Source organism: Eupeodes corollae, chromosome 2, assembly GCF_945859685.1.
Source record: "Eupeodes corollae chromosome 2, idEupCoro1.1, whole genome shotgun sequence".
In the NCBI taxonomy this organism is placed as follows: domain Eukaryota; kingdom Metazoa; phylum Arthropoda; class Insecta; order Diptera; family Syrphidae; genus Eupeodes; species Eupeodes corollae.
This window is the reverse complement of record NC_079148.1, coordinates 140,489,246-140,545,800: the sequence shown is the minus strand read 5'-3', so window position 1 is coordinate 140,545,800 and position 56,555 is coordinate 140,489,246. Positions and strand designations below refer to the sequence as shown.

At 31.0% G+C, this 56,555-nt stretch overlaps 1 protein-coding gene across 1 annotated transcript; it reads left to right on the top strand.

Annotated features, from left to right (window-relative positions):
- The first annotated feature begins 7,439 nt into the window (after window positions 1-7,439).
- On the top strand, window positions 7,440-56,337 carry LOC129948174 (homeobox protein B-H2). Its single transcript, XM_056059054.1, has 5 exons — window positions 7,440-8,247; window positions 30,296-30,712; window positions 30,837-30,941; window positions 31,028-31,131; window positions 55,313-56,337. Exons 1-5 carry the CDS (start codon window positions 7,692-7,694, stop codon window positions 56,048-56,050), a joined length of 1,920 nt encoding a protein of 639 aa, XP_055915029.1. The 5' UTR covers window positions 7,440-7,691; the 3' UTR covers window positions 56,051-56,337.
- The last annotated feature ends 218 nt before the right edge of the window (window positions 56,338-56,555 follow it).

Genomic DNA, 56,555 nt, shown 5'->3' with positions numbered 1-56,555 from the left:
CTTAGCTTCGTTGGAATGAATTTTGTGTTAATATAATATAGAAGAAATATTATGGCCGTTCCGTGGCAAAATTTTGTCATTCTAATATTTCACTACTTTTTTTCAATAAATCTCACTCTCTCTCTCTCTCTTTCGGTTTTTGGTATAAGCCGATGACCTTACATAGCCCCATAAAAAGTAATCCAGAGGTATGAAGACACACGAGGAAGGGATCAATTAAGTTTGTTGTGTCAAGTTATCTACATACCAACTTTTTAGAAAAAAGCTAAGTACACAAATGTTTGTATTTTTTTTTTAATTTCTAATTTACTGCAAACTCAGTTTTTTTAAACTTGGAAAAATGTAGTGATTGCTTGACAGTGGTTGAGTTTGGTCTTGTTGAATATAAATATCGTCGACTTCTAACTGGTACATTTTTGGGAACAAAAATCAGTCATACCACGGCTCAATAGCACTCACAATTTTCCATAACGTAACGATCCTTAAACGATATTGTAATTATTGACTTATGATGATTGTCTTCGCTCCTCTTTTTGATTTTTCACGAATCCATTTTACCAGAAATAAATAAAATGGATGAAATATTCCGAGAATTTCGCAAATAGATTTTTTTATTTTTTTTTTTCTAAAAAATAAACTTTTGTAAGTGTTATTCTGACCTTAAACATTTCACAGTGAATTGTCAAACCTATCTTAATAGAAATATCAACAGAGTTTGATACTCCTATAATTATCGACATTTTGTTTAAATAATAACACGATATATTTAGAGTGCCTTTTTCTCAAAAATGGTCTGTCTGAATTTCTGTTGACGACCTTCAGTTTTTAGTTCTAAAATATTTGAATTTTTTTTTCTATTATTTCCCAAAAAACGGACTTGCTAATAAACTGTAACATTTTGCTAACTTATAAATTTTAAAGCGCGCCTCTTCCCGATCAGCAGTTTTTACTTTCTTTTTTTATTTATGTATAAAACATTCTGATATTTTTATGTGATGTTTGTATTTATTTATATTTTTGGCATGAATTTCTAAATATGAAATTAAAGATAAAAATAAAAAAATAATATAACTTTGAGCAAGTTCTAAGTTTAGAGTGCGATTTTTCTTTTTGTTTGCTCCATTGGTAGTTCAAAAATAGTTTGAATTTAAGAGTCAAACAAATTTACAAACAACATGTCACAAATCTTTTGAATACTAATCAACACCTTAGTTGAAGCTCTAATTTTTTAAAGAAACGTTACGCCATATCATCATAATTTCAGTATGAATGAATGATTTTAGTTTAGGTTTAGAGCACTGCGACCTTAATGGCTGAAACACAAACACGCTTCAGCTTCGGCTTCGTCTGAGTTACGTTGGGCCTGCTTCGAGGTTGTTTTGAATGACACTTCCAATATGACATTTATAAAATGGGGGGGACTTTTGTCATTAACAGCTGTTATTTTTTCTCAACTTTTGACTTGACTTTTTTGTCAAACAACGCAAGTGTTCAGCAAATTTGAACAAGAGCTTCTGTTTGTCAAATGAAACATGAGGTTGAAGCTCCATTGTGACAGCATGCATTGAATTCCTATGGCTGAACTCGTAAACGTCAAGCGAAGCCGAAGCTGAAGCGTGTTTGTGTTTCAGCTATAAAATTCGTTGTTCTGACTTTTCGAACTGAATGAGGATCTTAATTTTGCAGTTCTCCTCTAAGTTTATCTAGTTTAGAATCTTAATTATTTGAGTATTTACAAAATTGTGTCTGTTGGCTTGTGAAAAGTATTTACCGAAAATGCTAGGAAAAAGTGTAACAAGTTTATTTGCAATATTTGCGTTGGTTTAAAGTTTCTTTGTAGACTCAGGAACATTTTAAACTATGTGACTAGTGATCACTTAAATGGTTATAGGAGAAATTAATGAAGAGCAAAAGATTTTGAGAAATATTTCGAAAATGTTGTTCTTTAAACAGTGACCGAAAATGTTTTTCAAAAAACGACAAATTTAGAACTTTTTCTCTTAACAATGATAAAGCAAAATCACATTTTTATGAATTTGCATTCTTTAAAGCTCTTTTTTTCAAATTTCAGGACGGTTTTTATGCAACATCTTGCTTCATTTTAGTAGCCCTGTTTTTAAGTAGAAAGCAAACCAAACACTATTCAGCATAATTTTGTTATAGTTTTTAATCAATGAAGCTAGTCAATATCTACATAGTCAACACCGTTATGTAAATAATCAGAATCAGTCTTCAATTGCAAAAACGTAAGAAAAGTATGAGAATTTTAACCTATATACCAAAAAAATCTTTTGAAGTTAATTAATTTTGATTTGAACTAGTTAAGCAAAAACTTCGTTTAACTACCATTACATAAGCCATTTATTTTTGATTGACCACTTCCATGCCAAAAACAATAAAATTACAAATTATTAGTTTGCATCTATGTATATAAAGACACATTGCCATAGAAAAGTTTGTGCTTTAATGCTATTTATTTTATTTTATCTTTTAAACCCTGACTCCAAATAAATTTTAGACATTTTTTTAATATGAATACCATAGAAAGTTAAATAGATATTATCACTTTATTTAAGACACTTCAGAATGGGGTGTAGGACTGTAGGTACCATAGCAAATAGCAGAACAAGAAAAAAAAATACTCCATTCAAATCCAACCCCTATAACGCTTAGCCATTCCTAAACACTATTAAATCGGTACTCATACATGTAGCTAAGGAATAAAATATTCATAGTTCCTTTCATAAGGAAAGGGGATGTTGGCCCAAAAAAAAAGAACAAAAATAGGGTAGATGACGACAGGGTGAAAAAAACACAAACTCTTGAAAACATAGAGGATAGGATTATAGTGCTATGCTTCTGCTGGAAACCACGCCTCTTTTATTTCACCAAACAACTCAGTAAAATGAAAATGGCTCAAGAAAAAGGGTGGTTGGGTAGTACAAACACATACCAATCCATACACACACATTCACTTACTTACTATAAGGTAACGAACGTATAAAGGCATTCCAAGAATAATAAAGACTTTGAGATAATGGAGGATTAACAAGTTAATTCTTCTCTTCCTTTTTTTCCATTTCTTTTTCTTATTTGATGCACATTTTCATATTGGAATTTTATGGAGTTGGCTTTTTACAGTTGGTCTTTATATAGGGAGGTCTGGAAAAGGTGCTTAAGTTCTGTATAATGGGAAACAGGACAGGTGAGCTTAACTGTCTCACATGTCAAGTCAAAAACGTCGTCATCATATCGTCTTCGTCGTAGTCGAATTTCGATAGACTCTATAAGGTATATAAAAGGTAGTTTCTGTGGTTAGGGATAATATATAAAAGAGATTTGTAGGTATATTATGTACAATAAAGAAGCAATAAGAAAGAGGTAAGTCATTGCCCCCATTAAGGATATGTTAAGAAGTAAAATAAACGATTATGTGCTAACCAAGGAGGAACAAACATACCTAAAGAAGATAGTACATACCTTTGGGTAGAGTTAAATGTAGGTACTTAATAATATTTAAGGTATAATAGCCCTTGGTATTATAATTTGTAAGTATAAAACTGTCAAGCAGATGGTCCGGAATAAAATAATAGTCAAATGACTTCCAACAAAGTGTTTTGGAACATAATTAATTGCAAAAAGATAGTTCAAGGCGTTTTGGAGTGCACACAACCATAATATACTTCAATGTTTAAAAAATAACATAAAAGCCTTATTCCTCTACAAAACAGAATTTTTTAAATGTTATCTTAGGACCCCAAAACCTTTTAGTTCACAGTTAATGAACTTTAGTATTAAGAGAACTTTTTCATAATTTTTTAGTACTTAAAAAACTTAAATTTATGTTCTGCACCGTGGCATGATGGTTAGTGCGTTGGACTGTCATGCAAGGGGTCTTGGGTTCAATCCCTGCCTGTGCCAGCTTAATTGAAAAAAAAATTAATTTTCGCGGGTACTGCCTCTTGCGAGGAATTGACAAAACCTTCAAGAGTAATTCTTGTCATGAAAAAGTGCTTTCTCAAACTAGCCGTTCGGATTCGGCCTTAAATTGTAGGTCCCTTCCATTCCTGACAACAGTACTCGCACACAGGAATGGTTGAGAGTTGTACGTCACTAGGCCCTGGTTCACAACGGACTGTTGCGCCACCCCATTTGATTTGATTTTGATTTTTTAAGTTGTATCGGAGTTAAAAATCAGATAATATTTTTAACTCATCGACTTGAAATTTTGAACTAATGTGTCTTAAAGAATATTTTAATTTTTTTTTAATTTTTATTTTTGAAAAAATACAATTTTTTGGCACATTTCACAGTTTATTTGTTTTTAACAATTTCATGTTAAACTTCAGAAGTGAGTCATTTAAACAAAAATCAACACAGTAAAAACTTCTATTGCTGTTGCTTTATATAAATATAATCCGAGAAATTCCATTTGCTCATTGTGATTGAAACATTACAGAAGGTGTTTGTCTGGACGCAGAACCTAAAAATAGAGACACTATGACAAAAACTCTTAACAGACGCTATTTTGCAATAAAAGGCAGTCAATGATATTTTTGATAAAATATCGTTTTGTCTAATCTTGATATATTTTGCATATTTCTGAATTCTAAACCCTCGATAAATGTCTCAAAATTATCTCTCATGATATATTTTATAAAAACATACAAGATCATTTTCATGAAGCCCAAATAAAATTATTAATTCTTACTTTATAAGTAACCCTAAAACGTTAAATTTGTACATAGTTAAAATCTCATAGTTTTCTAAAAAAGATAAAACAAGATGGGTTGAATTTATTCCTATCAAATTTGACTCTGTTCTGCCTAGCTCAATAATTGTATTAATTTCTAACTTTTCCAATTGAATTGTTCAAGCTATCCACAGGAAAATAAAGATAAGATTTTTTAAAAATTAGGTTAGGGTAAAAAGTTGACTTTATAAAATATAATTTTTGATATTCTTTTCTATAATATTGTGTTCTTTTTGCGTGATTCTGGAGTAGTTAAGCTAGCAATGTTTGAAGATGTTATGGAGCCCTAATAGTATAAATCTGTTTTGCAACAAAATTACAAAGCATCAGCCGATCCTTTCCTCTGAAGTGTATTTCCTAGCATGATAACAATCCAAAACAAGAGATACTACACCAAAGATTAGCTTCGAAATCACGATCCACTCTAAGTCTATACACCGCCACAAAGTTCGAACTTAAGTGTTATTAAGCACGGATGAGGGAATTTGCAATAGAAGATTCGAACACAATTGTCCCCATTGTAAGAAAAAAAGCTTGAAGAGAAATGGCAGAACATTGCTTCAGATGAAGTTGACAATTTATGTTTACATTTTTTTAGTTAGAAATTGAAATTTAAGTCACACTAATTTTTGATATCATTTTTCTACAAAAATAATTTGTTGACTAATCATAATCAGATATGTCTGTTTACGTACGATCGAGAAATCTTTTTTTCAGCCATATTTTGTTATAAAGCTTATAGCATATACCAATAATAAATTAAACAATTTAATTTAATTTAAATAAAATAATTTTAAAAAGTGAAAGATTTCTAAATATTACCTATTAAAATACTGTTATAAATTAGTAAGCCTTGATAACTCAAGGAGTTGTCAGTACTCTTTATATGTATAAATTTAAACATAGTGCGAGGATTAGGAAAAAAGGGAAGGATTTAAAAGGAATTACCGGTGCACATTGGTCTTAAAGTTCTGAACATCAAAATGGGAGGGAAAAAAAGAGTTGGGTAAAGCACTTCACATTCTCAATGTGAGATTTAAGAAATGATCCCTATACTTAACAGTACTCCCGAAATTGAGCTGTAGGGTAAACTGTTGAGCATTCCTGGAAGTGCAATATTACGGCTGAATCGTTTATGGGGTGGAATGCAACTGGCTAATTCGACAGAACATTGTTTGTAAAAATATCGATAAAACAACGAAAGACATGAAACATTACGGCGATGTTCTAGCGATGTAAATGTTTCGATTATAGTTCTAACACCTATTATTTTTAAAGCCCATTTTTGTATTCTGTCGTCGGAGAAATCCTAAGCAGCCATCAGCATTTTTGACAATATCAAATATATGATCATTCCATAAAAGGTGATCTGTGAAACACATATCAAGTACTGACAGTTGGTTAGTTTCTTGAATGCAAACACCACTTATAGATAGTGGCATCGGGAAGGTGTTACGCTTTATCGATAGGAGAAAAAATTGAGCTTTCGTAAATAACCTGGGAATATGACAAACGATTTGGTAACGTTTGAACAAAATGGAAAAAGAAAATTCTTTCAAGAATATCACTAAAATTATTTTTAGATTTGAATATATCGATAGAAAATAGTATAGTCTTCAATTATTATTTGATATTCTTTGAAAGACAATTTGGCAATGACAATGTTGCAAACAAATATTATTTAATATTGCAATGATAAGAAACCTTCTTTCATAATGGCCTCTAAATCACAGTTCTATAAGTGAAGAAGAATTAGAGTCCTATCCAGGAAGTTGAAACAAGTTAATATTATTAATGGAAGATAAAATTGTTTCTAACCAAACCAAAGATTTGTTGTTTTTTGAAGTCCTCCACTTTACTTGAAGACCACTTCAATGAAATGAAACATGTACACAAGTAAGCTAACTACAGAATTGTTTGAACGCAGAACCTATAGATATTTGAAAGAAAAATTTTAAAAATTCCTTTGTATTGAGATTAATTAAAATTGTTACTGAATATAAAATTTTGCTCTGCACAACATTTATCTTTTGTACTGCCTGCATTATTCATCTACTTTACTCTTTTTCCATTTCTCCATTAAATATAAATTTAAATATTGTGACTTTTTTTGTCTTCTATAGTCATTTATCCCTAAGTGTCACATATATTTCGTACACCACTGTTCGTCTTTGCAGTTAATCTGAAGTGAAACTCCATTTTTATTGTCGCATCGCAAGAATATCCCTCTTTTGCTCTCTATCCGCCTTCCCTTATAAAAGTGTGCGAGTGCACCACCGCCCGAACCGAACACAAGGATCAAGGAATGAGAAATCTTTTTGTGTTGTGTTTTTATTGTTTGTATCGAAAAAGAGGGACGTCGTTAGCGCTCCCTTTTATTTCTCATACAAATCAACATCACACACCCTTACACATAACAGTAACCCAACCAATTCTTATCCTGTGAGGGGAATTCGAAACCAACTCGCACACAAATACATTAAAATACAAATTTTCATTTCGAACTGTACCCAGTGTACATGTAGGAAAAATCATCCCCTGATTGGAAACCATACAGGAACAGGAACTCTCGCACAAAAACCTACCAACCACCATTATGATTCAAACGGGATTTGCCGTCAATGCTGTTAGTTGTTCAACCCATTACGGTTCTCAATTTAGTGTTTAGTCCAGTTAAGATCTTTGTTTGCGCTGGATGTAAAAGCATCACACGTGTGCTGCTTTGAATTGCGATTTTATTGTAGTTTCGTCCTTGAATATTGAATTGAAACATTACAACTACGAGTCGAGTATAATATTAACCTTCCTTGATTAAATAATTGAACGATTTATTAAATTAATAATAATTCGAGTGACTGATTGCCTCAAAGGTACAATCCGGTGTGGTGAGGTGTGTGGAAATTAATTAAATTATTATAAAATTTTATACAAAACAACAATGTCAACAGCATTCATGGTTGACAATATCCTGAACGACAAGGATGCCACAAATGTGGAGGCCATCCTATCGGATGACAGTGAAAGTGAAAGTAATTCGGATTTAAAGGATTCGATCTGCGATTCGCCGCATAATGAAATTTTAAGCAGGAATTCGTCGGTTTCATCGCACGAGGATAATTTCATGAATATCTCCTCAGACGATCATAGCTTCGTTGGGGCACGCAATTCGTACGATATGCTTCGAGTGGCGTCGTCGTCGGTACATAGTGAAGAAGATGTTGGCGATCGTATCGAGATGTGTTGTAATATTTGTGGAAACTTCAATCAAGTTATTGTGGATACGAAAAATATGTCCAATAATGAATTGCTAAGGCGCGAAAACGAATTCAAATGTGATAAGTGTTGTGGTCGGAGTTTGAGTGAAATTCGAATTTCGAATAACGAAGACGACACAAAGGAGACCATACTGAAGGATAGTAGTACGAAGCCGATTCTGAAATTTAGCGTATCCGCTATACTGGGAGATACAAGAGAAGGTGTTCGAGTTAGAAATGGTAAATTTTCATTATCATTATCGCAGTATTAGTATTGCAGCCAACATGTTTTTATTTTTTGGATTGAATTTAAGAAAAAGGCTCAATTCTTTTTCAACCAGCTTGTAAAGTTAAGAGAATATAAAAAAACACTTTAGTCTTTCATTGAAGCTATAAAACATCATTAGACTATAGGGAAATAGTTTTAATTATTGAATCCGGCGGCGGCCGGCATGTTTATTGTAATCGTACCATAGAAATTATTTAACAGAGAAAAGGCAATAATAGTCGAATCAATATTTCAGTTAATTAGATACTATATTGAGACAATATTCATTACGTTTTGGAATAATCTCTGAATTAAATGCCTAAAACAGAACCGAACCGTTTAATGATTTCTGTAAAAAATTCTTTTTATAGTTCAACCAATTTCGTTTCAAATTTGTTTTAAAAGAGATATATTAAGACCTTTTGTCTGGTTCACATAATTTTGAATTTAGAAAAAAAATTTTCATTTCAGGACTATTTCAATTTTTAAGATTGATTTTAGCTTTTGTCAAAATATGGAAAACCCTAAAATGTGATTTTTTAAAAACTGCAATTAAATAAGCATAATCGCTGAAAAAACATATTAACTGGAAGAATCACGTTACCGCTTAAGACATACCGCAGCATTTCTCTGGTTCACTAAAGCGACAAAAAATTACTTTTTAATTTTCAAATTCCACAATCAGCTTGAAAAAATTAGCTGTACAAATTCGAATGGCTTTCAAAATTGCCTGGCCCTAATTAGAAACTGAGTTATAATTTCTTTGATTAAAATATGATGAGTTCAAAATATTGAAACATAGAGAATAAATGAAACTTTTGTATTGTATTCCATTAATTTTGTCAGTCAAGAGTTTTAAACGTTACTGGTCGAAAAATAAAAAAGCTGATTTTACTGATTCAAGATTCTACGAAATCAGAAAAGAGTTACAATCAAAACAGCTTACTGAAAATCTTGCTAAAAAAATAAAATGATAGAGAAAAAGTCAAATTTAAATATAGACCGACGGACGGGCTGACTCTTAGCTTTTTTTTGGAAATCTCTTCAGAATCTTGTACAAAATAAATTCCCGTATTTTTAGACGTTCATATTTAAAGCTATTCATAGATAAAATGGTATTCTGGGTAAAGATAGATTGAGGTCTACGTGCCGTTTTTAGTAATCATAATGGCTTAGCCCTTATGACAGTTTGTAGTGCTGTTGTTGGAATTTGGTGTGTTAGGTCCGTATTTTTTCGAAGGAAATGGGCAAAAAGTTACAGTTAATGCGGATTGCTACTGTCACATGATTGAGACCTTCCTCCAACCAAACTTAAATCAGTTTACTACGAACCACAAAGAAGTCTGGTTCCAATTTAAAAAATTTAAAATAAAATTTCTGTTAAACTGTTTATTTATTTGTCATTGCCTTATAAAATATGAGAGATCTTCAGCCAAATTTTTTAAACTTTCTATTTATTTTTCACCCAGTAGATGGAATAGAACGCAAATACAAATTCCTATTTTAATGTTGTACATAGTTTGGCCGCAGAAAGTGGCTTTGTGAAATTCACATTATTTTCTAATATAAGGTGAGGACGTCTTGGAATATTTTAAATTAGTAGAACAAATAAGAACAACTTTAAGGGGTCATCCCCTGTATTGTAAGGAATTTTAAGGATTTTTTTAATTAATCTTAAAAATAATGTAAAGAACACGAGTTACACCGGTGTGAACAACTCCACCTCGAAAAAATGAGCTCGCACTTTCTCGACGATTCCGGCTGATAGGCTTATCTAACACAAAAAAAGTAAACGGCGTTTTAATCTGTGAGCTTAAATGCATAGAATGAACTATCATCAAATGAATATATGTACCAACAATTGGACTTTTGGGAGACATTTTAAAAAAAAAAGTCGTAAATTTTGCGTTTTTTTGGTTTCTTGCTATAAAAAAATCGAAATTTTCGGAATTTTTGTATGTCGATAGTTCATTCCATGCGTTTAAATGTGCTGAATCCAACCCATCAAATTTTAAGTCATTCGGTCAAGCCGTTTTGAGATACGATGGAGGGAAGTTTGAAAAACACAGTTTTGAGAAAAACTCGTTTAAAGTTTCAAGTCCTCTTAACTATGAAAATATCAACTTACCTTTTAATCAGCGATGCCTGGTAAATAGAGTATTTCTTCCTCTTTTTCTTGGAACTCTTTAAGAGCAGATTGTTCAGCTCTTGAATCAACGTGAGATTCGATTTTCCATCACGTTTCTCAACATACTCGTAAGTGAATGCTTCGCGTCCTATAGGGCATCCCATAACCGACATTACTTTCAAATTACCTTCAAAACTTCATTAAAGATGATAACTGAGCTAGCAATTTCAACTATCTTATGCAAGATACTTTACCCCATATTTTTCCAGGGACCTGCTGTATTTATGAAAAAAAAAATTGAATTTTTAAACCCCTTAAACTTAATGTTACGTTTATAATAATTTTCGGCTCTCGACGTGATTTGAATACATCAAATGGAATATTTGGATATTAAGCTTTGTTAAATGTAAGGACCTTATACAAAAATTTTATCCTTTTAAGATAAAATGATTAACATAAGTAAAATGTACTGAATTTCCGTTTTGAGAGAGTTGTTAAATTTAAAAAAATGTTGGATATAAAAACGACTTTATTAGCTAAGTGCTTTGCATTGTCTCAAGTTTAAAATAAATTCTTATCGATCGGAATTTCATTGATAGTTGATTTTTTTTAAGAAGTTATGATAAAAGTTGTCCAAAATTAAGAAAGTGTTTAAATCAAATAGACACATTTTTGTACTTAAGTTCAAAAAAAAAATAAAAATTCCCTTGCTTGTAGAAACATAACAATTATTGACAGATACTGAAATTACAATGCAGAAGTTATTTCTATTTATTTCTGTGGAACAATGAATAGTTTTATGTTGTTTCAAACTCCAGTTTGACTTTATACGAAATTTTAAGTTAAACATTTTCGAGAAGAAAAAGACTTATTAGATAACGACCAACTCATATAAACTTATTTGGACAAACATTTTTAATTTAATTAAATCATTTTGTATAATTAAAAAAAAAAAAAAAAAATGGTTCAAAACAACGGCGGGTGGCTATCAAACAAAATGTCAAAATAAAATCGATTTCGATACTTTTTTGACAACAGGATCGTTAACTTTTCAGTTATACCAAATTATAATATTATTCATAAGTATAACATTTAACAGCCACTGGAAAACTTGTTCATGAGGTAACTTTGAATTCGCAATTAATTAGCTTTGGATTTAACCCGGAATTGACTCAGCATTGAAAAACAGGGCCTTAGAAGCCTAATCCAAGCTTAACTTTATTCTTTTTAAATCGAATCATTAAGTATAACGAATAAAGCTTTGAACGTAATAGCACATCAGACTTAAAAAAAAATTAAACTAGGTGGAGCAACAGTACGTTGGGAACGAGGGCTTATTGAATTACAACTCTCAACCATTCTTGTGTGTGAGTCTTGTCAGGGATGAAGGGGACCTGCAGTTTTTACGCCGAATCCGAACGACTATTTTAAAAATCACTTTTCATAACTAGAATTACTCCCAAGAGGAAGTACCGGTAAAAAAAACTCTAGGTGCTCCTAGCAGGGATCGAACGCAAGACCTCGGCACATTGGTCTTAAGCGTATTATTAAGTTGATGATATAAGGTCAATTCTAATCACACCCAAGGTAGGTTAGGTTATAGTGGCTGTTCAAGGCTAGTTTAATGGCCAATTGTGATACCACATGAATCCTGAGACTTCCTCCTAAGCTCAATGACCTTACGAAACGTGATATCACTAGCACACCCAAACAAGATATCAAACTATAAGCAAACGCCTGAGCTGTATGACAAATTTATTTTATAGTACGGTAACATTAAGATTTGGAAGAACTCTATTGCTTAGTGAGCAACATTGAAATCCACTCCTAGGACTACTTCAGAAAGTAGTAAGCTTTTAGCTAGCGCCAGACTACGATCAGAGGCTCATCATAAGTGCATGTGTTAGTTGTTAGTAAAAAATAATACAATTATAGTCTAACACACTCACAAAATACAAAACAAAATTAACATTTAACTATTACAGAACAAAAAATAAAATAAATTTTGGAAACAAACTTCTATTGTTAAGACATCGTTCAAAATATTTGTAGTGTTCAAATTTTAGTTTGCTGAGTTTAAGAGTTCTTTTATATTACAAATGGTGGCGCATTCTTATTTAGCTCTTTAAGATACCCGTTTAACTGAAAATTGTATGTTTTCACTTTAAATTCCTCATAGAGCTTAAATCTTCCAATTGACACTTTAAAGAACCGTAAATGAATATGAGTAAGATCATTTTCTTGTGAACTTTTTAGTATGTGTATGCGGCTTAAAACCTTAATTGATGCTTCATAAGATCTTTAACACATTCACCAAAGTGTTCCACAGGATTTATCGATTGGTTGTGAGTTTGATGTTTGGTTTCCATGCTGTTTTTTGAACTAACCCAGTTCAAAATTTTAAACCTGACACCGTTTTTCCATCCGGTACAATTTTGCGTCAATCTTGTTTTAAATTTGAATCCTTAATAACATATGGTTAAAAAAGGTCAATGCTTTTATAAATAAAAATATAAATTCAAAATCCTTTTTCAATTTAAAAAACATTTAAAAACAATAATTAATTCATCCTGCTTAAAAATAATAGAACCCTCCAATATTGTTGTTTTCATTTTGTTTGAAGAAAAAAAAAACAACGACCCAATTTACAATTACTTCAAAATGTTATTTTAAAACAAAAATTCATATTAAATCCAAAACAAAAAAATTCAATCAACCTATAAAAGAAAGGAAAAGGATCTTCCGTCATAATACAAAGCAGTCCTTAACACCTTAGATAAACAAGCCTCAAAGTATATATATAAACTTCTCCGCTTGTGTTTTCATTGTATTATGCCAATGTAACGACTTAAAATGACGCACAATCAAATTTGTATTATTCCCTTTCTTTATATCGAATTTATAGAGGCGTCTTATGCAGGGACTACGCTATCCACGCTGGCTGGCCGGGGAACAATAAAAAACCGATTGCCCTAAATTTGAACGTATGCTATATGCCCAGATTTATACTTTTTTATTCGCATCATACACACAACACGCATCAAAGACAGAGGGGAGGCTGTAAAAACATCATAGTCCTAATCATGTTTGGATGTTCGTTTTATATGAGGACTATGAGGTTGCCTGGTGATTAAGGACTCTGAATTCGAATTTGGATTTTTTCCTACTTATACTTATATGAGAATCTCTGACCGGGAAAAATCCTTCAACTGGTTTTCCGTTGTCTATTCTCGTTATTTGAATCCTATGATGGTCCTTATAAATTATAAATAAGGGAAGAAGCTTCTTCTCTTTGTGTTTTTTATAAGGGAAAAATGGGCGTAACTAATCAAATCCTTACTCACTGCCGTGTGCCTCGTTTTCCTTTTTTTCTATTTTTTTGTACTTTTATTCCTGTGGGCTGGACGAAAGGATCAATTGATTCTTTTATTTTTATTTCTGTTATTATCATTTAATTCATTTTTTTTTATATATTTTGAGTGTGTTTTCTATTAAAAAAAGGAAAAAAATAGTTTGTGACTCGTGTTTGAAATGTGATTTTTTACCTACCTTCTGAATGTTGTTTGTAATAAAATGAACTCAGAATCACACATTTGAACATGCGTGGGATATCAATCTGTTTTATGTGATGGTAATCGAAATAAAAAGGGGATTTTAATATAAAACTATCATGACTAAATTAATCTTTTTTTATGGGAAGGTTATATTTGTCACATTATGAACCTTAGGAGTATATTGTGGAAACATCTTTTTTTTAAATATAATAAAGCGACACTATTTACCTTCGAACTTGTTTTGGTTAATATAATGACGAACGTACGTGGTTTCCTATCCCATATTTTTATTTTACCACATTGTAGCAAAGATATTTTTTTAATTATCGTGTTTTTTTTCCACGCAGCCCTTGATGATACTAAGTTCACAGAGTATGAACGCTTTGAACGCATCATGACAAAATTGCTAACAGCTTCCGATAATAGTCATTTTCAAATATGTAGCTTCTGATGATAATATTTTCAAGATCAAATTTATTGTTTTAATGGCCTTCCGATCCAATTAAAAATCACTCTATCAAATATGGTATTGAAATAAGTAAAAAGCACAAACATAATGTTTTTTGTGGTTATCTAAATTCATTGGTCAATACTAATAGTGATGGTTTTGAAAAATACAATCTTCAATGTTCAGGTCAAATATTTTAAGCATTTTATAAAATTTTGATTTGACCTGTCTTAAAGAACTCTGTTCTAAAACGACTTTTAAAAGAAAAAGAAAGAAGGTTTGATAGTAATTTCTCTAACGAATTTGTCATATATGATTCAAAAGAAGACTCATTAGGTCATAACTAATGAGAATTTTAAGAAAATATGTAAGTTACTAAAATTATTTAAATTGTATTTATCAGCAGACCAAAATTGTACGTCCCAAAATCTTCATACCATTTATTGTTAAAAACTATGTTGTGTTTTAGCATTATGTAAACACAATTTTTGATTGTTTTAAATAGTTTTAAGGAAGCAAATTTTGAAAACCTGATATATGAAACAAAACAAAAATTATGCGTCGAAAAAAAAAGTAGTGTTTCGTTTGTGGGACAGAACAAAAACTTAATTTTTCCGATTTTCATTTTTTTGGTTAAAACGTTGGAATACCAAACGTAACAACAATGATCCGTTGAAGATGCCTGAGTAACCATTAGAACATTATCACTTTTTAGCTCCACTATCGTAGAAAAATCAAAGTATATTTATTAAACATTAAACATTTTTCAAGACTTATAAATTAGTTTTCATTAAAATTGATATTTTTGAAAGTGTGAAAAAAAAAGAGTTGAGTGAAAAAAGAATTGAAAAGTTAGAAATATCCAAAATATCTCACAGAAATAAATGACTTCAATTAAATTAATTTGTATTCACATAATTGTTGAATTTTATGAATTTTAAAAAAATGAGCAGACATTCACATTTCACACTCACATTTTTGGCTTGAATATTTTACGAAAATAACTACGTATATGATTTTAACTTAAGAAGATAATAACCAATCCTTATTTTTTTTACAAAATATTAAACTCGAAACTGTTGAGAACAACTTAAAATATTGGCTCTTTTTTTCATAAAAGAAAATGTTGTTAATGTTTCGTAAATTTTATACACAAAGAAAAATAATGCTTGATTGATTAAGCGTCTTTAAATAACGACAAAAAAAAAAAAAAACTTGAATTATTGATTTTTTTAATTTATTTATTTAATCAAATAATTTAATAAAAAAAATAAAATATTTTTTTTAATTAAGGCATCAAGGCAACAAGACCATAAGTGATGCCGTCTTTAGTATTGTATTATGATTAGCTGGGCAAAGGATGGTAGATAATTTTTTGAGTATAAGTGTGCTTTCAAGTGAAGGATCGATCTGCCGTGATAAGGGACATTCTACAAATACGTGATGAATTGGGAGAACTACAAGTGCAGATATATAGTTTTTCCGTTTATTTGTTTCTGACTTAGTAATTGCATTGGCAATATTATAAAGGGTGTCCCAAAATTAACGCAAGATTTGAATTTGCCGCCATTTGTGCAGTGAAGTGTTGGCAACCCTGAAAAAAAAGCAATTTGACAGCTAACAGTATAGGGTTATTAAAAATGAAGCGTTACACGATAGAACAACGTGTCTTCATTAATAAAGAATATTTCAAAAATAGTGAAAGCTTGGCGGCTGCAGTTCGAAAATTTCATACAAAATATGGTCGGAATTGTGTTTTAACTTCGTCAACTGTGAAGAGATTAATTGAAAAATTCATTGATTCTGGATCCGTTGGAGACGCCAAACACACTGTTCGTCCAAAACAAGCCGTTCAAATGTGAATGTCGAGGCAGTGCGTGAGAGTGTTGCTGACAATCCAGGAACCTCAATTCGACGTCGTGGACAAGAATTGCAAATTTCAAGAACCTCTCTACAGCGTATACTCACCAAAGATCTGTGTCTTCATGCTTACAAAATTCAATTAACACAACAATTGAAGCCTAATGACCATGGACAGAGAAGAGAGTTCGTTGAATGGATAATTGAACATCAACAAATGGACCCTGATTTTTCGAGCAAAATCATCCTAAGCGATGAACCACATGTTCATCTTGATGGCTTTGTCAATCGCCAAAATTGCCGCATTTGGGGTTTGGAGAACCCACATGTGATTGTCGAAAAACAAATGCATCCACAACGCGTGACTGTATGGTGTGGATTTTGGGCTGGAGGCATAATTGGGCCATATTTTTTTGAAAATGATGCTGGTCAAGCAGTGACTGTTACTGGTGCTAAATATCGCGACATGATTACACAGTTCTTTCTGCCAAAATTGGATGATATTGATGTGTCCAATATGTGGTTTCAACAAGATGGTGCCACATGTCATACAGCCCGTGAAACAATTCAATTACTGCATGAGACATTTCCAGGTCGTGTACTCTCTCGTTTCGGTGATCAAAATTGGCCTCCTAGATCGTGTGATTTAACACCATTAGACTTCTTTTTATGGGGTTATTTGAAATCACAAGTCTATTTCAAGAAGCCCACAGCCACCCGTGCATTAAAGGAGGAGATTCAACGCTGCATCAACGAAATTCAGCCACATTTATGCAGAATGGTCATGGAAAATTTCAAGAAAAGAGTGCGCATGTGCATGCAAAGCCGTGGAGGCCATTTGTCGGATGTGTTATTCCAAACATAACCCTATCCTATGTACTTTACGATTCAATAAAAATATAACTATCAAAAGATAAAAACGGCGTTTTCTATTTAATTCAAATCTTGCGTCGGCAAGGACCTTGTTTGCTAAGTTAATAGCTCTTCTTTTGCCAAAGTTATGAAAAGAGTGATGCCCGATTTCAGTTTCTTGTATTCACCTGGAGTTTTACCTTTCGCAGTTCTAAGAGTCATATCAAGTTCTAGACGATAAATCTGTTCACTATAAGAAATTCCCATTGATTTTCGTTTGTTTCAAGTTCGTTTACATCGAAATTAGTTTTTTCTATTATCGAAGTTGCAGGATAAGTTGAGTTATCACTGTATTTTTGTCCATTTCTTTTTCATTCCAAATTTGTTAGCTATTGTTTCAGAATCTTTAAGCAATCTTTTGTTATCTGAGATCATGTATATGGAAATTCGAGCTGTGATCTATAGCAATGAAGGGATCTTATCCTGCTCCACAATGTTCGACTGTACATTGTAGAATGTACGTTTTGACTAAAGTGATTCTCGTTTTAGTTTTGCACAACTTCTTCTGTACGCAATACAGTTTTCAGTTATTGGAAACCTTAATTATTATTTGGACTATTCAAAATACCTAATTGATTTATTTTGAGCTAACTAATACGATGTAATGGGCCTCATACCAGGATATTTTTTCATTGACTAACTTAGGATTAACTCATACTAGGTTTTCAACAGTTCCACATGATTTTTTTATTTTAGGAAGTTTTAGTAAATAAAATAAATACCCACTTATTTCTTGGATATTCCACCGTTGTATGTTCTCTAAAAATATGATAGTAAACTGAACCACTTGGGCGTAGCCATTTACTTTATTTAACAATTAATTTGGTTTAAAATATGGGTTTATAGACTTTTTGAAGTTATGGGGTACGTTTTCAATTCTAAATAAAGTATTCAAAGAGCATATCTACTGATTTTTTATTTTAAAATTTGTATGGTTCACAGGCCACGCTATAATTTTTTAATTATAAATAGTCCTTAAAAAATATTGCCTAAAAGATCATGGCCAAAAAAGTAAGTTAGATTGCAAAATTATACATGGTTTCTACTACTCAGAACACCAAACGAATTTATGTCGACACAGATCTTATAATTTAGTCAGATTCATTGCTCTGACAGCTTACAACTCTCAAATTTAAAGTAGGTATATTTTCAGTACCCGTAGCGTGATGAAAAGTGCTTTTCAAATTAGCCGTTTGGATTGCGCAAATAAACTGTAGGTCCCTTTCATCTCTGACAACATTACTCGCACACAGGAATGGTTGAGAGTTGAAGTCACTAGGCCCTGGTTCTTCATATACTGTTGCGCTACCTAATTTATTTATTTATATTTTCAAAAATGTGTATAGACATGTGTCAAGAATTTTTAAATCAAAAAGGCCCCTAAAAAAAGCTTAAAAACCACAGTAAATTATCAGTTTTATCTTCCACTCTCCTGCAAAAATATATTTTAGCAAAAAAAAATTACTTAAAATTACACCTTGCATCATTTAATCTCATTTATTACATATAAGCCACTTTTCATCTCCAAACAAACTACTGCCATTTAATTTAAATTACCTGTCAACCAATAAACCAAACCGAAAACCAACCGTTTATATTTAACTCACATATCGCGCTGTGCCACCGCCGATAAATTAATTTGCTCCACATTAAACAAAAACCACGAATTGCATTATAAAACTACCAACATACTCAATCATAACCCTTTATTTTTCCCACACACGTAAATGCCTAATTATTTCAGTTATAAACTTTTCAAAGGACGACGGCGACGCGTTAATTCGTTAATTGTTTCTGTCTAAATCGAATTAAAATCTTTCCCCAATAACATTATCGTATGTCTTTAAATTTCCAGGCACCACCACGCACCTTCCTCGTTTTCTATTCTTTTGAACAATTTGATTGCTCCTTAGGCATTGCGTCGTCGTCGTCCTTGTCGCAATCGTCTGTCGTCAAAATCAGTGGAGCCATAATATGAATGTATAAACATGTCTATAAAGGTACGTGGGTGATGATGTGTGTTATATGTACCAAAACTTACCTCTATACACAAAACACTGTTCTGTCTGCTCTCTTGATAGGTGTTTATGCCTGAAGGACTATTTTGCGCCAGCTTTTTGGAATATAATAATTATGATTGTTGTCTTACTTGACACTACAAAGGACAAAGAAAAAGCTTTTATGTGTATGAGGCAGCAGCTTTAAATGAATTTTCCATAAATACAAAATCAAACACCCCATCATGAGTATAAAGGAACACTTGGATCCTTTTTGTACGAAAATCATATATTTTAACATTTTTGCACACATTTACACAATGTTCATTTAATTCAGGCATTTTCACATATTATCCTGGAATAACGCGTTATAGGTGTATACAATCAGGACTTTCTTTGAACATCGCACAAATTAACAACCCCCTTTTTCTCGCATGTGGCACATTATGTCAGGAAAAGTCATATAACCCTTTCTTTCAACCCACCTTTTCCCAGACACATTATATGACTGAATTTGAGCCCCAAGTGTTTAGATCCGGAAATTATTGTTGTTGCCTTATTCTGATTTAAATGTGCCTTTACACCAAAAGGGGATCCTTATGGAAAATTATAATTAATTTGTCTACACACAAAACGTTTATTTGTTGCTTTTGTGTGGTGTGATGGGGTTATAAAGAGACGATGAGGATGATGATGATGATGATGGTACACCCAAAAGGGAAATTGTTTAAACCAAGGAAGGTATAGTGGAGCTTTATTATAGGGACAGATACTTGTGTTCGAAAAAGGGTAACAATTTATCTATTTCAATAAATTGAACTAGAAATGATACAAACAAATTTAAAATAAAAAAAAAGAGGCTGGGATGCGACCCACACTGATAACTTCCCATCCCGTCTGTCGATTTGTCTTGCTTAAAAGTTTGCCTATATGTACTAGTATCAATTTTACCAAATTTGCGTACTATTTTTTATAGATTTTATTTTTTATGAAAAAACGGATTGTTGGATTTTTATATAAAAATCACTGAATATCGAAAACAATATTTTCTGTAAAATAAAATAAGTTTGAAGCCAATATTTTTAATTTTTGAAAAGATATTTGAGTCGAAAATCAATTTTTACCAACTTTTGTTAAATTTTTTTTAGGTATTTAATTTTTTGTACAAAACTATCAATTCGATTTTTTTCAAAATTTTACTAAATGTTAACAACAATATTTTTTAAAAGATAAAAGTAGTTAAAAGCCAATATCTACAATTTTTGAAAAGATATTTGAGTCGAAAATCAACTTTTACCAACTTTTATAATTTTTTTTTAAGGTTTTTATTTTTTGTAAAAAAAAACTGTCAATTCGATTTTTCTCAAAATCTTTCAGAATGCTTAAAACAATATTTCTTATAAGATAAAATAAGTTTGAAGTCTAACTTTCAGTCTTTGTTTGTTAGCCAAGCCGCGCACATCGTTATACTAGTCCGAAATAATTTCTCTTGTGTTATTTCTAACTGCGCTTGATTATTTTGCTAAATCGAAAACGGTTACGGGATTCATCATCTTCTGATGAGAATTCCCCAACTGTAAAAATGAGCAAACGTAAAAAAGTGTCAAATAATCCGGGTAGCTCCCAAAATAATTTATCTTCTTATAATCGCTTCAGTGATCTTTCTGATTTATCCGATAATGAAGAAATAATGACTGAGAATGTGCAGCCTGTACCCACAAAAATTGAACTGCCTCCTATTCACTTGATAGGAAAAAATAGCGTCTTTGTAAATCAATGCATGAATGATAACGGCATAGTCAAATTTGATTGCAAAAACACTTCAATTGGTTGCCGCATTAATCTCTACACTGAATCTGAGTTAAATAAAATTAAATCTGCCCTTCGCGAAAAAGAACTCCAATTTTTCACACATAATATTAAAAATCTTAAACCATTTAAAGTGGTGTTATATGGATTGCATAAAATGAATACGGATGACCTTAAAATTGAATTGTGTACAAATCTTAAATTAGAAGTTCTCCAAATTTCTATAATGAACATTAAAAATCCCAAATACAAAGAACAGTGCAATTATTTAGTTTACCTCAACAATAAAAGCATTAAAATGAATGAACTAAGAAGGCAAGCTAAGTTTGTTAACCACGTTTCAGTATATTGGGACTTTTATCGAAAGAACCCACACTTCGTGCCTCAGTGTCATCGGTGTTCAATGTTTGGGCATGGCTCTTCTTTTTGTAATGTAAACAAAGCATGCGCCTACTGCTCTGAATCACATAATTCACAAGAATGCACTAACAGAGAAAAACCACCTAAATGTGTTAACTGTGGTGAACAACACGCAGCAACCGACGCCTCATGTAGAAAGAGGTTAGAATTCATTGAAATACAAAATCGACTCAAAGCCAAGAACCGGAGAAGACGATTTGGAACAGAACATGGCATTCATGATTCACTTCCAAGCAGAAACACCAGCTTTAACCTCAACACCTCTGACTTTCCTCAATTAGTTCAGAAAAAACAACAACATTCTAACAACACTCCTCCAGTGTCTGCACCGCGAAGCCTTCCAACAACTCTCACCAGCAGCAGTTTACAGAAGACAACAGCACCACGACCGCCAAACCAAAACAACAATTTATTTAGTTTTGATGAACTTATTTCACTTAAAAATGAAATGTTAAGTAAATTATCTTTATGTAAAAGTAGACAAGATCAATTTAACGTCATAGCTGATCTTAGCATTAAATATCTTTATACTAACAATGGCCAATAAATTAAAAATGCTTTTGTGGAATGCTAAAAGTTTAAAAAACAAAGAAATAGAATACTTTAATTTTTTAATTGAAAACAAAATTGATATCGCAGTGATTACCGAAACCTGGCTTAAGCCAAATATCAGTATATATAACAGAAACTACTATTGTTACAGATTGGACAGATTAACAGATAAGGGGGGAGGTGTATGCATTTTCGTAAACAAGTCTGTGAAACATAAATTAGTTCCAATTAGTAAAACTTATTTGATAGAAACACTATCAATTGAAGTTGAATGCAGCCCCACAAAAGTATTCAAAATTATAGCTGCTTATTTTCCTGGCGGTAGTAGAATAACTAATGAAAAAAAACGAAAATTTAAGTCTGACATCTTGAGGTTTGTAAGAACAAATGAGAATTTTCTCTTATGCGGAGACTTTAACTGTCGTCATTCGTCATGGGGTTGTGTTCGAGCAAACGCTTGGGGAACAATTTTGTCAGACCTCAAGGTCTTCGAAGATTTCGATATTGCTTTTCCATCTGAGCCAACTTACTATCCTTCCAATGGTAGAGGTCATCCCTCAACCTTAGATCTGGTACTTTCAAATACAATTGACAATATTTCTCGCCCAATTGTTATAAACGATCTTTCATCTGACCACAAACCTGTTGTGTTCTTTCTTAACGAATCATTCACCACTGCGACTCCAGCTGAAAATTATAATTTCAATCGGGCTAATTGGAAAAAATTTAAACGTCACGTAAACGATTCATTTTCTGACTTTTCTCAACCTTCTACCTTTACGTTAGAGGAAATTGATGATAAAGTTAAGACATTTGAATGTTTCATCAATGAGGGGGTTAAGGCGAATGTTCCTTTGCATTCTGCCTCCCATAAAAACAAAAGCGAAATTTCATTGCTTACAAATGACGTACGAAGGACGATAACATTTAGGAACTTAATTCGTAGACGTTATCAAAGGTCAAGAGACCTATTTCTGAAATTTCAATTGAATTTGCTTAACAAATTAGTTATACAAAAAATGCAGGAAATTCGTAATAAAGACTGGAATCGAATGTTATCCCAAATTGATAAACACGACCAACAAATATGGAAACTTTCGAAGATTTTTAAGAAAAAAAATAATAGAATCCCATACCTCGAATGTAATGGTCAAATTCTTCATACGAATAAAGAGAAGGCTACTGAATTCGCTAAATGTTTTCTGTCTAGTCACTCAATAACAGATGGCTTTAGCGACATTCAAACCAAACAATTAGTACAAAACAGTATTAACTCTATTAATCTATCTTCAATAGAATTAAATAATATCCATATACCAATATCTCTTGTTACAGACACCATTGCTTCTATTCGCATAAAAAAAGCTGCTGGTAATGATAAAATTTCAAACAGGGTCATTAAAAACATACCAAAAAATGCTGTTCAGTATTTAACATCCCTATTTGAAAGTTGTCTTCGACACGGATATTTTCCAAGAAGGTGGAAGATTGCTGAGATAATTCCCATAGCTAAACCAACACAATCATTGACACAGGCATCTAGTTATCGCCCAATAAGTTTACTCAGCTGTTTAGGCAAACTTTTTGAAAAAATTATCCTTTTTAAAATGAATGAATATGTAGAATCAAACAGTCTTGTTCCAAACGAACAGTTTGGTTTTAGGAGGGAACACTCAACGGTTCACCAAATAAAAAGAATCACAAGTATAGTAAAAGAATCGCTTTCAAATAAAAAATCCTTAGGTATGGTTTCGTTTGACATTCAAAAGGCATTTGACAGTGTTTGGCACAACGGCCTGCTTCATAAACTATATACTCAAAATTTTCCTACTTACATTCTTAAAATTATTCAAAGCTTTCTTACAGATAGGCTTTTTTATGTCAAAATTTTGTCTGATTCATCACCTCTGTTCCCTATAAAAGCAGGGGTTCCACAAGGTTCAACCCTATCGCCCCTTTTATATAACTTATATATTGCTGATTTTCCAAGAGATTTACACTGTGAAAATGCCTTCTTTGCTGATGATACAGCTATATTCTGTAGTTCAAACGACTGTCAAAGTATATTAATTAATCTACAAAATGCTTTATTTAATATTGAAAAGTTTTTTCACAGGTGGAAAATCAAAATAAACCCATCGAAATCTCAAGCAATATTTTTCTCTCGAAAGAGAAAAGCCTCAAATCTACCTCAATATAATTTGTCGATCTGCAACACTCCAATTGAATGGACAACAACAATTAAATACCTTGGTATCACTCTCGATAAGACCCTAACATTTTCAAATCACATTACTTTCTCTATCAAAAAAGTAAATGTTTTAATAAAAATTTTATTTCCACTTTTAAATAAAAATTCTTATTTAAGCAAAGATAATAAGATTCTTCTTTATAAAGTCGTAATTCTACCTTCATTAGTATATGCTGCTCCTTGCTGGTATAAATGCGCTGCATGTCACCTGAATAAACTTCAAATTTGTCAAAACAAAACTCTAAAAATGATTATGCATCTTCCCTGGCATTTTTCCACACTAGCATTACATGACATTACTAAAATTCCAACAATCAAGTCTAAAATTACAACAATTTCAAATAAATTTGAGAACAAATGTTCTATTCACGATAATGTATTAATAAATTCACTTGTTTAAACATGCCAATTTAGTTAAAGTTATTATTAAGTTAGATTTTAAGATTATTTTATTCATAGTTTAAGTTTTTTTTTTTTTTTTTTTTTTTTTGCATCCATTGAGTTTTTTTTTCAATTTTTCTCATAATAACTACCACTTTCATAAGAATTTTCTATATTATAAAATCTTTAGTTGCTAAGAATCATTGTATTCTAATCTATATATGTTATAAATATTCTACCATGTAACACGAATTCATTGAAGAAGAAATAAATTTGAATTTGAATTTGAATTTGAAGTCTAACTTTAAAGTATTTGAAAAGATATTTGAATCCATATTCAATTTTTACCAACTTTTGTTAATTTTTGTTCGGTTTTTAATTTTTTATAAAAAAAACTGTCAATTCGATTTTGTTCAAAATTTTACTGAATGTTGACAACAATATTTTTTGAAAGATAAAAGTAGTTAAAAGCCAATATCTACAATTTTTGAAAAGATATTTGAGTCGAAAATCAATTTTTACCAACTTTTATTAATTTTTTTTTTAGGTTTTTATTTTTTGTAAAAAACTGTCAATTCCATTTTTCTTAAAATTTGACTGAATGTTGAAAACAATATTTCTTATAAGATTAAATAAGCTTGAAGCCTAAATTTCAAGTTTTTGAAAAGATATTTGAATCGATATTTAATTTTTACGAACTTTGAGTAATGTTTTTTTTAGATTTTTATTTTTTATAAAAAATACTGTCAATTTGATTTTTCTCAAAATTTTATCAGATCTCAAAAACATTATTCTCCGTTGTTCAAAATTGTTTTGGAGATGAAATCATATGTTAGTCGTTAAATTTAGGAGGTGACAAATTTTTTTTTTCAGTTTTTTTGATTTAGAAAAAAAACCGTTATATTGATTTTTTTCAAAAAATATACTTCTTTGAGACCACGTTACAGTTTATTATATAAAATTTAACTCAAGTCTCTAGCGTTTTTGGTTCGTAAGATATTTAGGGTTAACCAAAATGTTCACCTTTTTTTTAAACTGCTATGGTAAAAAAAACCACCCACGCAATTTTCTTGAGAGCCCTTTCTGCATCTTTCTGCCTTATTTTCTGTATAACAAAATTTATTTGAAGTCGATATCTCTTCTGGTTCTTGAGCTATGGACGACGAAAAAAACGTCGCGAACGTACGGACGTACGGACGTACAGACGTACGGACGTACGGACGTACGGACGTACGAACGTACGTACACACGCACGCACAGACATCGTTCTAAAAATCTTTTATTTCGACTCTAGGGACCTTGAAACGTCGAGAAATGTCAAAATTTTCAATTTGACAAATCGGACCCATTACAATAACTTCCTATGGGAAGTTAATAACGCTAGAAAAACAACGTGACAAAGTTTTAACCTTAAAAATGGAATAGGCGAATAGAATATTTTGGTTCAAAAACTGTGCTTTTCTTTCACTATTTCTAATCTTATGTTTTAAAAAGCATTTTGTCAGTAATAGACTTATCCTTTTTAGTGAGAAAGTGGTAATCTTTAATTTTTTAAATTTCACATTCACTTAACTAATTTGGGTTAACTATATTTTAAAAATAATTTTGTTCTTATACATTTTTAAAGTTTGAAGTTTTTGATATTAAGGTGATTAATTTCATATTTTCTTCTTTTCTACTTCGATCTATTTTCAAACATCACTGAACTTAAAACTACATATAGTAACTCTACAACTTATTTGTTTTTTTTTTTTGAAATTTTGTCAAATGAAGGTTTTTTTCTTTTAAGCTTGCTCTTATTTTTAAAAATTGAACTTTTATTGGTTTTAAAAAAGTATAAAGTATAAAAAGTATACAAAGCGGGCTATTAAAAATGTATTTTAAGTCACAATTCTGACTTTGAAAAAATATTATTGTTATCATTATTTTCAATTAAATTTTTAGGAAACCATATTTTTGAAATATAATTTTGAACACGTCCTAAGCCAAACACAAATTGAAAACGTTTTAAATTTGTTTAAAGATTTCTGATATTTCAATTTAGCATCTTAAGCTGTATTACACTTAAGACAAAAAAAAACAATAAAATACTATTTATGTTTCGGTCATCTGTATATGAATATTTCCAAAATATTTATAAAATATTTCTTTGAGCGCTAAAAATCAATAATTCAGATTTTTTCTTAACTTACGATACAAATCAGTTCCATTTGTTGAAATGAAATTGAACTAGAAATTGGTTCAAAAACTGTCATATTTCTAGACTTTTTCAGATTCTTGGAATCTATATCTACGGTTCTTAGAGAAAAGTCTATGCGTGCGAACGGTCGTAGGCTTGAAATTCTTTTTTTGTCTTCCATATCTCAAGAACTAACAAACGTATCGACTTTACATACATTTTTACAAATAACAAGATCAAAAGATGCAGAAGGACTTTTAAAGGAAGGAAGGTCTATATCAGTTTAAAAGAAAAAAGTGTAAAACTAGCTTGACCCCAAATATCTCTCGAATTGATAATTTTAGTGACTTCAAATAAATTCTATATCGTACAAAATTAATTGGAAGATCATCTCGAATATTTCACGAACAAAAATTGATGTAACCTCCAAATAATTGTATGCATCATTAACGTTTTGACTCTTATTAAATTTTTAGGAAAATTAAATTGACTTTTTGTTAAATACAAATTAAAAAAAAATAGTACACAAAATTGGTAAGAACTTATTTCGTTCCAAATATCTCAAGAATAAATGAAGGTATTGCTGCAAAATTTTTAAACGTTTTAATAAATTATTTATTAAATTTTTAGAAATTTCCTGGGCTTGAAAAGTGATTAAGCTTATTTTAAACAATCTTAACAATTTACTATCTCTTGACAATTTGCTTAAGTTAAAATCACGAAATCGCTTCTTTAACTTTTAGCACTTTGCTAAATCCATATGACAACTGTACAATTATTCTTATAAGAGCAGTGGATAAAATTTCACAACATGTCCGTTTTTAGACGTGTTTGATGGATGCTCATTTCTTAATAAAAGGCAATTTACCAGTAAGCAAAGGTTTAAAATATTGGACACATTTAATAAATTTAAAATTATTTTGCAATTGACTTTAAATTTTTTTAATTCTGAATATTTTTCTAAACATTAGATAACTTTGTTAGGAAATCCAATCGATATTTTTTTATAAAAATAAAAACTTTTGAAGCAAATAACTCACAAACCAAATACGGTATCGACTTTAAATGAAATTTATTTTACACATTGTCACAAAATTTAACCAGTTATTTTCTTATGAATCAACAAAACAAACAAAATTGGCAGCTCGAATATTTTGCAAAACAAAAACACTAAAATACGTTTCGAATAATTTTGTGTGACGAAAAATTGCAATATCATAAAATTTTCTTAAGATAAAAAATATAAAAATTGATTTCGATTTCATTGATTTCAAACTTATTGCCTTTCATACATAATTTTGATGAAGAAAAAAATTGTATAAAAATCCAATTGGCAGTTGATTTTCAAAAAAAAAAGAAGCTGAGATACGACCCAGACTGATAACTTCCCATTCCGTCTGTCGATTTGTCTTGCTTAAAAGTTTGAAGGTTTTCGTGTTGGGTAAAAAAAGTTGTCAGTTGAATTATTCTTAAAAATTTCAAAATTATTAACAATCTTCGTCATATTTCAAAATCTAGTTTTGTTAAATAGATTTTTAGTCGAAAACAAATTTTTACCAATGTTAGTAGCATTTCTTAAATTTTTACAAATTGGATGCGAATGAAATCATTTTTTTTTACCAAATTTGCGTACTATTTTTTATAAAAAAAAAACGGACTGTTGGATTTTTATAAAAAAAAATACTGAACATAGAAAACAATATTTTCTGTTATATATATATAATATATAAAAAGAGTTTGAAGACAATATTTTTAAGTTTTGAAAAGCAGTTTGAGTCGAAAGTAAATTTTTAACAAGTTGTAGTATTGTTTTTTGTTGGGTTTTTATTTTTTGTAAAAAAAAATGTCAGTTAGATTTTTCTCAAAATTGTACTGAATGTTGACAACAATATTTTTTAAAAGATAAAAGTATTGTAAAGCCATTACCTCAAAGTTTTGAAAAGATATTTGAGCCAAAAATCAATTTTTACCAACTTTTATTAATTTTTTTGTTTAGGTTTTCATTTTTTGTAAAAAAAAACTTTCAATTCAATTTTTCTCAAAATTTGTTCTTAAAATGTTTGAGGTGACAATTGTTTTTTTCTTTCTGTTTTATTGATTTATAAAAAAAACCATTGGATTTTCAAAAAATATACTTGTTTGGTATCACGTTACAATATATATTTTAAAATTTAATTCAAGTCTCTAGCGTCATTGGTTCGTGAAATATTTAGGGTTAACCAACATTTTCACCTTTTTTTTAAACTGCTATGGTAAAAAAAACACCCTTGCAATTTTCTTGAGAGCCCTTTCTGCCTTATTATTTGTATAACAAAATTTATTTGAAGTCGATATTTTTTCTGGTTCTTGAGCTATGGACGACGAAAAAAACGTACGGACTTACGTATATACGTACGCATCTTTCTAAAAATCTTTTAATTTGATTCTATAGACCTTGAAACCGTCGAGAAATGTCAAAATTTTCAATTTGACAAATCGGACCTATTGCATTAACTATGGGAAGTTAAAAACCCTTCTTATTCATTTACCGTTATCTTGAACGAAAACAGCCTTTAACTTTTAATTGCAAAGTTTTTAAAGTCCCTTAAATAACAAATAGGCTCTAAAACAAAAGATTTTTCCATAAAGGTACAAGTTATAAGTGTGGGTTGCATACCAGTTTCTAAATGTAAATGTTTACACAATTTTATGAACATTTCCCAAGATTTTATAAAAACTTTTAAAAAAATAACACAAAAAACCCTTAGGTGCGATAATTTTTTAAAACATAATACTTGGTCGATTGTTAAAAATGTATTTAAAGTTACATTTATTTTGTCTAAAAAAATAATTCTTTTAAAATCAAAAGTTAAAATTTGTTCAAGATTTTTGACGTTTTTAATTATTGTGAATATTTTAATATTAGAAAGTTTCTTAAGTCTTGAATGTTTAAATATCGAAAACAAATGCAAAGACAACAAAATTAATTTTTTTTATTAAAGCCCTAAAATTGTATAGAAAAATGAATTTGTAATTATTTAATTTGCATACGTGAGAATTAACACAAACTAAACTATTATTGAATTAAAATGGAATTTTAAAAATATATACAATTTTAATATATTTATTTATTTTTTCGAACTCCAAAAAACCAAATGCAATATTTTGTTGCACTTCTTGTTTTTTTTCATAACGATTTAAATTTTGGAACGTTAATCGCTTAGAAAGACTCTATTGTTGTTAAATAAAAAAACGAGTTTAATAAATATTTGTTAAATATTACTCAGTTTTTGTTCGAATTTCAAAAACGAATATATAATATTTTTGTTTCTTGGTAATTTTTCAAAATTTGTTCAAAATTCAAAAAAATAGAACTCCTTTGTTTTCCATGAATTAAAGAAGTTGAATGTTTTTTTTTCTACTCGTAGGCTTAAGTAAAGTTTGTCAAAATAACAAGCTAGTTTGACTATTTATTTATCATCAGTGAAAAGAAAATACTTGGTGCCACTTTTTAAATATTAATACAATTTTTTAATTTCTTTACTTCTAGAATTTATACAACCCCAACATATCTGGCCTTATATACAACAAAACTTTATACAACACACACAATTTCCCCATCCCGCGTTCCTTACCAATAGCAATAGTTGTCAACCACAAACCACATCGTCACCTGGCAGCACAATTAGTGATAGCGACAATCATCCAAACAGCAACAACAACAACAACAATTCCAACGGCAGCAGTCATCTCCACAATGACAGCAATCAGAATGGAGGGTGCTACGGTGGTGGCGGCGGTGGAGGCGGAGGTGGCGACGACAACCGAAGACATCAGGGCGCCACTACGGAGAAACAAGTGATAGCGAAACCCATGCCAAGTAGGCCGACACCATTCCTGCCACATGGCCTCAACCATCCGCATTTGCATTCCCTGCTGGCGCATTGCAGAAATCCCTACATGAATGGTAAGTGTTGTTATGTTATAATGTAAACGCTCTCGGTTTTGGTGTAGCTGGCGGAGCGTGGAGATATTTCGAAACGGAAGGACTAATCCGTATAATTAACACATTTTACATGTCCTTTTTGCAGTTGGAGCCCAGGTCTTTCCCCTGCCGCCAGGACAAGGTTTTCCGTGGGCACATTCGACACGGGGCAAACCAAGGCGTGGTATGATGAGACGTGCTGTGTTTTCAGGTAAGTGTCACTATACGACTCGAAACATAGGGGTAACCTCATTCCCGAAATAGGAAGTTATAATTACAAATCTTTGTTCTATGCAGATTCACAACGCAAAGGTCTGGAAAAGCGGTTCCAACAACAAAAGTACATCAGCAAACCCGATAGGAAAAAACTTGCCGAAAGACTAGGACTGAAAGACTCACAGGTAAGTCTCTAACCTACTCTTTTACTAAGTTTACAAGTTGGCAACCACATCACGAAGTTAGCAAGTCCATTGACGGATCATAGAATCCGCCACATTTTAATGGCGACAAACTATAAAAGTCTATGAAAATTTCTGTATACGACTAGGTACTTGTTTTTTATCTCATTGTAGTCCTTTTTGATTTCGCGACTTTTGTGTATGAGGGGGCTAGGGCCATAAAGCCGTTCCCCTTTGTATATGAACAAACAATAGAGTCGCTCTCTTATTTTTCTATAGGCAAGAGGTTGCGCAGAATATCCTTGGGAATAAAACTCCGCCCCGCGAGTATACCAACAAAAGAATTCATTTTTGGCTGCTGCGGAGATTCTATGCCAGATTCTGACAAAAATTCCTTACTTTTCCTCTCTCTTCGTAAAGGTATTGTAGGTACTTGACGTTGTAAGGCTTCTCTGAAGAATAAGGTTCAAGGATCTCATGGCGGTTTTCTTCCATTTTTTTTCTCCACGACGACGACCGACGATGCCACGACGGATGGTATGAAGTTTTAATTTCGGTTATTGTTGTTATTGGTGTTATAGTTTTATTCGAGGACCATCCCTATTCTTATAGATGCGCAGTCGCTTTCTTTGAAAAAAATCTTATACAAATGAATTTTTAAACGGAAAACAATGGAAAAATCAATTTGAACGCAGAGTTTTTCTTTCTCGTTTTTTTTTTAGTGGACTTAAGTATGAAAGTCTAAAAATGAGGTTTTGGTATGGCAATCTATAAACCAAAAGTGCAACTGAGTTAACTGTAGGTAATCTATGTACAAAACATGACCTGATGTAAGGCAGCATAAAAAGATTAATGAAATAAATAGGGTACACAATTTTAATAGAGTGAAAATCTAGGAAACCTTATCCGTAGGTATGTCAAAGTCACGAGAAAACTCAGGAGAAGACATTTTTAATCTTAAGTGAAAACTATAAAAATTAATCTTTGTCTGGATCTAATGAATTGAATTTCTTGACGAAGTTTTAAATTTAATGTAATCTACGGTTTAATGTTGACACTTTGTTTTTGAAAATTTTTAGAACTCGAGTATTACTATACATGTAATCATTTAAATAGAACTTAGTTTAAAATCATTTTTGACTTGTAGAAAATGAGTTCAAACGTAATTTTTGATATTTTTGTAGCACCTCCGTAGCCAAGTTTTACTAAAAATTCTGATGTTCTACATACAAAATAAAGAATATCAAACAGTTTTTGTTCGATAATATCAAACAGTTTTTGTCTGTTAGTTATTAAGACCGCTAATATAACGTAAGTCCACCTTTGACATACAATGCGGCAAAAAGTAAATAGTTTAATGTGTTTAAATTATTGTGTATTTTGTTTTATTTGTTGCTTTTAATATTAAAAATCAACTAAAGTCAGAATACTGAAGCCTGCAGTTGTATAAAACTTTGAAGACTTTTTCAAGGCCTTGAAATTTTAAACTATGCAGTTTCTATTATTAACCGTTTGTTATAAATGCACAATATTTTATTCCGCACTCGAAAGTGTTACATTCAAAATCATTCGGTTTTTTTTTTCAAATGAAATCCTCAAAATGTTATATTATATTGTACGTTTTATGTCCTGAACTAAATAGAATTCTCACTTTTCTTAGTTAGAGATTAAAACATTATAAACAAATTGTAAATTGTTAAAAGTTACTTAAGCAATTTTGTAAAAGGTTTTATGAAATGAATTAGAATTAATAGTCCCAAATTTTTATAAAGTATTTTAATTTTATTGTAACTTTTGTTTTATATTTTTTGAAAAATTTACTTAATGTTGTTGAAAGAAAACCTAATGTGTTAAGTTATCAAAAGGTAATTTTAATTAATCGAAAATTTTAAAGAAGATTCATAAAAATAAATTTAATAATAAAACATAAGTTATAAACCGATTATTTTGAAAAGAATTTTCATGTTCTAATAAACTGGCATCTTTTTAAATTATGGTGAATATTCATTGAGGTTAAGTAAACCGCTATTTTTTCAGTATTAACAAAGCGTTATGTTTAACTTTTAAATCAGTGCATGTTCGTCAAGGGCGGAACCAGACTTTTAATCAGGGGGGATCACACACTCAACATATAGATGAGTTTTACTTACCACTAAAAAATGTTCTTTAATGTTCTGTAAAGGAGGCTGACAAATTTAAAATATCTTATGTGCATCTTAACCTTACATTTACACATTTCTAAGGCTGAAGTGACAACTTTAGTTATAAAATTATATAAATGTATGGTAATTTTTTTAATTTGGACGACTCACCTATGAAAGCATTCCAAGATTATAACAGTTTTCTAAATATGTCATATTTAAGAGCAAAAAAACAAAAGTTTAGAGGATTTTTGGTGCATTTCACGCAGAAATGTAAGAAATTGTTTTGAAACGTAGCTTTTTTCAAAAACTATTTAAACTTTTCTTTTTTCCATTTCTAATATTGCGAAGAACGCTACAAAAGTTAAAAAAGAAATTAAGTTTTCGGGAGTCTATTATTACTATCGCTATCAATCTGCTTACTCGTAGATGATAGAAAATATTTTAATCTTAAAGGAGTCAACAAAACTTACAAATTGTTGATAAAAAAATTTTTGGTTCTTGATTTTACGGATATAGATGCATTTTAGTACATAATTTCTATAAAAATTAAATAAAAACAAATTGAGGGAAACAAATAAGTTGGGAAAAAACTTTTGTGTGGCACTCACAAATTACACGTTTTAAAATCTCTTTTCAAATTACAAGAGATTCGAAGCCTTTTAAATCAATAAATATGAAATGTACATCATGTTTTTCAATTAGCTATTAGTTTAACAAAATGTCACTTTTTCTGTTGTTGGGACATTTATATTATTGGAATTCGTGTTTAAATCTCAGTTCTAGAGCATTCAAAGCCAATTCACTTCAAAAAGTAGATTTATTAAATTTTGTAAGATCTTAAAATTGTTTGTATTTAATAAGAAAACAATTTTGAAAGAAATTATGCATGACTGGGTCACTAGAACTTGATAATGTCTTACAGTCTGTTTAAAAATATTTATTATATTTTAAGATTTTTTTGCAAAATAAGTTTTTCTCAACAACTTAAATGCCATTTTATATCTCAAAAAAATTAGGTTAACTTATTTTTTTTTGGAAAATCAATAGAGCGGTTTTTTAAATTGATTTTTACATAAGTATACAATTTTTAAATTTTGTGTGCAGCTGTCAAGTGCTTATAAATTTTCATTTACATGGTGACCCTCTCTGAGATATCGAGTTTTGTTAACAAAAATCAATATTTTTTTAAAAATCACAAACCAAAATATGATGGCGTTCTTAAGAAAACTTAAAAAAATAACGGATTTATGAAGGGCTTTCTCCTGGGTCAATACCGAAATATGTTTTTCTTGTAGAAAAAAGCCAAATGAAGGACAAAATTCAGATAGTTTCGAATTTTCATGTTAAAAAAAACGAAGTTTTTTCAAATTACGTATTTTTGAAACGTAATTAAAGGCGATTTTCCTGATTTAAAGGAAACTTATTATCAATTTGACGATCTCTTATTCAAGGTATCTTTTTAAGAACCTGTTTGTTCTTTTTCTTAGAAACATATTTTATGAAAATAATTTAAAGCATTACTAATATTTTTTAAAAATTTTAGATTAAGCGAAACAAACATTTTAGTTGTTTTTGGCAGCAAACCACTTTTTTGAAAATGTCGTTAAATTACTAACAAATCTTTAGATGAAATCTTTATTTATACAACTTAGCTGCATAAGCTTTTTGGCTCATATTACTCCCCCCTGGATCGTCCATTGGTCAAAAGTTGATGAATTTGTGCTGCGTTATTGGAAAATGGCTGAATTTCCAAATCATATTATGTTCTTGGTGCGGTCGTACTTTTAGCAAACAAAGTTCAAGGAAGTGAAATATAAACTTTGTTTTCATAAAAAATAAATAATCAAAAATCTAAGGGGAGTCATATACGATAGTTTTGAATTCAAGGGAGTTCCGAGGTAAATACAAAAATTATCTCCTAAAGGGGGGGGTCATGTCCGGTACGACCCCCTCTATATCCGCCATTGATGTTCGTGTGTAAATATTGATATACAAAATTTCCGGTAGAAAGAACAAAATTAAATTCAAGAAACATAAATTTTGTTTCAAAAGTATATTAATTCTACTTTGAAAATTCTGATGTAAACTGATATAAAATATTGGTTAAGATGATTTGAATCGCTGTACTAAAGATTTTTTCCGGAATATTTCACATAGATTGCGTAAACTTTTCTTGCAGTTGAAGCTTCATTTTGTTAAAAAGATTCGTTTTCCATACGCTTTTTGAACTTAAACAAGAATTTTTTGTATAATTTAGGGTCATATCTCGAAACATCAATATATAAAATAAAATCCAGAAAACCCAAAATTTAAATCAAAATTGTGGAAAATCTAAATTCAAAATATCTTATATGTATCCGAAAAATTATAACCCCAGGAAATCTTAAATTCCCAAAACTTAGAATCCGGAAAACTGGAAACTAGGAAAACTAAAAATCGAAAAACCTCACACCTGAAATCTCGAATCCCTTAAAATCTAAAATTTAGAATAGCTCATATCAAGAAACTAAAAACCGGGGAAAAATATCTACAATATGAGTATTTAAAAACCAGAAAGTCTAACAACCAGGAAACCTAAATTTGAAAAAACAAATTCAAGCAATCAAACAAAATATCAGGCCCTTACAAAATTTTACAAAAGGAACAAATTTCATAAAATTACGTTTCAACTACCATCGAAAATTTTAACAAAATATTGTGTAGAATTTTAAGAAAACATCATCAGTTCCAAGTTAAAAATCATGACTTAAGAAAACCAGGCTTTCAACTCGGAATCTAAATGAAAACAAACATTTCAGCACTTATAAATCGAATTGTTAAGACTTCGACAAAAAAAACTTGTTACGTAATCCTTTTTTTTGATTTTATAAAATTAAATCAAAAATTGTAAAAATAATTTCCTCTATGAAAGTTTTTTAATAAATTCATTCTAAAAGCAATTATTTTTTCTGCATTTTTTGCTAAGGACCAGACATAGGTTCTATTGATTTCAATCAATTTAAAATCCTGAAACATTTTTGAATAGATATTTGACTGTGTTTTCTTTTGATTACAAATGCAGATTATTTTTTGATTGATTGCAAATCACTCAAAGTTTTTTTTTTGAATAAAATAAAGTTTAATGGCATATTTATTTTTGTCTAAAAATATATTTTTCTATTTTCATTTTCCCTAAAAGTTGATTCTATTATAAAATGAATTGTTCCACTGATTAGTGTTCCAATTTCACACAATACCAAAGATCGATTTATGTCAGGAAATTTGTTTATATGGCAGACATTTTCAATCATAGTCATAAAATGTTGCAGGCGTACATTCAGTTTATGACCCCAAAAATTTCAGTTATTCCATGTTCAGGTCTTCAATTTATGGTGCAAAATTCGAACTTTTTTAAATAACACCATTTCTTTAAAAAATTGTATCTTCTCCTATAGAGAAATAAGATTTGTTCGAAAAACTTTTCTTGCAAGAATCGCTAACTGAAAATGTTCAGCATTTTTGTTGAAGCGTATGTCGTTCCATTTAAACTTAGTAATTGACGTAGTTTTCATTTTTATCAATTGTCATAAGATGAAAGCTTACAAATTGACAGCTGCCCAAATGGTGGGCTTTTCAAAAGTTCTGACTGTTACTGGATTAATAACAATCAAAATGAAGGCACTAAAAGTATTTTTTTTTAAGAAAATCATCAACCTAACAAAATTTTAAGAAAATTGCTGTGAGCCGAGCTAAGTAACTACGTAACCCGTACAAAAATATGGAACCCAAATTTAATGTTTTTGCAATTTAAAACTTGTCGAAAATAATAAAACATTATGATATTGTTTTCATCAAATATTACAATTCCATATTTTCTGTATGTTTTTTTGACAAGTTTAAGCTTAAAACCTTAAAAATATAAGCTTATTGGATTGAAGAAACTAATTTCACAACAAAAATGTTTTTAAAAAATCTTCTAACTTGAAAGCTTGATAAGATGTTTTATATCACAAAACTTAGACCATAATTCATGATACATTTTTTTTATTTGGAACCAATTGCTTCTTATTGCCCTATTTAGTTATTTAATAACAAATCTAAATATTACTCAATAAAAACAATATGATATAAGTGTTTGCTAAATAACAACCCTCTTTATACAATAAGAGATCAACAGCAGTGCTGTGCTTAAGTAATAAATCCGTTTAAGTACTTCATCATCGTCATCGCAAATAAAAAAACAATCAGAAAAAAAAACATCGAAACAGAGTCAACCTAAATTAAAGAAGAAAAAACAAGTTGTCCTCCCCGTAAAGTCCTAATATACTGGATACTATTGCACTTCTATATCATTTATAGGAACCTTTAGAACAGCTTGTGTAAACCAAATAACGATTAATGTGTAACACATTTTTCTGACGTTTTTCCCTTCTTCACAAAACGAATGATTTTTCTTCTTCTTTTATTTCATTTACTCTTCCTCCAGCATAGCAAAATAAAGACTAGGTCCTTGGTCCTTGGAAAAGTGACTGTGTTTTTTTTTTGTTCTTCCCCCATATTTAGAGAGTGAAGACATATGTTTCCTAATGAGATGTCTTTTGCATGCTTTTATTCTCGTTCCATATACCTACGATGGAGTTACGACTATCCAAAAAATCTCAACCCCCTTTGAAATCCGATAGTCCAAGAGGATGCTACGGGATGATGGAGAAATCAGATATGTGGTGAATGAATGACTTTTACTAATTGTATCTTATAGATACATACAACTTTGAGTGTGCAAATAAAACGAATAAACACAATGCAAATTGAGGCCATAACCACAAATTGATGACACATCAAATATTGATCAATATTCAAGGACACACAATGTGTCCATTCCCATCACCAAAGAAAGGGAGACCATATTTACACAGCTATTTGCTACAAAACTTAGATAGATATACTAATACCACAAGGACATAACATTGAAGTTGAATTGATTTAGGAAAAACCAGTCCACTTGAGGACTTTCTATGTTCGTCTCGGTATTATCGACCCCCTCAATTTTTGGAAATCTAAATTATTTAAGGGTTTACCAATGGCTTAGCCATGTTAAGTCGAATATCAAAGAATAAATCACTTGCAGTCAACTCACACAACAAAAAAAACAAATACTTTTAAAATGAATAAAAAGTCGACGAAAACAAAACGAGAGCATCAGAAGAAAAAAAATACCCTGAATGAGGGTGTTAAGTGATTTAGCAGCCCCAGCAAACAAAAGAAACAGCAGCAGCCGTCGCCATATTCAACCCCTCATAGCTTTGGCAGTACAACCATCATCGACCATCCAACGCCGGTCGCCTCCGCCGCGCGCCGCCGCCCACATGCCACCAGGACGAATCTTTTATACCCAAATATAGAGGACGTTTGGTCGTTGTCGGTCGGGCGGGCGGTACGAGGAGGTGGCAGCAGGCGTAGATGTATTTTTCGTTTCTTTTTTTAGCAAATCAAAAACAGACAAAAGTGTTTTCGACATATTTTAAGACTTTGGGTTTTTCGATTGAAGTCGCTGATATTTTCCGTATGGTTCTGGGTTCTGGTGTATTAAACCCCATTTGTTGGTAAAGATTGTTCATCGGAATAGAAAAATCGAATTCCTGTTTATTTTATGTCTTGGGGAGGAAATCGTTTTAAAACGATGCTATGGCATATTTCCGCAAGACGAGAGATTATTTAAATTAGGTTTAGCTGGAATTAAATATTGTTTGCTGGGATATTACAAGAAGCTTATGTTAGGTTGCTTGCTCTTAAATACAACTCGCTGATTTGATTGTGTGCCTTGAGGTATTTTTATTTGCGGGTATAATATCCTAAGAAATAATAATTGATTTGAATTTGAGTATAAGGCAATTTAAGGGGGAAGTTTGAATTTTTTTTTTTTGGGTCCACAAATTTCTAATAATCATCAAAATGTTTGAAAGAAAAGTGATAAAATTAATTTGTGAATTCATTGAAAACCATGGGAAGTCATATTTGAATTATTAATGGTCGAGTTTAAAAATGAGAATTGATTTATTTTGAAGTTTAAATGTCCCAATAATTTAAAAATTACCCAATTGGAGAAAGTGAAATCCATTCGTTTTTATAAATCACTTGTTTTCGATCTAAGGTTTTTCTATAGAAATATTCCAATTTAAAAAAAAAAACAACCCTTATTTACATTTTTGCTTTAAAATGTTCAAAAATTTAAAACAGAATAATGTTTAAGAAATATGAAGGAAGAATAAACAGATCTGCAATTATAATCGGAACTGTAGCCAAATAGACGTGCCTTCAATACAGGTTTCTAAAAGAAACATTTATATCTGCAAAGTTTTTAAGAGGTTCCAAAATAGCTTGATACCTGTTTCCGTCCCTATGTAATCTTGAATCATTTTAAATCGGTCACATTTTGTAGATTTCTCAGTCTTGACAGTTTGTACCATTTTCATAAATGTCACAATATCTATAAGGGCTACCACCTACTAGACAACTAAGCCGGCGGCAACTTTAAATTGTACATTCGTTTCCCGACAACTATAAGCTACTTTTAGTGGTTTTCCATCGCCAACCAACCAGAAGTTTTTCCTTAAAAAAAAAGAAGGCAATACGGATGTCAAAACAGAGGCTAAATCATTTAGGGGAATATACATAATTGTCAATTTAAATAACATGTCAGCTGTTAAATTGAATTAAAAATATTGCTGCAGTCCAAAATATTTGAATACATTTTGTGTTTAAATTTTGCTACCGCCAGATAAAAAATGCAAATGACAAGAGACTTACTTATATTTATGACAAATGTCAAAATTGATGGGCATTTTGTATTATTTTACAAATTGAGTCTAAAGTTACAGTTCTGCGTTTAAGTAAAACCAAGTTTAGACTTTTAATAAATGTCATAAACGTCAGACTATCTTAAGGCCTTCCATCCACTAAGTAACTTGGTGATTTAGTGAAAATTGCTCAAACTAGTTTGAAAAACTTTTTTGTTGGAAAGTCTAAGCAGTTTTAGTGGATTGTCATCACTCAGCCCGTAATTTTTTGGTGCAGGGAGTTTTATTTTGCAAAAATAGAGAAACCAACAATTCTGTTTGTCATAATGAATTAAGGTGTGAATGTGACTTTTATATTTAACATAATTAAATGTCACTTTGAAAGAAGCAAAGTCATTTGGTAAGAAATAATTTTCACTTTAAAAAGCTGTCAGCCAGAATCATATGTGTTTTTATAAATTTTGTTTGTGAAGACATTTATGTGCGTGCGGTTCGAAAGTTGTAAAAATATATTTGAGTTTGAGTTTCGTTCAGGACAGAAAAAACACAAATTATATTCATGACAGATGTCAAAATGGCTGTATGAGGATTCCAAACATTTTTCTTCTCAGAAATTTTTGGAAAAAACTGACAACTGGAGATCTTTGTATCAATTTTAAAAATTTCTGAGGGCACTGATTTACTTAGATGGAACTGGCCTATTATATGAATATGAGAAACTAAACCATTCCGTAGGAACACCTGAGGTCAACAAGACGCAGACGAAACTAGAATTTGTAAACGAGACTAGCAGAATTCTGGTCGGATATTGGGGCATAGAAACTTTCAGGAAGTATTTTCTAGGGAGAACATTTTCGAGTGTTTGATGTCCCACTGGAAAATCAGTATACCTAAGATAGTAGGAAGCATTATCTGGTGGCAAACTTGAAGAAAAAACTCATATGAATTTCAGGATGTTAACACATATTTTTTATATAATTAGCTATACATAATATCTGAAGGGTTCATTACTACCCTTATCATTTTGAAACAAAGTGCGAGTGTGTAAAAAAAGAATGATTTAAGAGGTTATACCGGATTATAAATGGGCTTTAAGTTTTGGATATAAAAATGATAGGGAAATACAAAGTTGTTCAAAGCATTCCACATTCTTAATGTGTGGCTAAAAAACAAATCTCTATGCCTTAAACATGTTTAATCTTTATGAAGTTGAACAAAAACAAAATCTTTGAAATGTTTAATTTATAAAAAAAGGTATGAGTTTCAATAAAACAAAAAAATCTCTCTCCATTTAATGATTACAAAATGTGCAATTTTAAACACAATGTCAAAACCTATATGAGCAGATTGTAGGTACCTTTTAAAGTTGATATGATTGTTAAACAATCCCTGAAGTGATGCTCTTGAGAAGACAAAACTCTAACAGGTTTTTAACAACACAATAATTTTCAATTTTCATATTGTCGTTTTATTTTTTTTTACGAGCTTTACAAAAAGTCAAGCCATCATCTCAATTGAGATTTACTTGTAAAAATGATGAATCACCTGAATTGCACCGTTTATCAAAACGAATTGCCCTCAAACAACATGGTAATAACTGCAATACTGACCGCAATGCAGCATGGAATACCATGGCTGGCCATGGGGCAGCAGCGTCAGCAACACACAGCTCCCAAAGCACTTCAACTCCATCCTTTTCGAAGTTCGAAGAATGAACGATGATGGTAGAAAAGCCCCTCTTTATATAGATGCGGAAGGTTTTATTTATTATACCTTACATACTACATATAGAATGAGGAGTTATCTTTGGGTGAGGATAGAGGTGCATATTGCAAGGATGTCCTTTACCAATCGGGTCCTCCATGGTGTTGATGCTCAACTCTCTCAATTCATATGCAACATCATACAGCAGCCCTTTTGTACAACAGAAGTGCTCCAAAATATTCACCATCATGGATGCGGCTGTGTCCTTTTGCCTCCATCAGACCCAGACTCCAAGAATTTTCATCATTGAAATGCGGCACGTTGCGATGTCCCCTCGTTATGCACATTTTATTTGCGGCTTTTGTTATGCCCACAGAACATTTTCCCAGGACAACACCAAAGGGCTCTTTGTTGGACGATGCGATGGGTGTTTGGGAGTGAAGTGTTAAGTGTCTGGTTGCCGTCCGGTGCGAGGGCCGATGGCGCTTGCATTCCATCAGGATAAAAGTGTCGGGACGCGTTTTTCAATTCAGTTCCAATTCAAAACAAAATTCAAAAAACAAATGAAATTACTCCGGGAGGATACATTTTTGATGGTTTTCTTTTCTGAAACGCGATGGTGGATATGAAAATGTTCAGCTACGAGTATATATAGAGAGTATACTGAGAGATAGATATCATTTGAGTGTACTGTGTCCCTTTTGTTAGGCTGTATGATGGTCTTCTCAGTTCCTTTTGTTGTTTTCATTTGATGCTCTGTCTGGAACTGCAGTTTTTTGGTGGAAAATTTCTCGCTAAAATCAAATTGACAACCGCGAATGCAAATCATTTTCAGGGAAATCTCACTTCATTCAAAAACAAAAATAAGAATGGAAATGTCCTTCCAGCTGAATTTAGTGCCGTTGTTGATGCACAATATAAGACCAGTGATGATCTTGTCTGCTCTGATGATGATGATGATGATAACTTGGAATGGTGACAACAATCAACCATTGTGTTCCTTTTGATGATTTGAAAGGCTCGGGAAAAAAAAAACTAAGAAAAAAGGACGAAAAACTTATCTGTAAATGAAAATAGAAAAATGTGCAGCCAAGTGATATGATATGTGTGAAGTGTGATTGCATAGATGAATTATTGCACTCCATCAGGAAACTGGAAATGATTCATTGTTATGCATTTTGTAGTCATCATCATTATGGTCGTGTATTTTGAAGAGTAGAAGAGATATGCCTATTTTTCAAGGACCTTTGATCATAGAAGTCAATTGTTCTCTATTAACTTTAGAAATGAGAATTAACGTCACAACGAATATTTTTTTGTTTTTGGTTTATTTTGAGGAAAAAGGGTATACAGTTGTTAGCAAACTGCACACAAATCAAATTTCTCCTACACGCACTTCATCTTCTAAGTCCATACAAAAAATTACTGTAATGTAAATAATAATAAGGTTGTAATCTCCAATAAAAATCCACTTTACAGACGTGTAAGTTTTCGAAGCAGTTTTTTTGTTTCAATAAAATGTTTGGTTATTTATTGTGTAAATTTATAATCCTTATCTTTTTATATTTTCAGTATCTTTATCTTTAAGAAAAATCTTTACAAAAAGTTAAAGAAATGGTGTTTATATTATTCTCAAATGGAAAAAACAATATAAAAGTAATTGTTTTGTTTTGCTAACACATGCTTCTTCTTTCTTCTTCGTTTCCGGCTGCTTGTAGCAGTACTTATACTCCTGCCGGAGCATAGAGCGGCAACCAGTTCCTTCCATCCCTCTCTATTCCTAGCACGATACCTCAGCTGGGACCACGTCTCCAAGTTTTGGGACCGAGCTCCCTTCATGACAGATGATCTCCATGTCTATCTTCGCCTTCCAGGCCGGGGATTCCATTGAAAGCACTGCTTGGCTATGTTGTCGTTTGGCTTACTCAATGTATGGCCAATCCAGCGCCACTTTTTCTGCGCGATGTCAACATCCACTTTTGTTTGCCCAATCCTGAGCCACAGTTCATCGTAAGATATGGTTTGTGGCCACCGGATGTTCAGGATGTTATGTAGACAGCGATTGACAAAAGTTTGCAACGTTCTCGAGATGTTGGCAGAGCACTTCCACGTTTAGCAGGCATATAGCAGCACGGATTTTACGTTGGACTCCAACAACTTTACCTTAGTACGGAGCGTTATTTTCCTGGAGTTCCACACTCTAGAAAGCATTCCGAATGCACTACTGGATTTATCTATTCTATTGGTGACATCCAATTCCGTTTCACCATCGGGTGCCAAATAGCTTCCCCAGATAGTTGAACTGGGTGACCTCTTATTCTACTGCCACTTGTCTCACAATAACCTGTTTGTTGTTGGTTTCGACTGGTGTGCATTTATTGTGCAAAACGAAACACCTTGCGTTGTTGTAAGACTCTTTTATTATCGCAAAAAAGGGTTGCAAACATGAGGTAAAGCACCGATTGGTACTCCTACAATTGTTCAAGAGTAATTCGCAAGGTGTGGTCGAAACATGTCAAAAACTGCATGTTAAAGGTGTTATTGTATTTTAAAGTAAAAAAATTGTGGCGAAATTATAAAAATGTAATGTCAAAAGTTTTTTGAACAAACCAAACAATTTAAGCTTCCATGGTTTTTTGAGTAGTTAAATTTGCTAAAATAAGGAGTTAGCGGACTAAATTTTAAATAATTAAGTTTGGCTAGAATATAAACTTGCATCTTGTTTTTCTTCTAACATTTTTAATTTGCAATAGTTTCGTTTTTGTAGCTACAACCGTTGATTCGTTATTCACAATTTCGTTATAAAAAACTGAATTTAGCGAACGGTCATACGAAAATAATTAGTGATACCTAAAAAAAGTGAAATAAGGGCTTCCCCTCAGAATTAGAGATAGTGAGATGGAAATGTATTTATACCTTTCTTTGGTGTTCATAACATTGTGTAAAAAGTCCAATGGCTTAACACCTTTATCAAAATTGTCAAGCATAAAATTTGCTAAAATGCTTGTCTCAATGTTTTTCCATACGCTCAACCGTTTCAGAGATAGATGCCAAAAAGAGTTCAACCCCTTACCATTTTTTTATTAAATTGTTATTGAAAAAAATAAAGTTTTTGTACAAAACAAACATTTTGGCTTTAAAATATCTAAGCTTTTAACTAATTGAGTAATCTTCCACCGAAAAAAATAGCATTGCTTCAGTGTATATTTTCTGTTTTCAAGAACAAGAATGGTCGAGAAGTGATTTGGAACCCTTTTATTTATTATTAATTCAATTTCAGAAAATTGCAGAGTCGTACTCATTTTGAGCAATCTCTCTCCGAAACTGTTGATAATTATTCATACAAACATTTTTGCAAATTTTAGGTTTGACAATTTTGGTAAGCGTGTTAGTTGCATGGTACCTACAGACACGAAGATGATCACAAAAAGTGTTTTTTACGACATTTGACGACCTTTAACTTACGAGGTGGACACGAGATCTTATGAACACTAAAAAAAAAGTATAAGCACATTTACTTATTTTCTCTCATTCCGAGGTAGACCCCTTTTTCGCCTAATTTCACTGGACTTTGATTGCTTTTATTGATCGCTAAGTGAAGCAAATTAAAAAGAGGATTTTTGTACTTTTTTTTTTAACAAATCCAAATTTTGTTTCTCAAACAATATTAAAAAATTCAACTTTTCAAAAGTGCGTTTCTAAACTATTCAATAAAATGAAAATTCAACCAAAAACATTTACAGAAATTTGCTTATGTAGCTCGACTAATTTTTTTTTGCTGGCCAATATTCCGTTAACACAAGACAAAAATTCTACTTTTCGGAGCCATAACTCCAACGCGCTTAAAATTAGAGAGAATTTCAGAAATTTCTTGTAAGAAAAAAACTCAATTTTTTTTGGAAATTGAAAATATATTTTATAAAGGTATATTTAAAAAAGCGATTTTTGTAGTTTCTTCAGACAATGAAATTGAAAATTGTTCTATTCTAAAGTTTTCTAAAAATATCAACGTCAAGTTTATTTTATTTTGTATAAAATGGTCGTATCTTTAATAGAAAATCGTGAATTTCCATCCACCAAGTCCTATAAGTCACTGTAGAGTAAATTTTAAAATTTTAAGTTTATCGGATAATTGCTTTCTTAATACAAATGTAAGCAAAATTGAAAAACGTCGTTTCAAGGACAACAATATTTAAAATTAATGTTTTAGCTGATGGGAAATTTCCAGTAAAAAGCGGTCAGTTTTTCAAAAACTGCCATTAGAAAAATAGTTGAGATTCGCTCTTGAAATTTGTACAGAATATATTTTTTTTTTAAATTTATTATTAGACTCTGCGGTTTTCATAGTAAAATTTACTTCTGGTTTGCATTTATTAATACAAAAAATGAGCTTTAACTATCCACTCTAATTTAAAATCTGGTATTTTGTAACTGCATGCTCCAATTTCCAAATAGTTTCACTGTTTTAATTTTAACAGTTTTTCTTATTTATTATTCATGAAAATGGTTGTTTTTTGTGCCCAGGTAAAAAAAAAGAACCAGGTAAAAGCATAAACAATATTCATATTTTTTTAAACAAAATTCTTGAGATTAATTAAAAAATCAAGAAAAACGCTGCAGAACTTTCACCAACCAATTTAACTTTTTTAATAAAAATCTCGCCAAAATAAAAAAAAACTCCTTCCTTAAAAGTTTTATCAAAATATGCATTGCGTTAAAAAATAAACCTCTCAAAAAAAATGGGGGGAAAAACAATCAGAATCTCTCCTATTAATGCAAGAAAATACTTCGACAACAATACATCCTTTTTTTATCATATTCATTTATACCTACCGCATAGCATCAGAATGGAGAAAGGATAACTTTTTCAATTATCAACCATTTTCCATTTTAACTTTTCCCACTTAACTGAAAATATACATACAAACATAAGTCGGAGGAAACTCTTTAAATTGAAATAACAAAAACAATAAAATAACAAATAAAAAAAAGATGGAAGAAGTGAAAATTGTTTTTGATATTAAAATGTTTTCCATTGTTAAATCACAAACAAAATGTCTGTGAGACAAAAATATAAATTGAATAATCATAAGAACAATGAAAAGTTGAAAGATATACATATATAGTATAGTATATATAAATAATTCAAATAACACAACGCACAGGCATAAGGTTACTCTAAAAAGGATATTCCTACCAACCATAAAGGACATCCCTACTATACAATTCATCCTTGTCTGTTTTCTATGAGTCTATTTTCTCCTTTCTCCTCAAATTCTCAATGAATGCGGAGAGAATTTCAATTCAGGATACGTATTTCACCAGACTGAATGCTTATTGTCCTTTTTCCATATCATTCATTGATAATAAGAACCATTCGGTTGTAATAAATTTGCGTAACTAATTTTGTCTGCAAAGAATTATGTCACAATTCCATCGATCATCCTGGAATCATCATCATTAGCAAAACGAAAAAAAAAGGAATTCTGATTCGTATAATTTGACGCAATTGGTTTGATATGATTTTTTGATCAATTGTCGACGTTTTTTTCATGTGGCGTGATGATGATGATGATGAGGTGATGGACATTTAAAAAAGTTAAATATACGAGAAAATAAAGAGAAAACGGTTACCACATTGGTCACGCACGAATGATTGAATGAATTCATTCAAAAAAATTAAATCAATCGATCAAAATGTTAATTATTATTCTAGAGGTGTGAATTTCATTCCCAATTTATTTTTTGATCGAAGAGATGCATCAGTCTGAAAATATAGTTATATTTAAAATATACACAATATAATGTAACTAAAGGTCTCTTTTAGTCACACGTCGAGGATAACTCGGAAATAATTTGGTACTCTATGATTAGGTCAGTAACGTATTTAGTAATGTATGTTTTTCACCAAAGTGCCATATGGAGAGCGAACTATTACATTGACAGATCTGAACGCTATTTTAGAAAAACATTACTATTTATTACTAAAAAACTTACTTTTGCGATATCTTATCTTGAGAAAAATTAAACTGATTTCATTTAATACTTCAAACTCATTTTACAAGTGTCAAGTTGTTATAGTTGTTAGTTCTAGACAAAATTTAAATATTTGTTTCAATAAAACATTAGATTTTCAAAAACAAAATATTTTAACTAATTTTTTTAACAAAGGAAAATTGCCGTTCTTATATTCAGTGTTTATAAGTTTATTTACCAAGATAATTTTAAATTGGTGTCATGTGTATTTAGGTGGTCAAAATAATGTAGGACCAAATTCTGTATTTCAAATTTTTGCTTGTTCAAAAATGTTGATAATGTGGAAAAGTAAGCACATATTTATAAATATTAAAATACAACATTTTAGGAATTATGTCAAGTTCTAACCATACTTTAACAAAATATTTAAGACCATAGCAAAGATTAATATTCTTTAAATGAACGTTTTGTGGCAAGAATTTTTTGATATTTTAAAAAGGTATTAGATTTCAAGTCTTAAGTAAATTTTTCTTGTGACATATTGCACTTATTTTACAAGTTTCAGATGTATAAAGTTTTGAACTCGAGATATTAATCAATCAAAATCATAATACCACAACGGTATAGGGAGCCCTTACACCTTAAATAATTGGGTCCATTGAGTTCAAGTTTGGAAATTCAGGTTTTAAGCAGATTCACGTTAAGCATTTTTTAACTTCCAATATGAAGTAATTCTAATAGTTCCTATAAGTCAAATCGAAAATTTTGAAATTCTTACTTAAAAATTCCCTACAATCTAAATAAAAGATTTTTAGAGAGATGTATGTGCGCATGGTTGTACGTACGCTCGTAAGTCGGTACGTTTGTACGCATTGATTTTCAACTTTAATATTTTTTTTAATAAATTAAGGATATTGGCTTCGAACTAATTTCATGTCATACACAATTTAATTTTCAGCATTCAGTAAAATGTTGGGAAAATCGAATTGACAGTTTGTGTTTACAAACAAAATAAAAACCTTTAAAAAATTATAGCAAATATTCAGCCCTATCATGAATTGGATAGTAATCAGAAATGGTTACGAATCCCGAAAAACTGTATCATAAAATCCGTTCGTAATGCAAAATTCTATGAGATTTTCCACTACTAACGGATTTTATGATACATTTTTTGGGATTCGTAAAAATTTCAGATTACGATGGAATTCATGATAGGGCTGATAATCTTTTTTTCAAATGTAGAAAATATTCGATTCAAACTAATTTCATCTTATAGAAAATATTTTTTATTATATTCAATCAAATGTTTGTAAAACCAGTCCGTTTTTCATAAAAATTAAAAAAGAAGCTGGGGTCTGTAGATTTGTCTTGCTAAAAAGTTTTTAAGTTTTCATGGTGGGTTAAAAAAGTTGTCAGTTGAACTATTCTTAAAAATTCAAAATTACTAACAATATTTTTCATATAAAGAAATAGTTTAGTTTAAAAATCTAGTTTTGTTAAATAGATTATTAATCGAAAACAAATGTTTACCAATTTTAGTAGCATTTCTTAGATTTTAACAAATTGGTTGAATGAAATTAATTTGAGAGATATCAAGAACCGAACATCGATTTTTACCAAATTTAATTATTTGTAAAAAACAATATTATCTGTGAAATAAAAAAAAAATTGAAGACAATATTTTTAATTTTTGAAAATCTATTTGAGTCATTGTTAAAATTTTACCAAGTTTTAATATTGTTTTTTTTTGTGAGGTCTTTACATTTTGAAAAAAAAATGTCAATTCGATTTTTCTCAAAATTTTACTAAATGTTGAAAACAATATTTTTTAAAATATAAAGTTAGCTTAAAGATAATGTCTCAAAGTTTTGAAAAGATATTTGACTCTAAGATCGATTGTTACCAACTTTTATTAAGTTTTTTGTTCAGGTTCTTATATTTTGTAAAAAAAAACTGTCAGTTTGATTTTTTTAAAAATTGTTCTGAATATTGTAAACAATATTTCTTAAAAGTTGAAACTAGTTGGAAGCAATAATATTAAATTTTTAAAAAGATATTTTAGTTTTAAATTAATACATTTTATTAAATTTTTACCAACTTTGAGTTATGTTTTTTAGGTTTTTATTTTTTTATTTTTTACAAAAATACTGTCAATTCAATTTTTCTCAAAGTTTTATCAAATGTTAAAAACGTTATTTACCGTTACACAAAGCTGTTTTGCAAATAAAATCATTTTGTATTCGTAAGATTTTCGAGGTAACACATTTTTTTTTTAGTTTTTTTTTGATTTATAAAAAAACCGTCGATTGGATTTTTTTTCCAAAAATATATTGATTTGGTACCATAAAAATAGTATAAAATTTAATTCAACTCTCTAACGTCATTGGTAAAAAAAACACCTAAGCAATTCTCTTGAAAGCCCTTTCTGCATCGTTCTGCATTATTATCTGTGTAACACAATTTATTTGAAGTCGATATCTTTTCTGGTTCTTGAGCTATGGAGGACGAAAAAAACGTCGAGAACGTGCGAACGTTTTATATCGACTCTAGGGACCTTGAAACGTAGAGAAATGTCAAAATTTTCAATTTGACAAATCGGACCCATTGCACCCATTGATAAAAATTGGTGTTCGATTCACGTTATCTCGTGAAAGTGCTGACTTAAAAATGATTTCACTATGTGCGAAGCTTTGTTAGAAAAATCCATTTTGTATTTCTTTATATAAGAAATAAAACTTTCAACAAATGCTACTAAAATTTGTTTTCGACAAGAGTTTTCGTTAAATAAATAGATTTTGAAAAAAAAAATTGTCAACTTTTTCAAGAATACAAAAACTTACAAAAACAACAAGAAACTGATAAGAAATGGTTTTTGACTCACGTATTAGGAGAACAAAAAAATACACAAAATATTGTAATTAATATTTTACTAAAGTTTTAATGGGATGGGATGTAATCAATGTGGGTCGCACCCCGGCCTCTTCTTTTCATTTTATTTAATGATAAATAAAAAAAGTTGTTATTAAAAAATATAAAATTCGAATTTCTTAAAAACTAACTGTGCTTACTTTCAATATTAGAAATATATGCTTCATAAATAAATACTTTTGCTTCACTGGGGTATCCGCTTTAGAACCGTTTTTTTTTTTTTTAAAGTTGTCTCAAAAACTAATGAACCTATTAAAATAACATTTTTTCTCCGGACAATCCCTTATTTTGTTTACGTTATATTTGATGATTAAAGATTACTTTAGATTTTTTTTTAAATATTTAAGTTATGTTTTCAATACGTATTTATATATTTTAACTAAATTCAAATGTAAAACATGTATTTATAAACTCTAAATAATTGCATACCAACAATATTTCTGAAAACCAGTATTTTCACCCGCTCTCATGTGCTTCATTTTGAATGTTGGTATACATTTTTAGTTAGAAATAAATATTGGTTTCTAAAGTCGCCCTTACAAATAATTTGAGAATGTTGTCTTCTTTATTTAAGTGCATGTATTTTATTTATTTAAAAATGGGATAATTTTTTGAATGGTTTAAATTGTTTGTAATAAAGTAATGAATGACTTAAAAGTTTGTATACAATTGAAATTACATATTTATTGTCTTCATCATTGAATTAATTACATTTCTTGGTTAAGAAAAATGGATCTAAGTTTTGGCAGTAAAATAGAACCAAGATTTAAAAATAATTCTACGAAACAAAATAAAAATTGCCTGATCGTTTTCAAGCATCACTCTTAGAAAATAAAAATATACACATTTTTATAAAAAGTTAAATAGTGCACCAAGGCTCGTTTCACACTACACGGTTTTGACCGAAAGGAAAAAACCAGACAGCATAAACCGAAGCAATGGTTAATTACACATTATACGATTTTAACCGTACGATAAAACACGATATACCCAAGGTTCCTGTGCTTAGTATTCTTTTTCAGTGGCTGATCGAACTCTGCCGCACGAATAAAATCATATGATGTGAAAACATACATTTCGTCACGTATGCCGCTAAGCTTATCGCACCGTCCGGCTACCGTATACTTAGCGGCAGTAGACGGTTGCTGCACGGCGCGGCACAGAGCCGACATTTTGCCGTGACCGTATAATATGAAAGCGTAAAAGCCCTTCTTTGCGCCTCTAAAAACATGTCGCTGTCCGGTTTTTTGCCGTACGGTCAAAACCGTGTAGTGTGAAATGAGTTTTACTATTTTAAACTTCCCATAGGAATTGTAATGGGTCCGATTTCTTAAATTTAAAATTTTAACATTTCTCGATTTTTCAAGATAACTAAAGTCGATTTTTAGAAAGATATCTCTGCGTGCGTGTATACGTACGTTCGTACGTCCGTACGTCGCGTCCATAGCTCAAGAATCAGAACAGATATCGAAACTTGAAAATTTTAAAATGATTAAGTTTGACAGCACTTTCTAAAATGCAAATGGTGTTTCGATGTTTCTTATGAAGTGCAAGTGAGATAGTTTGATTTGTGGTTAAACAATAAAGAACTGAATAGTTCATAAGAATATGCTTCCTACTCCATGTGAATTTTTTTTTTTAATTTGATTAAAACAAAACTATATTTTTTGTACACAAACATAATATAAACAGACCATATTTTTAGCGTTATCTGTAAACCCAACTCCTCCACTCAGGTTTCTTCACAAATTTTGAATCGACTCCGAACCAAGGCCGGAACCAAGTCGAATCAAGCTCATGTCAACTCAATTCAGTTAAATAAAGAATTGAGACGAGCTTCAAGCTCGCTTCAACACCACATGTTAATGTAGAAATCTACGAACAAACTCCCTTCTTAAAGTTTTGGTTTTATGTCAAAGCTACAATTATTAAATGAGCTTTTTTGATAGAATCGCAATTTTCAGATGTTTACCACTTCTTGAAAATTGTCCATTTTATTAGTTTTAAGTTTTGATATTTGCAAAACTTTCTTCTATTTGTGTTTTTTTTTATTATTATTCTGACAAGTCATCTTTCAGTTGTACCAATTTTTTAAGACTGGCTACTACCGATGGGTTTTCTTGGGAATTTTCTACTATACTATTTATAGAATGCCAAAAAACACGGCTATTATTTTACCACATCCACGAATAACACCGTAATCAAAAGTTGTTACGAATACCGATAAACTATCATCAACGAGGTGAAAAATGTAGGAAAAATATCATGTAAATTCTTATTACAACAAAATTCAATGATAGATTTTTGTTTTGGGATTCAAACAATTTTTAAACATGTTTGTTTTTAATGTGTGGCACAAAAATTGCTACAAAACACACAAATTTGGTAGAAATAAAATTGCCACAACGTAACGTATACATAAACGTCATTCATCATCAAGGCCATCATTAAGATGGCGTCGTAATACCGCTCCATTCAAAATATACATAAAGGAAAATTTATGTTCTTCGTGATTTTATGTGAGAATTTTCAGGAATGTTCTTGGGAAGTCTTCTTGTTTAGCCGGAGAACAGTGCCAATAATTGTGTTCTTGAGTTATAAGAAAATGTTTAAGTATGTTTTATATATTGAAGTAACAAGTCAAAAACCAAAACGTTTGTCATTAACCTTGTTTTTGTCATAACAACCTAATTAACGACTAAAGTTCCGAATTCCATTCAAATATCTTCACTATTTTTATTTGAAATAAAATTGACCCTTTTTCAATGCTGTATTGACTTTCTTTTTAATTTTCCATGATCTCGTCATGGAAATTTAAATATATCGATTGTTATAGTATCGTATAGGTACTTAAGTTTTATAATTTCTATTTTTAAAAATATCAAACACAATTTCAAAATACAAACAGGACTTCATTTTGTCCCCTTTTAATTAGTTTAAGTGTTTTTCAGTTTATTGTACCACAATAATCATTTTAATCATAACTAACCGGAAAATTAAGATGTTTTTTTGGCTGCCATCAGCTACAAAAAACTTATAATCGATATAAAAACAAAATAATTCAAAATAAGTTTACCCTACCATATTAGATAAGCTGCCGAAACCTTTACTCGTATACTTCTAAACTTGTTCCCCTTTTTTTCAATTTCTCTGAAGCTGAAGCACAACTCACCAACAGATGATAGAACCTTACTAAAAAAAAAAAACATTTTCAATCCAAATCATTCCCAAAACAAGCCTGAGGCTTAAATGAGTGCGTACATATAGAAAACAAAATGTTTTGCCCAAAAACTTTGTCGGACGGATATCCTGATATGAAAATTATACAGGACAGGACGATAGCTCGCTTGGCTTGACGCTCGGTCGGTGGTACCATCATCCTCCTCCCTATATATAAACCTTCCAAATACTAAACTACCAGCCATCACCCACACTCACGCTCAACTCAACTTAACTCGAGTCAAAATTTAGCAACACAATAATTACAGGACAATAGAAATTTGCAAGTGTTTTCCACTCTCATTTTGCGAGGATGTAGAAAAGTTTTTGGGATCCACCCCCATTCCCTTTAGTTTTTGGTCCACGCGCGTCCATTCGTTCTTCTCATCATTTTCAGCCAGCGTTATGGTCGTTTGTATATGTACATATTACGAGTATAGGATGCTGCGTTGTATATTTTCGTAATCGTTTTTCGTTAAATTATCCTTCGAAACGGTACGGTACGGTACCGTGGACTTAGGAATCTGCTGCTGACAGATACGAGAAAAGGCGGGAATTGTTCCCAAAGCTGTTTGTGAATTATTACTGGGTGTTATACTGTATACAGGATAATTCTCCTGAATAAGAACCATCATCCAGGGACCCACCACCACTGCTCTGATACACAACCATGTTAGAGAAGCTGGAGGAGTTTGGAAAATTATAACTTTCAAATATATGTACCTACCCCAAAAACACTACTGGGCTCATGCAGAGTTTATCCTTAAACAACTTAAGGGTATATTTCTCTTGGTTGGTGGTGAAGACCGACGAGGACGACGGCCAGAGCGGCCGGCGGCGGCGGGTTGATGGGGTGGAGATTAAATTTCAGATATTTTAAGTGGATTGTAATTCTTGTTGTTGTTGTTCCAATGCATGTGATTTGAGTGTGAAGAATACGCAATAATCAAATCCTTGCTGTTTATGGTCCTTAAGGAATATTAACATTAGCTTGCGATAATTTTGTTGGTATTGGAATAAAGGAGCTATATAGCGAAGTTCAAGTAGGCATTGAAAATGCATTTTACAATCTTTTATTTTGTTCGAATTAACCGCACAGAGTCACGTGCCACAATTCATTCCATCTATAAGAGGCAGGATATTAATTCCGGTCATTGATTTTGTTTATTTCAGCGGCGATGTGGAGGCGGCGATAAGATTAATGATTATGAGGCAAAATTACGTCTGTTTTTGATTGAAATTAATTATTTGAGTGAGATTAGGAAAATTTATATAAGGAAAAGGGAGTTTTGGGTTCAAGAATGAGGCAAATATGGAGCAATAAATGTTGCAAATGTTTTTAAGGGCAGAGTGACTTGTCAAATTTGTTGAACCTTAATTCATGTATTTTTTACATTTATGAATTTCTAATTTTACTTTTTTTTTATCTTTTTCCAGGTCAAAATATGGTTTCAAAATCGTCGCATGAAATGGAGAAACTCCAAGGAACGAGAACTGCTTGCAAACGGCGGATCACGGGATCAAACTCTTCCAAACAAAAACAACCCCAACCCTGATTTGTCAGATGCCAAATGTGATCGAGCATCTTCGGCTTCACCACCTCCTATGTCACCGGAAAACTTATCACCTGGCATCGCACAACCGAGACCGCATTCAAATGCTGGCTCGAGCGAGGCGATTCCATCACCACCCCCTCTAAATAGTGTTGCCGGCGGTGGAAGTGGTGGCGGCGGGAAATTTTCTCAAAATCTACAACTTTCTCCTCCGCCCTTATCTAAGGTTCAATCAATGAATCATGATCAATCACCGGTGGCAGTGGCGTCTGCTGCCGTAGCTGCGGTAGCCGTTTGTGATTTTCAAGCAAAATTCAATGCGGAAATGCAAAAACATCTTTCAATGGATCGGAAATTCAAATTCGAACCCTCCGATGTCCAGCAGCAACATCAGCAGCACCAGCAACAACAAGCGCAACACCAGCATCAACAACAACAACAACAACAGAGGCAAAGAATGATTAGTGGTCTTTATGAAGGAGCTGCTGCTGCAGCCGCAGCAGCCAATCGAAACAATGCATTGGGTCTGAATCAGCATTTTCAAAATACGGAATTTATGAAAATGTACTACGATGATTATGATTCAAATTCGGACAGTGACGAAGAAATCAGTGTGACGTGACGGAATTGAATGCATTTACCTAATTTCAAAATAATTCATTACTTTGTAAATAAAATTTTAGGTTAAGAGACATAAAAAATTTGATTATTTATTAAAAACGGCACTAAGTTCACTTAGCGAACTTTTTCAAAAACAGAAAATAAAAACACTGTTTTTCTTAGGTTATATGTAATTTGTTTTTAATTTGACACAAAAAATGAAAATACAGCGAATGTAATTTATTTATTAATTTATTTTGTTTTATTTTGTAATTTGTGTTTTTTTAGAATGTAAGTTATTTATTGTAATATTTATTAAAACACACATGAATTTAAAAAATAAAACTATAAATAAATTTAAGTGTATTACACATTAAAAAAAAGTTATGTTTTTTATGCAACGTGACTTTTCAAATAATTTTGTTTAATATCGACGATTTTAAAAATCTTCCCACTGCGTTGTCAATATTACAGTAGTATGAAATTTTTACAAACGAAGCAAGCTATGTTTAGTTTTGGTAGAGTTG

Bases quoted from the DNA above. Each gene is read 5' to 3' on its own strand.
- LOC129948174 (XM_056059054.1), top strand. From the start codon at position 7,692: ATGTCAACAGCATTCATGGTTGACAATATCCTGAACGACAAGGATGCC. The intron at 8,248-30,295 runs GTAAATTTTCAT...CTTTACTTCTAG, and splicing joins AGGTGTTCGAGTTAGAAATG to AATTTATACAACCCCAACAT. The intron at 31,132-55,312 runs GTAAGTCTCTAA...ATCTTTTTCCAG, and splicing joins TAGGACTGAAAGACTCACAG to GTCAAAATATGGTTTCAAAA.